Source organism: Nuphar pumila, chromosome 10, assembly GCF_984573655.1.
Source record: "Nuphar pumila chromosome 10, dmNupPumi1.hap1.1, whole genome shotgun sequence".
Classification (NCBI taxonomy): Eukaryota; Viridiplantae; Streptophyta; class Magnoliopsida; order Nymphaeales; family Nymphaeaceae; genus Nuphar; species Nuphar pumila.
Genome location: NC_143258.1, coordinates 92,221,475 through 92,293,563, shown reverse-complemented (window position 1 = coordinate 92,293,563; position 72,089 = coordinate 92,221,475). Strand labels below are relative to the sequence as shown.

General features: G+C 38.6%; 5 protein-coding genes across 5 annotated transcripts; 2 read left to right on the top strand and 3 right to left on the bottom strand.

Annotated features, from left to right (window-relative positions):
• The first annotated feature begins 12,713 nt into the window (after window positions 1-12,713).
• On the top strand, window positions 12,714-14,664 carry LOC149827361 (fatty-acid-binding protein 3, chloroplastic-like). Its single transcript, XM_090019310.1, has 5 exons — window positions 12,714-13,044; window positions 13,149-13,250; window positions 13,417-13,572; window positions 13,668-13,882; window positions 14,182-14,664. The coding sequence occupies exons 1-5, from the start codon at window positions 12,867-12,869 to the stop codon at window positions 14,335-14,337; spliced, it is 807 nt and encodes a 268-aa protein (XP_089875436.1). The 5' UTR covers window positions 12,714-12,866; the 3' UTR covers window positions 14,338-14,664.
• Window positions 14,665-15,009: 345 nt separating this feature from the next.
• Window positions 15,010-17,631, bottom strand: LOC149827360 (receptor-like serine/threonine-protein kinase At1g78530). Its single transcript, XM_090020296.1, has 5 exons — window positions 17,316-17,631; window positions 16,897-17,235; window positions 16,528-16,782; window positions 16,270-16,403; window positions 15,010-15,423 (listed from the first exon to the last, which is right to left on the bottom strand). The coding sequence occupies exons 1-5, from the start codon at window positions 17,449-17,451 to the stop codon at window positions 15,223-15,225; spliced, it is 1,065 nt and encodes a 354-aa protein (XP_089876422.1). The 5' UTR covers window positions 17,452-17,631; the 3' UTR covers window positions 15,010-15,222.
• Window positions 17,632-30,596: 12,965 nt separating this feature from the next.
• Window positions 30,597-32,622, top strand: LOC149827359 (uncharacterized). Its single transcript, XM_090019309.1, has 2 exons — window positions 30,597-30,737; window positions 31,163-32,622. The coding sequence occupies exon 2, from the start codon at window positions 31,182-31,184 to the stop codon at window positions 32,370-32,372; it is 1,191 nt and encodes a 396-aa protein (XP_089875435.1). The 5' UTR covers window positions 30,597-30,737; window positions 31,163-31,181; the 3' UTR covers window positions 32,373-32,622.
• A 3,327-nt stretch (window positions 32,623-35,949) lies between these two features.
• On the bottom strand, window positions 35,950-39,502 carry LOC149827358 (uncharacterized). The gene is made up of 4 exons (XM_090018497.1): window positions 39,281-39,502; window positions 37,626-38,237; window positions 36,187-36,702; window positions 35,950-36,111 (listed from the first exon to the last, which is right to left on the bottom strand). The coding sequence occupies exons 1-4, from the start codon at window positions 39,500-39,502 to the stop codon at window positions 35,950-35,952; spliced, it is 1,512 nt and encodes a 503-aa protein (XP_089874623.1).
• Window positions 39,503-47,191: 7,689 nt separating this feature from the next.
• Window positions 47,192-59,190, bottom strand: LOC149827357 (ABC transporter B family member 11-like). Its single transcript, XM_090020295.1, has 12 exons — window positions 59,047-59,190; window positions 58,662-58,716; window positions 58,306-58,481; window positions 57,459-57,680; window positions 56,613-56,851; window positions 55,996-56,521; window positions 55,627-55,900; window positions 54,865-55,537; window positions 54,538-54,766; window positions 54,099-54,353; window positions 53,723-53,986; window positions 47,192-48,246 (listed from the first exon to the last, which is right to left on the bottom strand). The coding sequence occupies exons 1-12, from the start codon at window positions 59,188-59,190 to the stop codon at window positions 47,602-47,604; spliced, it is 3,702 nt and encodes a 1,233-aa protein (XP_089876421.1). The 3' UTR covers window positions 47,192-47,601.
• Between the last annotated feature and the right edge of the window lie 12,899 nt (window positions 59,191-72,089).

The window sequence follows — 72,089 nt, the reverse complement described above, 5'->3', positions numbered from 1 at the left end:
TGCTATCATTTATCACAAGAATGAATCATATGAGTCATGTAGATGAACACTCTTTTATGAAATATCATATTTTCATGTACTGCACTATAATTCACCTTCAGTGCTTAAGCATGTTGAAATTACCTTTATGAATAGGCTGGTCTCTTACATATTTTATTGATTCTTTAATATTGTTATTCTGTTATTCTCTCTAACTCATATGAGAGATCCTTTATGTAAAATCAACAATACACAAAGTCATAGAGAATCAAATTCATATACACAAATGTGATCACATAATGTATTGTCATACATCATAAGAAATAAAAAAAATGCATCCCCTTTACATGTTGAGAATACAATCTCGATGCTAGCCCTTCAATAAGGAGATCTGCAGTCATTTTCTTCATCCCAATTGTATTAATACATACCAGATGATTCTCAGTTCTTTCTTTAACAACAAAGTATTTTAACTTCATGTGTCGACACGAGGTTGAGCTCTTGTTGTTATTTGAAAAGGACACAACTGCTTCATTATCACAAAAGATCTTTAATGGTCCCTCAATAGTGTCTATTATACCAAGACTCATAATAAAGTTTCTTATCCAAATGACCTGTGATGAAGTCTCGTATAGAGCAATAAATTCTGCCTTCATAATATGAGCAGCACTGGTAGACTGATTTCTACTTCTTCATGAGATAGCACCGCCCACTAGTAGGAAAATATATCCAGTAGTGAATTTTTTGTTGTCAATACATCCTCCTAAGTCTACATCAGAGTATCCAACAACCTCTAGGTGGTCAGCTTTGTTGTAGGTCAATATATAGTCTTTCGTTTCTTGTAAATAGGGTATGACCTTCTTCGCTGCCTTTCAATGCACAATGCCTGAATTTGATTGATATCTACCAAGCATTCTCACATCAAATATTATATTAGGTCGAGTGCAGGTTTGTGCGTATTGCAAACTCCCAACTACCGCAGCATATGGGACAACTGTCATATGAGCCTTCGTAATATCATCTTGAGAACAATCTTTTAAGTTCATTTTATCCCCTTTTACTATAGATGTCAAACTAGGAGAACAGTTCTCCATCCTATATCTTTTAAGAACCTTAAGAATATAGGATTTCTGAGAGAGGTCAAGGACACTCTTAGTTCTGTTACGATGGATCTTGATTCCAAGGATATATGTGGCCTCACCCATGTCTTTCATATCAAAATGGGAGGAAAGAAAATATTTTGTTTCATGTAATAGACTCAAATCATTAGTTGCAAAAAGAATATCATCAACATATAAAACCAAAATTATGAACTTACTCCCACTAGTCTTTATGTAAATGAACTGATCAACAATGTTTTCAGTGAATCCAAAGTTCATAATTACCTGATTAAACTTTTTATACCACTACCGGGAGGCCTGTTTAAGTTCATAAATTGACTTCTTCAATTTGCAAACAAAATTATTCGAGTCATCTATACTGAAACCAGGCGGTTGTTGTATGTATACCTCATCGTCTAGATCTTCATTCAGGAAGGTAGTTTTCACATCCATCTGATGTAGTTCTAAATCAAAATGAGCTACAAGGGCTATGATTATCCTCAACGATTCTTTAGTTGAGACAGGAAAAAAGGTCTCATTATAATCAATGCCCTCTATCTATGTGAAACCGTTTGCAACAAGCCTATCCTTGTACATCTCCACATGATCTTTAGAGTTTGTTTTGGTCTTATAAACCCATTTACAACCAACGAGTTTAACTCCATCAGGTCGAGGTACAAGATCCCACACTTAGTTTTTTGCCATAGAGTCAAGCTCTTCTTTCATGACATTGATCCAATGTGTTGATCTTTCACTTTCAATGGCTTTTGCAAATATGAAAGAATCTTCATTAATGTCTAGGAAATCATTAGACTCTTATAAATATACTACATAGTCTAGATGGATAGCAAATTTTCTAATTCGCATGGACCTCCATACATGTGCTACAGGTGGTTCAAAATGAGCCTTTATATCCTTTTGTTGTTGTATATCCTTATCAACAACCGGATCTAGTTAGGATTAATGTTCATTGATCAGACTTTCTCTTACATTATCCAAAGAGATAATGATAAGAAAAATTGAGTCTTTATCCTTAGCAGGTATGAAACCTGAATCTTGTATTTCCTCAAAATCAATATTTTGAGACGCATCTATCCCAATAGAACCATTTTCAAGAAATCTTGCTTTATCTGTTTTCACTATCTATGCAATATCAAAGAATTTAAACTATTCAAAACCCTTTCATTTTACGTAATTTAACAAAGAATATAGTTTTAAAGAAGTATGGTTCTCACCGAAGATTTAAGTGGAGCATTTTGGTTTTTCATGAAGAATATTAATTTAGAATAATATGTTGAATTTCAGTTTATAATTAAATTTTTGTCGAAGTCGCCCTTTGTAGGTGGGCTTGGGTCCGACAAGGAGGTCGACCCTAGCCCAAGTTTGACCTTTTTTTAGACATCTGCTAGGCTTGAAAGACCAGTTGGTCACGTTGACCAGGCTGGGTGGTGGCATTATGGTAAGTAAAATAAGAGTTTTTGAAAAGAGAGCATGGATTGGCCAAGTGGGCGGCAGCCCATGGCATCCATGTAATTTTTGAAAAGAGTCATTATGAGAGGGGTGAGCCCTCATTGGGTGCATGGGGTGGAAGCCCCATGGCACTTTTGTAAACATCATAGAGAATTTTGAATTAAGGGAGATGAGTGGCTTACCTTGGGCGGCCATGCAAGGGGATTGCACCCTTGCCACCGCCTAGAGGGGTGTGTGGAAGCCTTCATCCGTTGGATCTCTTCAAAAAATTCTAGTCGTTCATATCCCATGCAAGGGATATAAAAACTTTTAAGAAAGAAAGAGAGCATAGAAGGTGGCAATTTTTTTTGAGCTTTCTTTCTCTCTCTCTCTTCGTCTTCCTCTAGCTACCAAAAATTTGAGTGAGTGTGGGCATCCGTCCTTGTGGAGGTTCCATCTCAAGCTTAGAAGTTGATCTCTTCTCCTTCCCAATCCGAGAACAAAGTGAATACTTCACCTATATTTCTTTCCATTTTATTTGGATTTGCATGTTGTATGATGCGTGAAGCCAAAGAGGTCCTTGTGCATCCGTTGCATGCACAGATCTTTGGTGGATTAGTGGTGTTTGGTGGTTAATATGTGTAGTTTTCCTCACTTTTGAGCACCCACGCACTTAGCATTGTTGAGATTATCTTCATCCTTATTCTTTTTACCGTTTTCTTTTAGTACTGCTTGCGTTTTGTGGACTGGAGCAAAGCTTTGAACTCCCTCCATTTCATTCCATGAAGTGTGAGGGATTCTAAGCAACTTGTGTTCTTTTGTTTCTTGCATATAACAAAAAATGTCTTCTCATTTTTTTTTGGGTTTTGTGCGCATGCAAGTTCTGTCTTTTTTTTTCAGATGGAGCCTGCCCTGTCTGCAGCAACCTCTCATGGCTAAGAGGTTGGTTGTGGGGCAACTTTATGTCTTGGAGTGTTGGAGCGACTAGACTGGGCTTGCTTGTAACCCAGACAAGTCGCTGCCTCCTTCCTTCATCCGAGCCGTTGTAGCCCTTTTCTTCCTTTTCTTTTTTTGTGTCGGCATGTTGGTCTGCAACCTCTTGGGTTGGACCCAGCCAGGAGCACCCTGGTCAGAGTAGGAGCTCCCTGTTGTGCGCACTTGGTGTGGCAACTGGCTACCGGGTGTCGGCTGCACCCGGATGGCCCTTCGCTGGCCGTGGGTTTCCTTGATCAGGCCGGCTGTTCGGTTGCAGCACCTGGTCTGAACCTTACTGGTTCTGACCAGGGTCTTCCCCCACCTGCAAGGTCTGGTCCTTTGCGGACCAGACCCTGCTATGTTTTTGCCCATCAGCTGGAACGCCCAGACTACTTCAATTCGGGGGAGCTTTCAACTTCGGTTTGTTTGCCGCCAGACTTGGTCCGAACTGCCCCGGTTCAGACCAGGGCGTGGGTGAGGCCAACTAGGTCTGGTTCCTCTTAGACCAAGCCTGGTTGGGCTCTTCTCAATGCCTTAACACCGGTCTATACCCTATCCAGTCACCCGGGCCTGTATACTTCGCACTCCCATCGTAAAGAGAAAAAAAAAAGAAACATAGGAAATGACAAGATGTACCTATGCACAATGGGTCCAGCAGCACAGGCCTGGACACTTTGCATAGCCTGTGCACGTCCAAAGTTCTGGGTTGCTTGTCTCTATGGCTGCAGCATGCACCCAATTGGGTCGGCTTGGGGTTGTCGCAAGCAGGTCACCTTCGGCCGACTGCATTGGTCGGATAGTTGTGCTGGCCTCTGAGGCTTTGTCGTGGCGCGACCTTGTTGTACTCTTCTGGCAGCGGGGTGGTGAGCAGCATGCTACCCACCCCATTTGCTCATTTTCACAACACCTTTTCTTTTGGCTATCTTAGCTTTAGGTTCTTAAATCTCCCTTAGCTCATTTTGCAAGCGCGACGATGAACCTTGGTAATGCTAACGTAATTCCCATACGTATGATAATGTTTCACTTTACACACCATGACACTTGTGTGCATTGTTGTCATGATTTTTGCATGCGGATGATTATGCTACGAATTTTACTTGGTAAATTATCACTATGTATGGTGTCTTAAAATGCGATGCTTGAAATTTGGTAGTCTTGGCTCATGTTCGATACGTGTAAATGGCATGTGCATGGAATGTTTCACTAAACTGCCTTTTGACATAAATGCAAATTATGGTGAATTTACACATTGTGATTCATAGATCGCATATGGATGTCAAATGATGCACTCACTTGCACATATTCACATATTGCAATGTGTTTGCATAGGTATGCGTAATTGCCATTAATTATGTTTTGATACATGTGCAAATAATTAGAAATATGTGTGGTATGGCTTCACACTTACACCTTGGCACACCATGACACATGTATGGACTATTCATTTCTTACCGCGAGTATTGTGTTGAGTATTGTGCACTATCTTATTGTAAAATGCACCATGTCACTACACTGTTGCATGTTGCACATTACGCACTCGATGTAACAAGGGGTTGAGACTTAAACACCATAGGGTATTGGCACAAACACCTTTTGAGGTTTTGGGACTCTACTTGAGTCTTTGGGCGATGGTCCCATGTTCGTGAGTGAGCTCATGTATTGAGATACCCTAAAAATGAAAAAAATGGTGTTGAATCCCCTTCACAGGCGATATGCTCTTTCTTTGGTTGTGTGAGGCTCGAACACGTGAATGGGCGGGCAAGACCTCATTTGTGTGACCACGTGGGGACCACGAGGCATGTGTGCCAAAACACCTCAAAAGGAGGTGTTTGTCAAACCAGCTTAAGAAAGATAAACTGCTCAGTTACCCATTCACAAAATGGTTCACCTTGAAGATGGTGGATGGTATAAACCTCGAGTGACAGGTCGTTACTATGACACGTTAATAGGAGCAAAGGCATCTTTTTGGCCTCCAGTCACTCGGAGTTAGGGAGGTCGAGGTTACCTTTTGAGGTACCTCCACTACTGCAGTAGTGAGGATTGCAATTCATTACCTTGTGTGGTTTCTCTCAACCTTGAGTTGCTCGCATGAGGTTACTCGGTTTGTAGCTTCCCCAATTACCATATTAGAAATTGAATAACAGACATCGAGTGCATGTCTCACAGAATGCGAGGTTCCTTCACGTACCCGAAGGAGTAAGCAAGAAGAACATAATTACTAACCAATCACATGCTGACTTACTTATATTAGTTGTTTGTTTTGTACATTAGAACTGTAAAATATGTTTTCTTCCTCGTCGTGCGTACCGTAGTTGCTTTACCTTGGTTGTATGTTTTTTACTGTCTTATCATGATATTTATTGCTTGTATTGCTTCTTGCTAGTTCTGGTATTTGTCGCACATTTCACACACACACACACACATGTATATATATATATATATATATATATATATATATATATATATATATATATATATATATATATATATATATATATATATATATATATGCTCACACGCGCATTTACTTTGGTTACTTATTGTTGACTACTCTATCATGTTAGTCGTAGTTCTGCTGTTTACTTTTGATTCATGTCATAACTGCTATCATGCTTTATGTTTTCTTTTAGAATAGTATTATATGGAAGATTTATCTCACCGCCTCGCAAGAGGACCGACCTGTTTTATGGGGATGCAGGTGATAATTAGTTTGAGTTGCGATGCGACAACTGCATAGTGGGAGGCTTGGGACCCACACTTGGACTAGTGGTCTTGGTTTTGGTTTAAGGGGATTTTTCTCTGACTTTTTGGGAGACTTGTATTATGATGTAATCATAGTCTCATTTTGTAAAAAGACATGATATTGTAACTTTTGATGATAAATGTTATTTCTCTGTAAGTCGTCCAAACTTGCAACCTTTGTTTTCCCCTTGTTTTTCGTTGCTTATTTAAAACCTTTCAAAAAAATTAACTCTAAAAATCTAGGGTTTTCCCTGGGTTGGGGTTTAGGGTGTTACAACGGTGGTGTTCACTGGAGCTGGATGGCGATGGGGGTCGGCCACTGCTCTCAGGGAAAACAAAGAGAGTCGAGAGAGAGTTGGGGTCAGCTTTGGTGAGAAGAAAAAGAAGAGGGAAGTGAAAGGGGTCGGGTGTCCTAGGGGCCCCGCCCATCTCCCTTTTTGCGTGAAACCGAATGGGTCTCATTTGGATCCGATTTGGATCCAAATGGCCCAAAACCCCTAAAAAACTATACTAAAATATATCTTATCAACATTAATTTTTTTTAAAGATATGTTATTCCAAAATATTGCCTAAAGCTAAATCCTATAATTAAATAAACTTTTATTTACTATTTAGAAACCTTAAAACTCTACGTTTGGATCGATTCATTTGGATCTAACCCATATAGAGTTCATGTCCATTCTAAATTCTATTTTTTTCTAAAAGATTTTCTTACATTTTATTTGCATTAATTAATTATACTAACTTTAAATAGTTCATGGTTTTGGTACTTTCTAAAATCATAAATTATTGATTAAGATATTTGCCAAAATTTATTTTATAACCAAAATACCCTTTTTAAGAAACTTTTTCAAAAACCATTAAAATGTATTTAGTTAAGTTTAAAACACTTCAAAAATGCCTAGATGTATGAGATGAATAATAAAACCTAAATCCCTTTAACCTTTTTGGATAACCAATAAAAAATCTACTAGTCATCGTAGAATCAAAGGCTTTTATATGTGGATTATACAATTTAGCTTTTATCAGACATCCCCATATACGCATATATGATAAAGAAGGTTTTCTACATGTTCATAACTAGTAAGGAGTCTTTTGAATAGCCTTCGCAGAAACCTTATTCAAAATATGCATTATTGTCCTAAGAGTTTCACAAGCTTCACCCCATAAGGTCAAAGGAAGGTTTGAGTGATTTAACATCGCTCGAACTATTTCCTTAAGCATATGGTTTCTTCTTTCAGCTACATCATTTTGGTAAGCACTATCAGGCATGGTATACTAAGGTACAATGTCTTCCTCCTTTAGAAACCGTGCTAATGGCCTTTCCTTTTATCTCATCTCAGTGAAATGACCATAATATTCACCACCTCTATCAGACCTGACAACCTTAATAACTTCATCAGTTTGTTTCTTTACTTCTTTCTTGAAGTCTTTAAAAACTTGAAAGATTTCTTATTTTTTAAATAATAAGTAGAGATACATATACCGTGAGTAATCGAATATAAATGTGATAAAATACTTTTCACCAATATAACACGGTGAAAAAGGGTCACAAACATCTGTATGCACTATCTCTAACTTTCTATTATTGCGTTTGATATCTTTTTTATATGTGTTAGACTGATTAACCTTTATGCAATCAACACATAACGCTATATTCGTGAAATCCATGGATCCAAGGATTCTCTCTTTCACGAGTCTTTGGACTCTCTCTTTCACGAGTCTTTGGACTCTCACTTTCGAAATATGTCCTAAACTTCGATGCCAAAGCAGATAGGATTGATCATCCTTTAGGTTACGTTTATTGTCGATCGTTGTGTTCTCAATGGAGTGAGATTCTCAAATTTGAAATTTGGTTCTTAATCAATACAAACCATCACACTTATATGCAAAACCTATATTCATTGAATTTTTCATAATAATAAGCTTAGAATTTTCAAATTTAAATACAAAGCTAGACTTATCAAGTTTTGAAATTGAAACCAGGTTCTGACTATAGGATGTAACATAGAATGTATTGACCAAATCCAATATGAATCTCGACTTCAACACAATTTTGCAGGTCTCAACGTTCTTGACATGTGAACGCATCCTATTTCCAGAAAAGATGCTTCTTTCATGCTCTGTTGGTTGTTCTGAAATACCTGTAAAGAGTTGACAATGTGTATCGTCCCACCAGAATCAATCCATCAACTATACAATGGGACATGAATTAAATTGCACTCATGAGAAACAAATGACTCATTACCTTTATTTTTAAGCCACTTCTTATACTTCAAACAATCTATCTTCTTATGCCCCTTCTTTTTGCAGAAGAAACACTTTATAGAAGGGACTTCTGATTGGGATTTAGCTTTCGCCTGAGAGTTTGAACTCTTCCTAATGGCTTTCTTCTGATTCTTCTTCTTGAAGGAGTTTTTCTTTGGCCTCGACTTCTGTTTATTCTTATGAGAAATCATATGTGCACTTGGCACCCTCTCACCCTTAAATTTCTCCTCTTTTTTAACACACTTGACCAAGAGGTCATTAAAGACCACTCTCATTATGTGTGTTGTAGAAGATTTTAAAGGGTCCATACTCAGTAGGTAATGAGATTAAGATCAGATGGACCAAGAAGGAGTCAGAGATGATGAACTTTATGTCATTAAGTTGAGATGCAATATTCTTCATTTTCAAAATATATTGTCAGATGTGACTGTCATCAGAATATTTCATAGACACTAATTTGGACATGAGTGTACTGACCCTTGTCTTATTAGAAGTAACGAATTGAGCTTCAATGGCTCCTAAAAATTCTTTCACTGTCCTGCAGTGAGGAATGGTGCCTCAAATATTCTTAGCCACTCGATATTGCAAAAGCAACATGTTAAATCTGTTAGAGCACTCCCACTTCTCAGAGGCAGCCTTCTGATCGGTTGTACTATGCTCTGTAAGAGCGAGAGGTTCGCCAATTCTAAGGGCTAGATCTAAATCCATATAGCCCAAAGTGAATAACACGATTTCTTTCCAATCAAAAAAATTTGATTCGTCTAGAAAGGGATATTACTAGAACCGTCGATAAGAAAGGAACCTGATACAATAAAGAACGAAAAATAAAAAGACATCACTATTATTGCTCAAACGAGACTCGTGTTGAAAAGGTAAAAGCGAGACCATTTATTTTTACCATTTTTGAGACAAGCACAGTTGTGCCATTATCGTTCCACTTTGGTGAAAATGATAATACTCATAGTTGCTCCGTCTTTTCAATTCACAAGAAATTGACTTCAGTTGGTGAAACTAACCGATCATGTAATAAGACACAATTCAACACTGTACCTTTGAGTAGGAACATGCTTCATGGGATGAAATACACATCTACTATTACACCCTGTATAAATTTAGAACACAATGACCTACCTTTGGGCAGAATTGATATTTTATAAATTCACACACAAGCATAATAACGAATTTTAATACGATCTAAAGAATCCTTAATCAACATAATTCTGATTACTTTGGTGATAACATGAATCAGTCAATCAAGATCTTTTACCGAAAATATATTCGTATTATGGAGCATGCCCATGCACATATTTTAATGCATGCATATTCATGACAAAATATACTTTATATCATCAAAATACAAGTTAATGCTTTCACTTAAATGCATAAACTAATTTTGATGATAAAATGCCATGAATTTAGTCATAATTCATGCTTAAAACATCATGCATAACTTAACCAACATTTAATACATAAATTAATATGCATAAGTCATGCTTTTTATACAATAAACACTTTATAAAGCATGAAAAATGATAAAAGCAAGCTCATATGGGTAAAACCCGGGGTCCTCAAGCAGGAACCAGTCTGAAAAACCCTGAACTAGTCTAAAACAACCTCGAACCGATCATCTAAGGGTCCAAACCGGTTTTGAACCTTATGAATCAGTGACAAGTATGAACAAAAGTTCATAAAACCCTATAACCGTATGCCCAAATCCTTGTATCTTTATATATTTATGAAAACATGGTCTTAGCATCTCAAAACTAGTGAAACACTAAAAGGAACCGGTCAAAAATGACTTTGCACCCGTCCCGAAAAGGGCAGTATCAGTTCCTGATCTGGTTCAGACCAAATAGTGTCTGGACATTGCAGAAGCATGGGTCTGACTCAGTTCAAATATGATCCGGGTCTGACCCGATCTGAAATATACCCAAGTCGGATCCGATCCGAACTCAACCTGGGTTAGACCCGGTCTGAACTGGACCTGGGTCTCACATAGTCCGAAATGGACCCAAGTTTGACCCAGTCCAAACTGGATACGGGTCTGACCCGATTCAAAATGGACCCGGATCAAACCCAAACCCAAACCCAAACCCAAAACCATTATGAGTTTGTGTCCGATTCAATGGAAATGGCAGACCTGATCCACCCAAAATGGGTTTGGATTGGGCATGTCACCAAATAATAAAGCTGGACCCGATCCGACTATCTGGTTAAAAAAACCCCGAGGGTTTCTGTTTATAATTTTTGAGAAATCGAAACGGTTTCTCTCTGTCTTCGTTGCCCAACGACGACCCACGTCGCCTGCCGACGATAGACATCGTCGGCTGGCCGAAAAGCTATCTGCGACAGCAGCCCCCGATGGACTCCGACGACTATTCCCACCCCGCCCGACGGTAGAGGGGAACAAGAAGGGGGCTCACATGGCACCAGACAGATTATGGCATTGGTGAAACGGCCGCCTAAGACCGCCTCTTCCCGGTGACACACCCACGATATCCGGTAGTCGTCGGCAATGATCGATCCATCGACAGACCCTGGTGCTGGCAAAAACCTCTGCAATCTGACGATCACACGGCAGATAAAGGGGGATTTTTTGAATGTCGCATGTTGCCAGACAACGACATTCTGCAACCCGATGGCGTAGGTAAAATCAATCCTCTATTAATTTTTTTATATAAAATAGAGGGTCACCGAGATAGTCGTCGCCACCAAAGCCAGCCGAAAGGCCGCCAACGATGCCCCCCCCCCATTTTCGATGGCGACAACATCAGCACGACAGTTGCAGGCACCTTCCGGTGGGAAAAAATGCCAGCGATGGTGACCTGCATCCACCCTCCTGGATCACCGGCGATGACCTATGCTGTCGAGGGACTTCACCGATGAGGATGCCGATGAAGCGACGACCCAATGGCCACCTTCTTTCTGATGAAACACAGCGGCGATGCCTTCCCTCAATGGCCACTGCTACAACCCCGACAAACAGAGAAAAAAAAGAATTTTTTTTTGTTGTCGTCCCATGACAACAGTTTGTTGGGAATTCAGCATCACCATCATCTGTTGCTTTTTGTGATAGACTGCCAGAATGACCGGTGACCCATGTCACCCCATGGCGACATGTGGTCAGCGGTATCGGTGCATGGCTTGAATCCATAAAACATTGAAAGGGCCAACTCGCACCTACGCGCAGTGGAAGCGTGGCATGGGCTCAAAACCCAATGTTGGCGTTTCTTGTAAAATCAAATGCAAACACAAAAAATATACTTGATGGCGCCATGATATGCGAGTGCGAGTGCTCGACGTTCTCCTCAACAGATCGACGTTCACGATGAACTCAAGCCTAAGGTCGACGATGAGCAATACCCTATACTACTTAGGCTAATTGTTATGAATCTCTTGTCATTTTTATGACAACCTACCCTTTATATAATGAGGAACGAGGCAGACATTCACTTAACTCTCACCCACTAATACCCCGTTATGTAGCCCACTAATAATGTCAAACCGGGTCCCTCGACGAGTTAACCCATATCCGTTATGTCCAACAATTATAACCAGTTTATGCATTCCAGCACAGGACAACACTCCGTTTATTTTAAATTCTTGACGTCCGGTCGACTTGGTGAAGGTTAGCGGATGAAATTATGAAAACAGAAAAAAAGTGGTATGCAATAACTAGCTAATAATGTCCACAAATACTTCTACGACCTTCTTCTCATCACCTCCTATTTACTTTTTTACCAAAAAAATGGAACGCTAAAAGAGATAATTACGATGTTATTATACAGTGTTTAAAAAATAAAATCACCTGATTAGAAGTAAATTTTTACAGTTCTAGCTGAACTGGTTGTCATTTGCATACACTTTTGAATGTTTCATTATTACAGTTTTAGCTGAACAACTGGTTGTCATTTGCATGCACTTTTGAATGTTTCATTAAGGTTCTACTCAAATCTTGTTAACCAATATCAGCAACACTATTATAAAATTCAGGGTTTAATCCTAATTTTAATGCACAGTTCATAGTGATTTGTTATTTAGAAAAATATTCTTACACAATAGTTTCTTATTACCATTTACCTTGTTGGGGTATAGGGATCATTCCTTATCCACAATACACCAATGTCCTTTCTTTTCTGATAAAAAAGCTCATTCCTTTTTTATACCGTTCTTATACTTTTATCTATCTTAGCTGTTTTCTGTCAGAGAGAGAGAGAGCAATTATGACCATAGCTGCTCTCCCAGTAAAAGAGCCGTCATATATAATCACTCTGAAGAAGGGAATGGAAATGCTGAAGGAGAGGCTCCACTCGAGTAGGAATTGCTAAGAGAATTGGGATAAAAAAGAAAAAAATGGTTGCGATCTTTGCGAGTCCTGCCGCTTCTTCTGCGTCAAGCATTTGCATGCCCACCATGTCTAAATCCTGCAATTTCTTTCCTCCTGGGAAGTCGTCGCTGCATTGTTACCCCTCAACCTTGAACACCACATTCAATAAGAGGACTCGGGCTCCTACAACTCTAAGAGCATCAGGTTTATTCTTTTTTATTTTACTCCTTCCCTTGGTTGCTTCTTTATATGTTTTAATCAAGGTAGAATTGAGCATAGATTTGAGATGTTGGATTCATTTGGCGCAGTTGGTACCCAAGAATTTGTTGTTGAACCTTCAACCAAGGTCAAGTTTCCAACATCACTGACGGTACCCGGTAGCTCCAACTCTTTGACATTGCTTGGAACAGGTAGTAAAGACTATTTCTTAGTATGGTGCTAACTATTTCCACCCGTTGTTTGGTTTCTGGTCCCGAGTCGGTAACCAACTTGATATTTCAGTATATGGTTGGTTGATTAACCACACTAAGGAATTTAAGGTTTGGTTTCACTAATTTATGCGAGCTAAAACCTTAGGATATAGGGAGAAGGTTTTTGCAATCATTGGTGTGAAAGTTTATGCAACCGGCCTATACCTACATCCTGGTATAGTGGGAGAACTGTCCGCTTGGAAAGGAAAATCTAAAGCTCAAATTCAAGAAGATGGTTTGATTTTCACTTCCATTTTTCAAGGTAAGGAGAGCAATTCTTGCTTTGAACTTGAATGGATCGATTGAGAAAGAAAGTGGTCGATCATGTTTATGTGAAATTTGAATCATGATTAACAGCGCAAATGGAGAAAGCAATTCAGATAGTGTTAGTTCGAGATGTTGATGGTAAAACCTTCTGGGATGCTCTGAATGATGCCATTTCACCCAGGATCAAAACACCGACCGCTGACGACGAGCTTGCACTATCCAAATTTCGAGAAACATTTCAAGTGCGGCCGCTAAAGCAAGGCAATGCGATACTACTCACCTGGCTCCAACCATCCAAAATGCTTGTATGCTGTCTGTCTCTTCCTCTCTCTCTCTCTCTCTCTCTCTCTCTCTGAGCCTCCTCATAGTTTTTTAAAGACAACTACACAGATTCTGTATTTGATTTCTAAAATGGTGAAAAAGTGATATTTAAGTCTTGAAAAATGCAAAGGCGTCTTTTTCTTCTTTACCCTTTGGCATTTCTTCTTTGTTGAATTCCGTCTTCCTTCAGACCTTTTAAAATGTAAGGATTCATGTTCTCTTAATTGTTCAGCTTTTGTTAGTTGACTAACAACAAAGTAATCCATGCCATCCATGTCTACAGGTTTCAATTTCTGCTGATGGTTTGCCTTTCAATGTGGATGCTACCATTGACTCAATCAATGTTTCTTCGTCACTATTTTATGTTTACTTTGGGGAGTCTCCTGTTTCACCTTCCCTTAAAGAGTCAGTTGCATCAGGGCTTGCAAATTCAATATGAATCTGGGTAATTGCAGAGGCAAATAAGTGGGTCTTATCTTTGTTAAAAATAGCCAGTTTTGTCTTAAGACTTGTAGGAGTGGAAAATTGTGTAACTTGTATTCATGCCACATGCTTGTCCTTTTGCTCATATTTGATTGGCAAAAATCCAATACAAAAAGTTCATCTATGAGTGCTTATGTTTGTCGTGTTCTGTTCAAAGAAAGACTTCAGTTTACACCAGCTTGCCCATGTTGAGAAAGAAAGAAGCATATTTTATTTGTAAGAATAAACAAGAATAACAGATATAGGTGGCAATTCTGGTATTTAAATATGATTCTGTTCAAAACTCCTCTTCAAGTTGGTCTGAACAAGGAAATATTCATTGCCTGTTTTTGCAAAAGAATAACTGCGTAAACTAGGAAAATGAAAAGCATTTTGTGGTCTCTGAGACAGCGCTAGTGATGTTGAATGTTTTTGAGCCTACTCTGCAGCTATGATGATATGTTGACCTAAGGTGAAAGCTGTGCTCTTTTGGAGGGATGTTCAAATAACAATGATCAGAATCATCAGATGACAATTACATTATTGTTGCTGTCTTCTTGTTGTTAAGTGGATGGGCACACTATATTGGCAGTGATGCAGCACTCGTGATGAAGATGGATAATGATGGCGTGTGATGAAGTCTTCGCATCGGATATCCCATCATATAGCCCCAACTTACACTGTCTTCCATCAATGTTTATGAATAACATAACCAATACAGTACCAGAGATAAATCAGATGTTGGGTTGCCAATCTTTCAAAAGTTTATCATATATCCAAGTCTAGGAATAAGAGTTTAATGCTTCAGATTAAAGGCTTCAGGTTAACATCATCATTAAAGCTATTCGAAGTGTGATAGCATTTAAGCACTGAAAGAATCTTTGTTGGATCTGATCTGCTCCAACATTTTGACAACCACACTCATGGTTGGCCTCTGAGATGGATCTGGTTCCAGGCACTTGAGTGCAATGTCAAATGCTTGCCTGACTTCCTCAATGGGGCAGCAAGCTAAACCATCATCCATTGCATACTCTTCCCTCTTGCTTTCCCTAACTGCTTTCACCTGCAAAATATGAACTGCTTCTTAGTGGATAATCCTACACAGACAATGGTCAATGGGGAAACTCATTTTTTTCTTTTATTCTTTTGAGATGCATGATATTTGTGATGGTAAGACATTAATAATATACAGCTAACATAGATCTTGAAAATAGTCTGGTGAAATGGATAAGACGGGCTTCTTGCAAAACGATGAATCCGTCCATTGCTTATGCAAAGATGACCTTTACATCATGGCTTAGGATTTCTCATGTTAATGGGTGAACATGAGCTCAAAAAAGGAAAACTCTATTCTTTGGTGAACATCAAAGAACAAATCTACCAAGTTTCAACTTGAACAACAAGGCATCTGGATGCTACTCAATTAATTTATAGAGACTGCACCAAGATATGAACGGCTACTCAACCCTAAACAATGATTCTTCAACCTAGTGGAGCTTAAAACTAATGATTCCAGAGCTGAGAAATCATATGCTTTGCACGTTGCAGTTTCCTGTTGGTTTCTTTGCTTGTTAACATATGTTTCTCTAATAGAACAAATAAATCAGCTTCCTTTCATAGTAGTTTCAATGATAATGCTCTGTTTTGTGTTTGTTTGTGACTTAATGGACTAGACAGCCCCTTCAACAATGGTTTCAACTCCCAGTGAGGGAAACTATATAATTTCTCTCACTTTGTTGGTTTATTTCCATTCAATAGCTCATGCAGAAGAACACCAAAGCCATCAACTAGCTACAATACCTAAAAAAGCAAGCAAGCTTCTGTTCATAAACCTTGCATATTATGTGACCTATCTAGTAGTTTCTTTTTCATAGGCTAAAATTATTTATTACTGTAGTTTAGACGTTACCCATGTTACAAGCCTTGTGCCTTCCTCTATAAATGTTTCATCTGTTGGCTTCTTTCCAGTCAAGAGCTCAAGTAGCAGGACACCAAAGCTATAAACATCTCCTTTTTCAGTGGCTCTTCCAGTATCTATGTACTCTGAGAAAAAAGAAAGATAACAGGTGCCTCATAGTCAGAATGTAATGCTTTAGAAACCATAAAATGGTCATAAAATAGTTATGTGGGAGACTGTAAAGATTAGCCATAGAAGTTGAGATTTTACCTGGAGCTAGGTAACCAAATGTGCCTGCTACAATTGTTGATACATGTGTCTGGTCTGGATCCATTAGTGTAGCAAGTCCAAAATCTGATACTCTAGCCTCCATGTTTTGATCGAGCAATATGTTGCTAGATTTGATATCTCTATGAATTATATGAGGAATGCAGTCATGATGAAGGTATGCTATTCCACGAGCTGCACCTAAAGCTATTTTATTCCTTGAAGGCCAATCCAAAGGCTTCCGGTTATTGGATTTTCCTGCACCAAGTTTACAGGTTCAAAAACATAGAAACTCTGAAAGTTTGAAGTAAATGGAAACTGGAGTATTTAGATAATTCAAAAGCATGGAAACTCTATATTAGCATGTGTTACCATGGAGTATTGCATCTAGACTTCCATTTGGCATAAGCTCATATATCAGAAGGTTGAACTGTGGAGCAGTATAATATCCATGAAGAGGGACAATGTTCCTGTGCTTTATGTCACTCATCGACTCGAGCTCCCGTTCAAACCCACGATCCCTCTCAACACAGTCCCTGTTCAGCTTCTTTACTGCAAATGAGATGTTCTCATTTATGATGAATTTGTAAACTGTGCCATAACCTCCGGATCCGATAATGTCCTTGCTTGATAGCTTCATTGTCTTCTTGAGGAAGGCCTCAGAGGTAAGAGATCGCATGACTGATGATTTAAAGATCACCATTTTTCCGCCTGTTTCAGCAGGCTATTCAGATCTTTTGCAATTTTTTTGAAATTGTAAGAATGTATAATAATGAAAGATTTTCAAGTACCTGATATATTATCATGGAAAACCTGCCGCTTCTTGCACCATCTCAAGTAGAGGAGGACTGAGATGATGATCTTTGAAATGATAAATGCCACAACGCATATTGTGATATAAAATACTAGTATTCGAGAATTTCCCATGGTGTTGATTCGCTCTATGGAGATAATCACTGGAAAGAAAAGATCCCAGTGATCAGAAATGCCACATTTCACTTGCTTGCTGCTTCTCACAATGTGCTGATACGAAGCTGTGCTTTTGTTGCAGCAGTGTTTTTTCGTGGTCCAACGATCTCAGGGAAAGATCGTTGGCTTTAAGTTGAAAACTCTCTCTCTCTCTCAAGGGTGATAAATTTATAACTGATATAGAGTGATGAGTATGTTCTTATAAACTAGTTCATAAGGTGACAAAAGGTTGAATTTTCAACAAGAAAGATGTTGAAAGGAAAAATAAGGTCTCCTTTTCATACAACGATCTAATTTTAGCAAAAAGTAACTTTAAGTCAGCATAAACCTGAATGTCGGCTGCTATGTGGTATTTGATAACCTCTGGAAGAAACAAATTTAATGCTGAGCACTAACTTTTTACTAATCCAAAGCTAATAACGCATGACCTTGCATTTTTCTAGAATCCCAAAACAAATAGTTGACGTGTATGCATCACTTAGCAACAAATGTTGTAAAAGGATTGGAAAGGGAAAATACCACCTAAACGAATGGTTAATGTGCTAACACGCATTGGTCCAAGTAATAAAATCTGACAATTTTTTTTTTCTAAAAGTGTTTCTATTTTTTACCAATACAATGACGATCTTCAAAAAGGTGGTCTGCTTACACTGAAATCTTTAAGAGCTTCCCATTTAGGGCCAACCATTTGCGCTTAATCCCCAAAAAAGACCCATGTTTCTGAATTTCCTGATATGAGGCTCTGTTTCTTTGAGAACTGTTAAATAGAGACTGACTCTTACCATTGACCATTAACAAAGACTAAATCTCAGCTAAATTGAGTCAAACGACAGCAATATTCCGAAATGACATACTATACTTTTTTTGTGTGAGGGTAAATACACAATTTTCAACTTCAATGGGAGCATAGAAAATTCAAAGTCACATTTGCCAAGATGTTGGAGGGTAACCTGAAGTCTTTATTTGGCAAATTTCAGGAAACCTGTGGCTCACATCTAAAAATTTATAAAACTGAAGCCCGTTTTCTGAAAGGGGAGAGAGAGATAGTGCAGTACGCGTATAGCCTACAAAGGGTAAGCTTGTCCTATCCACATTTTTTCACACCAACCATTGGTTGGCATCCAATCAAGGGGGTGTTATTGACTATGCATGAAGCTCGTGAAGAAGATTCAATAAGTGATATGTGCCTTAGCCTCTCCTCTCCCTCTCTCTCTTTATATATATATATAGTAATGGGTACGTGCTAAATCTATTTGGTGCTAAACCGCATGCTAATTTGTTTTTTCAGTTTCTCCGGTGCTTTTTATGAGGTTCTGGCCCTATAGATGTGTTGGGCATGGTCGATTTACTAAGAATCCACACTTGGATCATGTGTTTTTGATGAAAAAAAATGATGTTTGGAGCCTAAAAAATTTACAAAGATTTTGGATGGTTGATTTTTCAAACTTTTATAAAAGCCCACCCATGTGTTGGAATCAAACACTTCGATCCCTATAAAATTAAGTACATAGATCACATCTCTATGGTCAGAATTTAAAAATGAAATGAAAAAGTCCAAAAAAACTATTTAGCATGCAGTTTAGCACCAAATGGGTTTAGCACCGACCCATTACTCATATACACACACGTGTGTAACTAGAATATGAGAATTAGAAATATGGGCATTTCTAACACTTTTTTTGTAAATCCAACCATGTGAATGTGCTTGGCATGATGAATTTGCTAGGAATCAACCATTGGATCATGTATTTCTATGAAAAAATGTGATTTTTGAATGCTTGAATATTTATAAAGATTATTAGTCATTGATTTTCAAACCTTAACAAAATCATGTTTATGCATCAAAATCAGATGATTCAAGAGCAGGTTCTTATAAATTCAAGCATGTAAATCACATTCATACAGTTAGATTCAAGAGAAAAGTACAAAAAACCCATGAAATAGTTCTCATATTCTAGTGATTCATGTGAGTATATATCTATATGGAGACGTGGCCTCACCAAGATGGCTTGGGATGTCAATTGCCCCCACCTACTGTCCCAACATACTTCATGTGAACCCTCTTTTAGTGGTTGAGCAAGAAGCCTAGGCTTGTCACCTTTTTGCATCATGTGGGGGACCAACTTCAAGATGGCATCCTCTAGCCCCTCTCGCCTAAGGGCTAAGGCTCCATTTGTTTTGGAGGGTCAATGTGAAAGGGAAATAAGTCAGGTTATGATGCAACACTGCGGGCACACCTGGTGATTTTGATGTAGGATAGCAGTCATTAGAGCAGAGCAGATCAGGTCATATTGTATATAACTGATTCTTTGACCTATCCTTGCCGTACATCTCATTTATGATGATGGCACGGAGCCCACTCTGATGGTTTCAAAGTAACATGCGTGGTTCTCAAATGAGATGTGAGGTGGTGATTGAATATAAGTTCTATAAGTGATGATTGGTTATATACAGTGTGAATAGATAAGAGGAGATTGGTTGTCATGCCAGAAGCAAAACTTGATCAAAGCACCTATCAAATCGGCTATCATGTTCACATGTTATGTGAGGATTTTAATTTACCGTTGACACATCAACATTGTGGCGCACGAGAGTCTTAGGGGTGTAAATGAGTCAAGTAGACATGGGACCTGTGGATAGACTTGTTTAGATAACTGGCTTTTGTTCGGGGCAAATCATTGGTTGCGAATATGATTTTCTTGGTGAGATTGTACCGTGTTTTTATGTGGTAGTAGTTTAAAACTAATTTCGATTTTTATCTCATATGTATATTTCATATTATTGTCTTCAATTTTTTTGTGGTGGAATAAACCATGTTAGGTTGATCGTTTGGTTTGTTTAGTAAAAAGCAAGATTGGGATCATGTGATTTTAATGTGTAAGCAAGTTCTTTAAGAGCATACAAAATCAAATGACCCACAATACACCAACGGTGTTTTTTTTTTAATTATGATGGGTTAGACCTTCTAACATATTAAATAAACTATGCTAAACACATCTGTGCCTTTAGATCTACCATTTGGTGGCTAGATCCTTACAAACAAGAGTGTACCATTGTATGGTATCATAATACAAACTATCTTTATATATATATACTTAGTCTAAGTTTAGATCAGTTCGAGTCAAGAGGCTATTCAAAAGTGGTCTATGTTGAGTAAGCTCAGTCTCACCGGACCAACCATCGCGAGTAGATGAAGCTCGTTTGTATCATCGGAGTAAGGTTGCACGTAGCTCGTTGCACCAAGGGTTTGATCTCAGTGGAGCAACTATTTGCACCAAGGGCTTCCAAACCTACTTTAATATCAAGCTCAGTTGCCATAGGCACTTCATTTCCCAACAAAAGAAACAAAGCACTGATAGCATAGATGCAATACTTTATGGCATTCTCCTTGACATAAGGAACAACAATCAAGCAACTCTATGACAAGGATCTTGTTTCCAAATGATTAAATTAAAACAATGTAAAAGAATGCCAATCATCAAAAGCATGCAATGCCGGTACCAATCAATTAAATGAAAGCCTAAGCTTAATAGAAATCAAGAAGCTTCTTGAAGCCTTGAAAGCTTGTTTCCTCAAAAAACTTGAGCCAAAAGCACAAAATCACTTGCTTCTTTAGCACTTTATAAACTTTATGAGAAACTAGCTTGGTTCTATAAATATTTTTCGAGAGCCAAGCTAGCTTCCCACAAGTGGACATGCTCTTAAAACAAAAATTATAGAACCAAGCTAGCTTCCCACAAGCGGACACGCTCACGTTGGCACGAGCAGGCACACTCAAACACAAGGGAATCGAGCCCGAGTATATGGACCCAAGAATATCTCGAGAAATTACTTAAAAATTAAAAATGATGCAAGTAACGGAAATATCACATTTTAAACACGGTATTTATGTTTTCATCGTCTATTTATTTAAAAAACTGTGTTTTTTATTTTTACATATTTTTATTTATATTTCTTTACAAAAGTTTATTTTATATTTTAAATTTATTTTTATTGTCAATATTTTTTCAAAAAAACACTAGGTTTTCAAAAAGTTTCTATTTTTCATCAATTTTTGGCTGCTGATATTTTTCTGTTTGTAACTTTATTGCCTATGCACCACTGCTAATATGGGTATGGTGGGGCCTCACTAGAGGTGGAGCCAAAAATCTGAATTAGGGTGGACTCAAAACCTAGGGCTGGATAAGAAGATGAGCAACTCATTGTTTTTATCAACTCATGAGAAACTCGACTCAGCTCAAGAATTGAGATAATCCAAGCATGAGCTAACTGATTTAGTTAAATGAGCCAAGTACAAACATGACAAGCTCAGCTCAGCTTGGTTCATACACCACAAGAAAATATGGAATTAGCGACAGCATTTAGCGACGGAATTATTCCGTCGCTAACTAGCGACGGCTTAACGAGCGAAATAAATTCGTCGCTACAATCAATAATCTTTACAAAAATAGCATCGAAACTGAATCTGTCTCAAACACCGTCGCTAATTAGCGACAGAGTTTGCGATGTAAGGTTTTGTCGCTAAATAGCGACGGATTCGGCGACAGAATAGATTCCATCGCTATTTTGGTATTTTGATTTACAACGGCTTAACGGCGGAATTATTCCGTCGCTAAATGTCACATAAATCCCTAATCCCATCCCTCTTTCTCTTTTCCTGTTTCGCTCTTCAACTGCTCCCGCCCGCCGCCCTCTCCCTCCCGCCGCTCGTCGGCCTCTCTCCGGCCCCCACCGTCCACCGCTCGCCAGTCGCCGCTCCTCGTCAGCCTCCCGTCACCGCTCGACGACGCGCAGGTAAGCGCTTCCATCGGCAGGGGGTCGACCCCCCCGCGTTTTCGAAAAGGGGTCGCCTCTCCGCGTTTCCGGCAGCAGGGGGTCGCCCCCCCTGCATTTTCGACAGGCAGGGGGTCGCCCCCCTTGCGTTTCCGGCAGGCAGGGGGTCGCCCCTTTGCATTTCTGACAGGGGGTCGACCCCCTGCGTTTCCGGCAAGGGGTCGACCCCCCTACATTTTCGGCAGGCAGGGGGTCGCCCCCCCTGCGTTTTCGGCAGGGGGTCGACCCCCTGCGTTTCCGACAGGGGGTCGACCCCCCTGCATTTCCGACAGCAGGGGGGTTGACCCCCCTGCGTTTTCGGCAGCAGGGGGGTCGCCCCCCTGCATTTTTGATAGGGGGTCGACCCCTTGCGTTTTCGGCAGCAGGGCGCAGGGGGTCGCTCCCCCTGCGTTTTCGGCAGCAGGGGGTCGCATCGCCCCCCTGCGTTTCCGACAGGGGGTCGCCCCCCTGCGTTTCCGGCAGCACGGCGCAGGGGGTCGGCCCCCCTTGCATTTCCGGCAGGCAGGGGGTTGCCCCCCCTGCATTTCCGACAGGGGGTCGCCCCCTGTGTTTCCGGCAGGGGGTCGCCCCCCTGCGTTTCCGACAGGCAGGGGGTCTCCCCCCTGCATTTTCGGCAAAGGGGTCGCCCCCCTGCGTTCTGTGAAACTGCATCTGCCTCGGGTGTTTTTTTCGGCAGGTGGTGACTTCATTTTAACACAGTGTTTTTTACAGATTTCTCAACATAACTCGCTTGTGCCCCGCCACCCGTGGTAAGTAAGTGACAAAAGCAATGCAAATCGGGTAAATACCCGTAGTGAGTAAGTGATGTAAGCGCATCACATGTTATTTAATTTATTGGATGTAACAATTTATTGTTCACACTCACTTAGTTGTTGATATCTATGACTGCTTTGTTGGAGTTCGGAGATCATGTTGAGCATGATTTTAATGTATGAGAATAGAAGTGTTCTTATTTTTGGAGTACGGATTCCATGCTAGGCATGGTAGTAGTTAGCAGGATATTGAAGTGTGTTTGCTGCATGTACATGTTTGATATGAATGATTTCGATGTATTGCAATGTTTAATGTGATTGTATCCATGCTTGCATGTAGTTACTTTCAATTTGATTATGTCTTCCATGTGAAATTGTATAAAGAAAGCATGCTTCAAATGAATGTATCGTGTCATGAATAGTTTGCACATGAAAATATTAAGTTATCAATGCATGCATCATAATTCTTGTGATTGTATGACATCATATATTGCATGATAAATTTGATATTTTCTTCATCATAGCATTCTGATGGTTATCTTTTAACTGGTTAGGATACTATTCGTAACATCATACGACAAAATGACTGTAAACCGTGAATGGATGTACCGTAGGATAGTGGACAATGAGTTATCGCATGAATATATGAATGGTGGGCAGTTTGCAAGGTAAAGTCCAAACTATACCCCGAGTATGATCAGTTACAGAAAGATGAGTTGGCCGAAAACAGCGATTACTATCAATCAGATGATGTCTATGACTTCGCTTATGGTCACGATGTTGCGCATGATATGCATGTCATATCTCTATTGGTCGATGAAACATTCATAGAGGAATGTGATCCAAATGATGTACCAAGTGGTTGGGCAAACAATGATGAAGAAGAAGAAGAAGAAGAAGAAGAAGAAGAAGAAGAAAGTCAAACTAGTGTCGAGGAAGAATTCTCAAGCTAGTGAGCAAAATCTTATACTACAAACCTCTATTTAAATGCATTGCAGTACTTGATGTGAGTTGTATTGCAATACTTGGTGTGAATGATTAAAAATTTTATTTGAATGTATTGTAATACTTGATACAAATGATTCGAATGCATTGCAATACTTGATGTGAATGATTTGAATTATTTGAATGTATTGTAATACTTGATGCAAATGCATGAATTGTATTGCAACACTTGATGTGAATAATTAAAAATTTTATTTGAATGTATTGTGATACTTGATACAAATTATTTAAATGCATTGTAATACTTGATGTGAATGATTTGAATTATTTGAATGTATTGTAATACTTGATACAAATGATTCGAATGCATTGCGATACTTGATGTGAATGATTTCAATTATTTGAATGTATTATAATTTATGCAACGAATGATTTGAATTATTGCAATACTTGATGTGAATGATTTGAATTATTTGAATGCATTGTAATACTTGATGCAAATGATTTGAATGCATTGCAATGCTTGATGTGAATGACTTGAATGCATTGCAGTACCTGATATGAATGATTTGAATTATTGTAATACTTGATGCGAATGACTTGAATGTATTGTAATACTTGATGTGAATTATTTGAATGTATTGTATGACATATGTTATTTGTTAGAATATGGTTCGTGGAGGTTATAGTGGTCGCTCATCTAGTAGTAGTCAGGCCCAACCTTCATCTTCACGGGCTCCTGTGATAGGTATATTGATTAACTAATTGGATGCTTGATTAGTTCAAATGCGCATTCTGAGAACTTCTAACGTATTTTTTTACAGATGATGTTTCGCCTATAGACGACTCACCTACACCAGTTGATCACACAAGTCAAGAGCCAACACAGGAAGCAGGGTCTTCTCAGTCTGGCACAAGAAGACTCATTCGAATAGTGTATATCGATAATTAACCGTAAGTATTTTGTTTTCAATTATTGCATATCCTATAAATATTTTATATTGATATTTACTGTGTAACAATTTATGTGCAACACGAGGTTTGAGCCACAAGAAGTAGTGCAGGAGATTAGGAATTCACTTCTTCAACATCTACTAGGACCGGTTGCTCAATGGAAAGAGTACCCAAAGGAGGTGTTAGACAGATTGTGGTCCTCAATCACGGTATACAGTTGTTCCTCATAGTTAATGTGTTTCATATTTAATTTATTTAAGTAATGTCTACTAACTTTCTGAAAATATTTGTAGGCTTCGAATTGCTTCGCAACTACGGTGGAAGAAAATGATGCAAGGAAGGTGTGGCAAAAGATGACTGCCAATCGATTTGCAGACATGCTGCACACTATGAAGACTGTAACAAAAAAAGCATCTGGCGTAGTAGATGATCCATTACTGTGGAAAGGCCATGACCCTATTACTATCAGGAGAGATTACTGGGATAAAATATGCGATAAGTGGGCGGGAGATGCATTTAGAAATCGCTCTGCGAAGGCTGCACAAAATCGATCGAAGATGCCCGAAGCCCATCTACACACAGGTGGATCTAAGACATTTGGGAGCCACCTGAAGAAAATGGTAACTCATCAATATATAATATTAATTTTATAAGTATTGTTGCAAACTTGTGTACTAAATCTTTTGTCATTTAACTTCGCAGGAAGCAGAAAAAGGAGACAGTGTACCATATAAGGATGTGTTTGTTGAAACACATAAACGGAAGACCACATGAGTCTTCGTATCAGAGAAGGCGAGAACGACAATGGTATGTATTTATTCTATTAATAATCATTGCAATATATATGCAAGTTATCATAATGTTATCATTAATTATTAATGAATACTTTAAACATTATTTTGTAGGAGGCATATGAGCAACAGATGGTAGAGCGATATGGCGATGACGCTACTCAACATCCATCATTTGATCCTACAGCATGAGTGACTGCAGCAGGTGAACCCAAAAAAGGTCGCGTGTTCGGGTTTGGGAGTAATATGAACACTTCACCAGTTATTGCTTCTTCCAGTTACGACTCACCGACTTCTTGCGCCGACATAAGCTCCAAGCAACAAACTATTCTTTCCGGTGATAATGTACGCCAGATCGTTACGGAATCACTAAATAACTACTTCCATGACACCGTCGCTCCCTTTCTCCGAAATGAGATCAACAATCTTGTTCTGAACAGGGGATCTTCGATTCCAGGTCTCTCTTAGGTATAATCACATATTCAGTTTTTTGTCTGCCTTAGAACACATATGAGCATAATCAAATCACATATATAACTTTTTGCCTGCCTTAGAGCACATATGAGCATGATAGAATCACATATAAAGTTTTTTGCCTGCCTTAGAGCACATATGAGCATGCTATAATAACATATAGAGTTTTTTTATTGCCTTAGAGCACATATGAGCATGCTATAATCACATATAAATTTTTTTGCCTGCCTTAGAGCACATATGAGCATGCTATAATCACATATTCAGTTTTTTGACTACCTAAGAACACATATGAGCATGATAGAATCACATATAAAGTTTTTTTGACTGCCTTAGAACACATATGAGCATGCTATAATCACATATTCAGTTTTTTGACTGCCTAAGAACACATATGAGCATGTTATAATCACATATTCAGTTTTTTGACTGCCTTAGCACACATATGAGCATGATAGAATCACATATAGAGTTTTTTTATTGCCTTAGAGCACATATGAGCATGCTATAATCACATATAAAGTTTTTTTGCCTGCCTTAGAGCACATATGAGCATGCTATAATCACATATTCAGTTTTTTGACTGCCTACGAACACATATGAGCATGTTATAACCACATATTCAGTTTTTTGACTACCTTAAAACACATATGAGCATGCACAAATCATATATAGAGTTTTTTTACTGCCTTAGAACATATATCATTTATGATAGAATCACATATAAATTTTTTTGCTTTGCTTGCCTTAGAGCACATATGAGCATGCTATAATCAAATATTCAATTTTTTGACCGCCTTAGCACACATACGAGCATGATCGAATCACATATATAGTTTTTTGTCCGCCTTAAAGCACATCTGAGCATGGTAGAATCACATATAGAGTTTTTCTAGCTGCCTTAGAACACATATGAGCATGCTATAATCACATATTCAATTTTTTGACTGCCTTAGCACACATATGAGCATGATAGAATCATACATATAACTTTTTGCCTGTCTTAGAGCACATATGAGCATGATAGAATTACATATAGAGTTTTTTTATTGCCTTAGAACACACATGAGCACATGATAGAATCACATATAGTGTGTAATTTATTTCATTATATTTTGTTTATCAATACTGATTGTTCTTTTCTTGTGTAGGCTGCTAGCGATAATCAGCGTAGCGGAGCTGAAGTGACAGATAAAGGCAATGAACAAGAAGATACACAGAATCTTGGCGATGATTAGAGAACTGTGTTGAAGAAGTTCTATTTTTTTATGTTTCCTAATTGTAATTTTTGAATTGTAAATAATTAAACTTGTTAATTTTAAGGTGGAACAATTAATTGTTGTAGATTCTTTTTATATGGATTTTTTTGTGTGGTTTGTTTTTTATTTACAGAAAATATAAATTATACAGGAAATATAAATTGTACCGTTCTCGGTATTTAATTTCCAAATATTTTTTTTTTAAATTTTTTTTCATGTTTGCGACGGAACCATCCGTCGCTATTCATATAAATCTAGCGACGACATAGCGACAGACGTAAATCCGTCGCCAAGCCGCGGTCGCCGTTTAGTACCGGCGGATTGGCGACGGAATACAGCGCTCGTTAGTCTGTCGCAATTAGCGACGGAATAAATCCGTCGCCAGTTAGCGTCGAAAAATTCACGACGTAAGCATACCGTCGCCTCGTCGTCGCTAATCCGTCGCTACGCCTGTTAGCGACGGATTAGCGACCTAATGTGGTCGTCTCTAATCTACTGCTTTGTTGTAGTGATATAAGCATATTTTACATATTATGTATTTTATACATATATTATATATATTATATACACAAAATGCATATTATATATGTTTTGTACATGTATTAAACATATAATATATATTATACATATAATTTATATATTATTAAGTTTTAAAAAACACTTGAAAAATATTTTTTTAGAAAATGAGCCAGCTCTTGGTTAGCTCACAAGCCTCAACTTGTGAAGAGCTCAAGCTCGGCTGTAACACTCCAAAACTTTAACTTGAAAATCGTGAGATTTTTTTTAAACACTTTTTAAAAACATTATAGTGGAAACCATTTGTGTACAAAATCGACTAAAGGAATTGGGCAGGTTAAAGATCTATCAAACCATCCATTAAATTAAATTGAATTTATCAATCACATAATTGACTTAAATCAGTCTGATAAGTTTTTAAAGTACACATCAGAGTCTAAATAACAAAATCACATCTAAACTAAAATGCCCGAAAAATGAAGACTTGGTTCTGGCTTCGCCGCAACGTCTTGCCACCACAAAACCTCTTCAATCAGTACCTGCATGATATTTTGATATCAGATTCATCGAGCCCCGAGTAGAAAATAATAATCCAATACAGGTAAACCAAAACTAGTATACATGAACATATTTTATGCACACACATAATGAATCTATCACTAAGATTCATGCCTCCAGTTTGGGCACCTTGACACATGATTCAATGCCAATAATGCTTTCATGCCTTGTATGCTAATTATAACATATTCGGTCGCCAACTTCGTCGGCAATTGGTGCGACCGTAACGACAAAACATTAGGTCACAAAATCTGTCGCTAAGTAGCGATGAACTGGGCGACAAACTATATTCCGTCGCTATTTTCGTAAACTTTATTAATTATAGCGACGGATGTTTGTCGCTCGTTAATCCGTTGCTAACTAGCGACGGAAAGATTCCGTCGCTAACAACGTATTTTCTTGTAGTGAACCCAACAACACATCAAGTCAAGCTTTTGGTGGCCCTGTCATGCCATATATGACACTGACTCGGGTCAGCTCATACAAATTCCGACCCAGGATCATCGAGCTCCATATATATGATAGTAAAAAATTTCTTTTGTGTCAGACTTAAAGGGTTCAATTAATTATGGAGCCAGTTATGGTTTGTGAAATTTCATATCAGACCGGGGCCTGACCTGAGTTCTGTCTAAGATGTACAAATTTTCAATGTAAAAAAGATAAAAAACATTATTTTATTAGGTATGATTTGGGTCTGGTTCATGTAATCCTCATGGGATTCGGGTATGATAGGTCCAATTGAACATGGGTTCGGGCTGGATACCAGCATCTCAAATCAAATAAGAGTTTGGTTTTACCCGAGTCCTAACCAAACCTGACCGGCTGACATGCCTAACCCTAGCCTCAACTTGGTTCCATTCATCCTCTATGTCATCTCCACAATCATACCCCATGTGTGAACTCATGTATGCAAGTTGTTGTTATCAAAGTATTCAAATCTGACCTCATACGTGGGTTCAACACGGTTGGTTTCTTAGAAATCAACACTTGGAGCCTTGGATTGTACTTTTTACAAAAAAAAAAGTTTTTTTTAAATAATTGTTTCAGCATTTCTATAACTGCTGATCTTTGGATCACCAGAAAACCCTACATACAAGTCCGAATCGGGCTATTCAAATGCCCATATTTGAAAATGGACCACCTAGATTATATGTATAAGGTTAGAGCCCCGATATAAAGTACGACAATAAGGATGACACAGGGGACGAGTGGAACCGAATCACCCAAACCCGATTAACCTGATGTAGGGGTGCAAACAGGTCCGACTCGGGCTAGAGCTTGTTAGATCCGAATCCTAATTTAAAATATAAACAGTAGACAGAACTTGAATCTGGATCGGAGGAGGTAAGTTTTTATCTGAATCTAAAATACATGTGGTAATACTGGATCCAGAAAAGTAGAACAAAAAACAAGCTATTTCCATGAAAAAAATATAATCGGGTCAGATTTTGAACAAGATCTGACCTAAAATGTTGATCTGAATCCAACCCGAATCTAAGAAATAATCTGATTGAACATATCTGTATCCGATCTGTACATTCCGATGTTACTTAAAGGATTCATATCGAAAAAAAACATCTCAGAATCCGATCAAATACATTCCGATCTTACTTAAATGATTCATATCCGAAAAAAGCATGTCAGACTCAGATCGGATATCCGATCACATCCAATTCGTTTACAGATGAAGTTTTTTTTTTTTTAATAAATTTTGTAAGAGCTTGCCTTTGAAGTCCGAGGCATCTGCACGTGGGACCCACGCCCTCCTGCCCGCACATTCCCGATAATTCGAGAGGAAAAAATAAAAGTACCTAGGTTGTTGGGATGAGAAGCGTTTCCCCAATTTCCTTGCCGTCCCGTAGGAAAAAAATAAAAGTAGCTAGCTGGCCGAGAAGCGTTTCGCCAAAGCGCTTCTTGGTTATCTCCCGTCGGAAAGTGGCGCGGCCGTCCCGTCTCTGAACGAGACAGCCAGCGCGTCGTTCAGATTCGCTCTCGTTCCACCATCTGCACATCCCTCTGATCCTTTCACATCTCACACAAACGCACGCGCGAACGCTCGCAGAGTACGATTCTCATCTGTCCTCTTATTCTTTTATCTTTCCTTCTCTCCTATCCACTCTTTTCTACTTGCTTTTTCAAAATCCTCTTCATCTGCATCCAAGGTATGACTCTTTCTCTCTCTCTCTCTCAACCCTTCAAGTGTTTTTATTCTTTCTGGCCATTCTTATCTCTTTGTTTATCGTTATGCTTGTTTTGATGCCGTTACCCGCTGGTCCCAATAAAGTGCTGATGAGTTTCAATCGTAACCCCCACTTTCGCAGTGATAATTACATCCAAGGATAATAAGAATATCCTTTTGAGTTTTGACTGTTTCTTTTTTGTTGGTAAAGGGCTATGCTCGTCTGCCCCTTTCCATTTCTCTGTTTTTGAGCTCTTTTACTTTCTTCCTCTCTTTTCGATTGATTGTTTCTTTTGCTTTTTGCTTTTTCTTTTGAGATAATTTTCATTCCCTTGAACTGGGTTTGTGGTGTTTGCTTTCCTGGTTTTGCTTGACGTAATTCGAACCCTTGATCCTGTTTGGTTTTAGTTCGAGATCTCTGCAAACCATGGACTCTGAAGAGCTCCCCAATGGCGATGGCGGAAACAAAGAGAACGGAGAAGAAAACGTCAAAGGGGATGGAGCGCTCCCCACCGATCAATTTCTCTCCCAAAAGGACAGAGAAATCGCGGAGTTGAAGAGGAAGGTTTCGTCTCTTGAGGCCCAACTCTCCGATTTGTGCAGCCTGGTCGAAGAGCAGACGTTGAAGATGATGTCGGCGATCGAATCGAGGGAGGAATCCGGGCGGAGGGCAGCGGAGATGAGTTCGAGATTGGAAGAAGTAATGCAGGATCTCGAACGAGCCAACTCCACTGTGAGCGACCTCGAGCAGGAGCAGAGGATGCTCAGATCGGTGGCTTCAAGGGCAGCCGAGCTCGAGACCCAAGTTGCGCGCTTGCAGCACGATCTCATCTCCTCCATGAATGAGAGGGACGAGATATCAGTGGAGCTTCGGGAAATGAGAGACTCGTTTGAGGCCATCCAGAGATCCGCTGTTGTAAAGGATTCAGTGATCAAAGGCCTCGAAAACGAGCAGGATTCGCTGAAGAAGCGGACAGAGGAACAGGTTCAGAACCTGAAAGTTATCATAAAGGAATTGGAGAAGGGTTTACTGGAATCAAAATCCAATTCAGGAGAGGAGAAGCGTGCTCTGGAGAAGGCTAATGAGAAATTGAAGTCTTTAGAGAGCAGAAGCAAAGTGCAGGAAGAGAAGATTAGAACACTTGAAACTCAACTGAGGCAAAGCGAGATTGAGCAAGAAAGGGGCACCCAAACTTGTGCCGAAAAGCAAGTGAAGGTCGGCCAGTTGTCCAGGGAATTGGATGAATTGAGGTCTCAGTTGGAGAAATCATCGAATGAAAAGAAGGTACTTGCAGAGCAATCTAAACAGAATGAGCTAAAACTGAGGGAAGAGAATGAAGTGGTGAGAAAGAAATTGGATGTTGAGGTGAGGTCGAAGCAGATGGAGATCATGGCTTTGGAGTTGGTGGTTGGCGAGCTTAGTTCGAAACTGGAAGCAATTGAATTGGAACAGGAAAGCCTGCTTGTGAAATTCGAATGCAATGAGAATGGGGTTGCAAAGGATATGCCTACCCAAGAAGTTGGGAGGTTTCTGTGGCCAGCAGCCGCAGCAGCGTCTACTGGGACACTGGCAGCTGCTGCTTTCATGGTGTATCTCAAATATTCTAGGCAGAGGTAGGCAATTTCCTTCTTAGTCTTTGTTTGGTTCTTTTAAATATGTAACTTTTGGGAATGTTATTATCTATCTAATGGTAAAGTGATATTTAGCATGGAAGAGAAGACACCGACCTAGAAGAAGGGTGAATACTTTTCTTGGAGGAAAATGTTACTATTGTCACTTGAAGTAGTTTTAGAGTTAAAGGATTGTTTGAGATAAATGCTTGTCACTTGAAAGAAAGTTGATAATTTTATATCCATCATTGATGAAATTCTAATTTATGCTTTCCTTTACTGAATGATGCCCAAGTAGATGGGCAGAGTTGTCACTTTATTTCTTTTTCCTTATTTGAAATGTACATTTGTCCCTGTATTTCTGGAAAGAGAAACATATCAGAATTGGTTCATTTTCAGGGAGCTATCAAGTGCCTTCATAATTAAATTCAGTAAAACAAATGGGATCTTTTAATGCGTGAGTTCTATGGATCACACAAATGTGGTTTCTGCAGGTGTGTGTGCATGTGCTTCTCTAATGTTGCATATACCTCTGACATGAGATTCAATGTGCTTCTTTAATGTTGCATATACCTCTGACATGAGATTCAAATGAAAAACAATTTACCGAGATTTACTGTATGATCCACTCACAATGAGCCTTATCTCCCATGGATTGTCTATTTTTTCCTGTTCTTTATCCCCTTATTTACTGCCAACAATAGAAAACTTCATAAAATGGCCATATCCCTGTATCTACAGCCGTATCCATATGAGATAAAATGAGCCCATGGTTCATTTCTAACAGGTGCAGATAATGATGCATAAAGTTGGACCTTTTGCACTTGCACTTGTGGAACAAGTTTTTTTCCTGCCCCATTTCAAGTAGTTCCTGAGTTTTCTTTGACAGAAAAAGTAGTTTATGATTGATAATGCCATGAATCAGTTGCAGCATTGCTGGGTGTAGCGAGCATGCTGGGTGCTACTAAAGCAACATTAGTTGATGCTGATGGGAATAGTTATCCGGTGAATGCAGAGGTTGTGCCTGTTCATTTATTGCCTTCTCAATTCATAATTCCTTGCATAATTTTAGTATCTTTATGTTTTAATAAGCATTCTTCCATTGTCAAAATTTATCTTTTTATACCTAACAAAATTGAAAACATGCCTATCTTTTAATATGTAAACAGTCTCATATGGTCAAAATTTTGTCCTCCATCATTTGTGAATTAATGTTTTATGCGGTTGATGGTGAAGAATCAAGCCTGAAGTATTAGAGTGTAGGAAGATGCATGGTGACAGACCCTCCCAAATATGTAATGATGTAACAACAATTTATCAATGAGTGTTTACTTTATTACTTTCCAGTGATAATGGCGTTCCCTTATTGCATTTAGGTTTATCTAAACATTTAACCCCTGAGAAAGATTGTTCTTTTCCCTAGAGAAATTATTCTGAAACTTGACAGCTATGTCACAGGGATTCGGCTAGCAGGGTGCCACACCCACGTCGACGCGACGCGGGTGCGGTCAACCCGACCCTGGGTGTGGTCAACGCGCCCAGGGTCATTTTGGTCCAATTTTTCGGACTTAAAAAAAATGTTTTGCCAAGAATTTTTTTTAATATATGTCACAGGGATTCTCCAACTAGGTGCCGCACCTGCACCCGATGCGGTCTACCTGACCCTGGGTGCAGTCAACGCACCCAGGGTCATTTATGTCCAACTTTTGGACTTTATATATATATATATATATATATATATATATATATATATATATATATATATATATATATATGTATATGTATATTTGCCGCACACCCGCACCCGGGTTTTTTGGAAGTGCTGCATCCCCGCACCCACACCTGCACCCGCACCCGCACCCATGTGACATAGCTTGACAGTGTCTTTGGAAAGCTGTCACATGGATACCATTTCTACAAATTAAGACTCTTGAAGTGGTGTATGTCAAAGATGTACCCATAAGAGAGCTACAACGAAGGATTGCGATTTGTGAGTCTGCATATGATAGTTGTCATAGGTGCTAGGCCGAACTTAGGCAGTGAGCTCCTAAAAAGGCTTAGGAGGTACCTCAAAAAAAAAAAAGACATACAAAATATGTAAAAAAACAATTAAAATTAATAAGAAACATATATACAACATAAAATCAATCAACAATAAGCAATAGACAAATAATATGTCAATGCAAAAAAAAGGGTGAAAAAAGGAAAAAAGGACTTTTTCACCCTTTTATAAGCTGAATACAGTCAATGCAAAAAAAAGTGGACTGACCTAGGCTTAATCTTAGGCGGTCCCAGCCTAGGCGGTAATATAGGGCCCCACCACCCAAACCTGGTCGCCCAGGCGGTGGGGCTGCGCCTAGGCGCCGCCTTTGACAACTAAATGGCAGGTACTCAGGTAGTGTTTCCAAGACATAAGAATGGATATAAGAATTACTGCTCCTAGCAGGTCAGTCAGAGGGTATAAGAATGGATATCTTCCACAGAATTACTGCTCCTAGCAGTCTTATGGAGTTTGAGGGTTTTCCCGAGGCATCTTGTTGTGGGAAGTTTGAAAAACTGTGCATCAAGTCAATTCCTCTTAAGATGCCCCTTTGAATGCCCGTGTAGTCTATGATATCAAAATATGTTCTTAGGGTCATTCATGGGTATATTGCTACTTCATATTTGGAGTGTGTTATGCCAGGTTGAGGCTTCTTATGACACTTCTTGTCATTGGGAAACATGGACATAAGTAGATTCATCAATCTTTGGAATTGAAGTCTTGAAATGAGTGGATGTCCTGCTCTATTCAACGTGTCTTTAGAGTGGTTTTCATGTTGCAATTCTGTAGGTTCTGAGAAAGCCAGGGGCATGATAAGAAAATCCTAATGCAGTTGCTAAATGGGAACTGTGGTACGAGCTGTTAAGGTAATTTGGTAAACAACTTGGAATCTTTGGGATAAATAATTGTGTGTGGTTTGCTGAAAAAGATGCTTTGACATTCATTGAGGGGGTAGAAACTCACCTGAACCTAAGAAATGCAATGGGTTATTCTACTTTAGTCTTTTCTACTTTATATGTTTGTCAATGGAAAACCATCTGTATGTTTTCATGTGATGTAGCGACTCGAGCTTTTTCTTCACTTTCAATTGCCATAATATGGAGAAAGTAAATGCCAGACAGGGTGCTTGTCTTAAGCTTTAACTGATATCTTATTCTCTCTTTCTTTTCATGCTTATTCGACTTGAAAGATGTTGGAACACATAGGCATGGTTATTCTGATTCATATGTATCTAATAACACGGAGGAGCGCAGCTCGGTGTTGGATGCTGCCCAACTTTACCTAAAAAACAAAATTTTCACAAAGCCTCATACTATTTAGGTTGAATGCTAGGGACAGTAAAATTATTTTGTAATAATGTAAAGCCATCCCATTGAGCATAATGTTATTATAGAACCGTTTCTGGAGGAAAGCATAACTTGCAATCTGAAAAGTTATCATTCATAAAGATAAAAAAGAGCTTTATGGAATTAAACATTGTCCTTAAGTTTATGCATTGCCAGAGGACGCTTCCTCAAGAAGAAACCTATTCGATCTGCCCATATCAGAAGCCTTGTCTATGAGAATGCCTATGTTTTGGCTTGGGGATGATGACATCAAAGTCGTTCAATGTCCACTCTGCTACTTCACCCTCTTCACTCACGTATATCTCTGTTCCAACATCAAGGGATGGCCATCTTCTTTTGGCTGGTGGTGTCCCAGGGTCCTGTACAACAGTTTAGTATGGTTGTAGTTGACAGAGGTGAAGTGGTTTGTTGAAAGCAAGATATTAATGGCTTACCTGGTAAAAGAACAAAGCCTGAGAGAGCCTGCCAACGTCGAGTTCCCACATTCTCGGGTCACCAATCCAACCTTCTCCTTGCTTTGTAGGGTAGCCATAATCACCCCATGCAGGATGTGGAAGGATCTGCACCAGCTCCTGTGGTTGAGGATTGCTGTAGGGATCACACAAGTTGTAGGGCTCCTCAAGGTGTTGTGCATTGCCAGGGGAGCAGTACATGTGATAAGCACCGTAGGGGAAGTTGGCAGTGTCATTCCTGTGTATCCTTGTGCCATTTGGGAGTGTATGATATGGAGGGCACGAGTTCAGGTTCGTAGGGGTGCACCATGCTGTTGTGTTTGGATTCAGTATCATCTCACTGTAACGCGTAACATCGGATGTAACGTCGCCATCACATGGTTGACCATTGTTCTTCCAACAGCTTCCGATGTCCATGAGATAGAATTGGCTGTTGGGCCCCCCACCTTGTTTGATATCCAGGGTCAGCCTTACTTTGAAGTTTGGTGATTGTGGGATCTGAAGATGTTTGTTATGAAAAAAAAAAAACAAGGCACAGAAGAGAAAGTGATCAAATGGCTGTAATAAGAAAGCAAGATTTATATGATGGAACCTGTTTTGTTGGGGGGTTTGTCATTCAACCATCCACGGGAAGCAAGGCACTTTTCCGCGATAAGGGCAATCACAGGAGAAAGTGCTTCCCCATTGGGGGAGGTGTACCTCCATTTTCATAATAAAACAGGGTTTTTGCATTTAACAAGTGGGCCACACAACCTCTTTCTAATGGGACATTTGTTTCACCCCATGCGAGAAAGAGGCCGAAACTAACACCACCTTTTAGGATTCTTTATATTCTTTAGGATTACTATTATTATGGAAATCAGGGATAGGTCCAAGGCCGATCCTCATACATAGGACCCAAACCTGGAGCCAGAGCAGTCCCAGCAAAGTTAGGCCAGTCGACCAAGGATTGGTTGACCAGCACATTAGCTAGGACGACTTGTGACAGTCAAATCTTTCTCTGTCGCATGGACACATCGACTGAACTCTGCAATGAACTAAGTAGTGCTGAGCCTTTGTCACATGGATACAGATGTGGCATGGACTCGAGACACGAATGCATGATTTTTACAAGTAGGGCACATGAGGACACAATTTTTAATTTTTGAATCAATAAAAAAACTAATTTTTGATATATAAAAATATAATTTTATTGAAATATAATAAAATTTATTAACCATACATGTCTGAGTTGTATCAGCATGTTCGAGCATGTCCAATTCGTGTCCCCCCTAGACACGGACCCTAAGTGCTGTGTCACTGTGACGTACTGCACCACAGTATTAAGTGTTATGACCAATTTGAGTATTTGATTTGCTCTCAAGATTGTTTTTGGTAAGATGGCAACACATATTCTCACAAAGATGAAGAAGATAACTTACAATCTTTGTCATGCCCCTTGTCTCATAATGATAGCCACCAGAGAGTCCTTTAGTTGCATCTGCTCTCAAGTAAAGCATTAACCAGGGATACTTCTTGTTGGTCTTGAGAAAATGATGGAAAACCCAGCCACCCTTTCCAAGGGGTTTCTCCCATGTAACTGAATAATAGGATATGTTGGTAGTGCTCAAATCTTCATTCAAATGTCTTGCACCATCTAGGTCATATGTCCCATAGAATCTGCCACTTAGCTTATCACCTTTCAGGGTTGTGTAGTTATGGTACACTAAGGGTTGGTTCATGCAGCCTGTTCCAAAGCAGGGGAACCTTTTTTCATGTGGGAAGGGCCCTACTTTTTTCCCATTTGAAGGGCACAACCCTGCTAGGGTGTCCAAGTTTCCATTCTTGAGCATTATCATCCAAAATTCCCATGGCCTTGGCCTGTCTTTTACCTGGCACTTCAGAGACAAGTAGAGCTCCTTTTCTTCTGCATAAAGGTCCGTGTTGTTGAGGATGGCAGAAGAGCCTCCAAGGAAGGGATCCCCCACACTCAACTTGTTATCAGCCTCATTTACCTTGTGAACCAATAGATGTTTTCCTGTTTGGTTGCATGGCTCACAGTGTTTCCAACCTAAAAATGATATAGCATAAAATAAATTGAGTATATGTATACATGTGATAAACAACTGAAAACTCTGTTTTAAAGATGAACTTGATTGATGTTCGCAAGGGCTCTGCTGATTTGGTAAGAGTAACTTGTGAAAGTCACCAAGTTGACAGGATGTCATAAGTTGGAAACCCATAGTAGGCAAGGAGGACCTCAATGGTTTTACCGACTACAAGCCTGCCAATGTGCTATCGGGGTTTTCCCTTGTCTTAGCCCAAAAAAAAAGATGAACATGATTGTCGCACTTGGGTTCACAAGAATAGGCACAAAGGGCTGGTCGGGTTGGGCCATAGAGTTCAGTTATTAGGTTCTCTTGGACCTGGCCATGGATGTTAAAATCCAGGTCTAGGCCAGGGGTTTCAGCTGGTTAACTTGGTTCCGACTTTATGCATTGGGACCCTGAACCAGACAAGGATGCAGCACAAGTGATTTCAAGTTTGATCCACTTCCATTTTTTTTCGATGAGAACCAGAGAAAACCACCCCCAGAGTAAGAGACCTGGCTGCACTGGTTAAACCCTGCCAGCCTACAGTCACTTATCCGGCAATGTAAAACCGGGGCGCACCCGTTGCCCCCAGGGAGTCGCCTTGCCTCAGCAATATGCAAAGCGGTTATGCCCATGAGAATGGAACCCTGACCACCCGTCTAGTGGCCAAGGCCCCACCCCACCGCACCAACCTCCTTGGGGCTTGATCTACTACTTCCCATTGAAGGAGTCATATTTATGTACAGGAATGCAGCTATGAGGAACAACCACATGTATCTGCAGGTAACGTGAAAATTTCAATAAGATCACTGAATTAATCAATTTATCATCTTTTAACCCTTTTTTTTCAATTTTTTTGTTTTCATCTTTATTTCAATTTATAAAAATCTTTAATATTTTCTCAAAAAAGAGTTTTGAAAAATCTCTCCAGCTTTTACCAAGTGAGAAAATCCCAAGAAGGAAGACTTGTGACTACCTCTCCCATGTGACTTCTCTGCGAAGACGTCGAAGCAATCAGCCAGCCTAGGACTTCCCATGCTAGGAGCCTCCTCACCAACCTCATTGCAGAAGTTCCATGCTTCAAAGGCCACCCGGAGTCCATCCCTTCTCATGCCTGGATCTCCCAGAGCAGACACGTAATTGTTAGCCGGAAGCGCGGCAGCGAAGATCGCCGGCAAAACCATACCAAGGCATAAAATGTAGCAGCCATACTTCATGCTCGCCATAGCCAGCTTTCTAGGCGTTTAAGACTGTCAACGAAGCAAGACCAGCTTATCAATTTATAATGTCTAGAAGTGCAACGTGCAAAGGCACAGAATTCATCCTCTTAAAATTCATATATATGTTTTTAAGAGTTCTTTGGGTGGTAGGATCGTATGGAGCATTGATAAAGTCTATCCAAATTGGCTCCGGAAACATTGGTCTAGGTTTTAATTTGTAATAGGATAAGGATGGATCCTATAATGACCAAGTTGGAAGGATAGCCAAGGATTCAATATAAGGAAGGATTAGACGGCACATGGTAATTTTCGAAGGCCCAGCAAACGTTTTTTGTTCATTAATTTATCCCACATAATCTTTCACATTTTTCAAATGACCCCAAACTTTTGCCACCTTTAAGCAATTTACCCTTGGTTCAATCTTGTGTTAATGTTGATTAATGGAGTACAAGTTGCCCTATAAAAATGTATCGAAAATTTTCTCTTATGTTTAATATAAATTTATATTTCTACATTTAAGACATACCAAATGTTCATAAGTTGTTAAGAGCGCCCGATATTACTAGAGCAAAATGAAGTTTTTAGTTTATCAATTTTGTTTCTTGAGATGAAGAAGTTAGGACAAGGATGAGTTAAGAGGTTGGAAATAAAATACACTTCAGTTATACTTTTTTTTTTCTGTTTTTGAAAGGCAAGCTGGGGTTAGGCGGACCCCTTCCAGAACAACAACCGCCCCGCCCCATATGGCAGAGGGATTCGATCCTGGGCCTTCAGCTTGACACAGGACCCCGCTTACCACATGGGATACTTTGTAAAGGTAAATATGGTGATTTTGACATATAAGCTTAATGGGAGTTAGACCATATGACTATTCTCTTATTCCAGGTTAAAAGTTGGTATGTTATTTGAAAAATGAGAAAAATTTGGTGGAAATATTAATTAGGACTGAGAGTTTCGTGGTCAATGGAAAATTATACTTTTAAGAGAGAGGGAGATTATCTTTTCTTATTTTGGGAAAGTGGTGCTGCCTGTCACGGCACTAAATCCGCAAAAACGTGCTGAATGCAGCTTGGTATAGATCCGAGAACAATGGACCCGAATGTCTTCGGACTTGATCCAAGTTGGCATGACCCGGGCCTGATAGAGGGGGTAATTTCTGGCTTTTCTCTAGACATGCAACCTCTGTTTTACCGGGTCATTTGTACAAGATGGGCAAAGTGGGATCCTGAATTGGAGGTTTTCTAGGCAAGAAAACTTTGCAGGCAACTAGACCCCCTCAGCGAAATCGAAACCCAGCTTTGATCTGACACTGTATAGTCCCAATTAGACCAGGATTTGGTCCATAAGGTATAAGACATGGACCCACTAAGATCCAATCAAAATCCTATTACACTTGATCTTAGCCAAAAGGATAGGACATGGAGCCCAAAGAAATCCAATCAGATTCTCCAATAATGCGTTTGGGAGGAGGGTGTCGGAGGAACTGAGAGGGCGTCGGAGATGGTTATTTGGGTTTGTGGGAATTGAGAGTTGTTTGGGAGAAGGGAGATGACTGAAACGTGAAAATAGGCGTGAAATCCGCTGTTTCCGAATTGTTTTTTCATTCAAAATCTTAATTCTTTACAGCAACTAACCCTAACCCCTAATGGCTAGGGTTTGTTAAAGTGGGTGTCACCAACTTCTTGTGGCCGACCCATTAGATAATCATATCCTTACATTTTGCTAAAATTCTAATAAATTTTTTTTTGATAGGCAAGCTGGATGACAACCCTTAATGGGATTCAAACCTGAGACCCCTCTATTATGATATTGCAACATAACCATCTAGCCATAACATTTGACCCACATAAAAGTGGGATACTTGAATAATTTGAATAATTCCTCTGCAACAAAAACGGATGGGACAAGAATATTATCCTGGGAAAGCTTTTCCATCTAAGGTTGAAATGTCTCCAATTGAAATGTTCTTTTCAAACTAAAATTTTCTCGCCAAAAGGCCATTGTTAAACTTTCCTCAAAAAGACTTCGCTTTTCATGTACTCTTTTGCGACCTCTTCTTCCCCTTGGAGGTACAGGTCAATTCCTTTCCTTTGAACTGTACTTGAGAGGCTCATACAACAGAGCAGTCTGCTCCCATTTTGGTGTTACATTATAATTTACCATATATAGCTGGATAAAATTTATTGGAAATCTATCCAAATTTTCTCATATTATCCCAAGCAAATAACCTGAAGAGATTAAGTTAATCACAAGTTTAAAACTTCAATTTTGGTTAATAATCAGTTTCAACTCTTCTCACATTCTCAGAAGAATGAAGCATGGATACCTTCCTCCACTTGTCAGAGTTTTCCAAAAAGTTGACTTATCTCGGTTTCTTCTAAAACTTGAACTATCTCGGTTTCATTTAAAACTTCATATAGAACCTTTGGAAAAGACTTTTGATAGGAAAAAAATGACTTACATAATCTTTGGAAAACACTTTCTTCAATAAGAAAGAAAACACTTAGTCTCCTTGGGATATGATACCAAACTGCTGCTCAATACCTTAGTGATTAAACGGTATATTAAAGGGCATTTGATAGCCTTAGATCTCAAATCTGAGGCTGACTAAAAATCATGAATTAAATGGTAAATATGTACATGAGATCTTCAAAAGCCGACGAATTGAAATAAATCACTTGATTACCATCTGGGGCTCGTGCCTCAACAATGCCTCTCCATGCCACATCAAATCCTTGGATCTGAAATCCAAAGTAATTAAGCGCACCCTTACATAAGTAGATTCCCAATTTTTAACTCATTATGCATTGTTGTAGAACAGACTAATTACTCCTGTAAATGGGTGAATCTATGTACATGGGCTTAGAAGATGGTTGATACTCGCATGACTCGCCACACTTTGTCCTCCAAATGAGTGAACCAATGAAAACAGTCAGGAAGATAAACAAAACTTTGGTTGCTAACTTTTCAAGCTGCCACAAATGAAGCATTAATTGAGAAAAAAAAAACACCTATCCCGAAAGAAGATGAAATCAATTTTCTCATTATGATAATTCTCTTTACAAAAGGTTAAAATACATAACATCAAATGTGGTCAATCCTTTCCTAAGATGTAGGTAACCAACTAGAGGATAGTTGATAACATCAAATGTGATCTATCTTAGTCGACCTATCTTGATTGATCTTTATCCTAAAGTATAGGTAATTAATCAGAAGATAAGGATAATGATAAGGATAAACACACAATATGTTACAATACAGTTTTACAGCAGCTAATACGCCCCCTCAAGTTGGAGTATGTGGATCGAGCATGCCTAACTTGGCCTTCAGAATAGAGAGTGGGTCACTGCCCAAGGCCTTGGTGAAAATGTTTGTGCACCGTGAATGGGTGAAGATGAATTGAGTGCATATTAACCTATTTTGAATTTTCTCCCGAATAAGATGACAATCGATTTCGATGTGTTTGGTGCGCTCATGACAATCAAAATTAACAGCAATATGCAGTGTTGCTTGATTGTCACAAAAGAGAGTCATTGGTTGAGGATGAGAGATCCCAAAATCTGCAAACAAATATTTGACCCAAGTGGCTAAGGCCATAGAACGATACTTGACTTTTGCAGATGATCGAGATACAATTCACTATTTCTTTGATTTTCAAGATATCAGACTCAAGCTGATCATGATGTAATACGCAGAAGTAGATCTATGGGTCATTGGGCAAGAAGCCCAATCTGAATCAAAATAGCTGAGAATAGTTAACGGATTAGAAGAATTCATTAGAATCCCTTGGCTCGGCGTACCTTTGAGATATCACAAAATCTGGAGAGCTGCATTCATATGAGAAGTGCATGGTTGGCTTAAAAATTGGCTTAGAACATGAACTGCATAGGAGATATCAGGGCGTGTGATGGTGAGATATACCAGACGACCAATCAGCCATCGATAGAGGCTCAAATCTTCTAAAATGGAACCATCTTCATGATTGAACTTGAAATTTTGCTCTATGAAAAAGCAACATGGTCTCAAACCCAGATTTCCCATGTCCTCTAATATATTCAAGGTATACTTTCGTTGGAATAGAAATATCCCTTGCTTGGATTGAGCCATTTCAATGCCCAGAAAATATTTTAGATGGCTGAGATCTTTAAGGCAAAATTTCTTGTTGAAGTTCCTTTTGAGGTTGTTGATCTGATCAAGATTATCTCCTGCGATGGTTATGTCATCCATGTACACCAATATGAACATTTTGTGGTCGTTCCTTATACATGAGCATAAAGAATAATTCACCTTAGAATGAATAAATTTGATCTCCCTTAAATAAGATGAAAGCTTCGCAAACCAATTCTATGATGATTGTTTGACTCCATAGAGAGAGTTATTTAAGCACACCCCTTTACTGAAAAATTCATGAGGTAAATGCATGTAAACTTCTTCATCTAGATCACCATGAAGAAATACATTTTTGACATCAATTTGAAAAAGACTCCAATTACGTATAGAAGCAATGGCGAGAAGACATCGAACGGTGACCATCTTGGTCACTGGAGCATACATCTCATTGTAATCAAGACCTTCAATTTGAATGTACCTTTTAGGGACCAAGCATGCCTTATAACGTTCGATAGAACCATCATATCTATATTTAACTTTATAAGCTCATTTGCAATCTATAGGATACTTACCTTAGGTAAATTCATCACTGTCTAGGTATTGTTCTCCTCAAGTGCTTGGATTTCAGTAACCATGGCATCACGCTAATGTTTGTGTTTTATGGCTTTAATAAAATTCTTTGGCTCCAAATTTTGAGTGATTGTTGCTAAGAAAATTCTATGGGAATGAGAAAATCACTAATATGTAAGATAATGACTAAGAGGATGGTTGGTATTTAGAGACACATTACATGATTCATCCGACTGGAGCACGGGGGCTTCAGAGTAACACTTGAAATCCTTGAGGTAAGAGCGTGGTTGGCGAGAACGATCAGATCTTTGAATTTGAGGCATTCCTGGGGTGTTGTGTTCGGTGATAAGATTGGACGGGTTGTCTGGAGTGGATAATGGTTCTTGATTATGAGAGTCATTCAAGTTGGTGGGCAAAGACTCATGGTCTTGAGTTTGTGGGGAGAAGTCTTGTGGTTCAAATATTGGTATGAGTATAACATGACCATCATCGATGGGAAGAGCTTTATGATCTTGAAAAGAGAAATTATTTTCATAAAATTCAGCATTTCTACAGACAAATATCTTCTAAAATTCAAGATCATAAACTTTATAACCAACTTGGTCATAGGGATATCCTACAAAGCTGCATTGTTTGGCACGGGTGTCAAATTTGTGGGTATGATTGATGTTAAAGGCATAACATAAGCATCCAAATATTCTTAAATGATCATATTTGAGTGCTTTGTTGTATAGCATCTCATAGAGAGTTTTACCTATCAAGAATTTTGAGGAGAGTCAATTTATAAGATATGTTGCAGTAAGAATACATTTTCCCCAAAACTTGATTGGTAAATTGGATTGAAATCGGAGGGCTCGAGCAACATTCAATAAATCTCTATGTTTGTGTTTAACAACTCCGGTTTGTTGTGGAGTTGCTACATAATTATGCTGATGGTTGATTCCATTTTCTCTAAGATAGACTTGCATGTCATTTGAAAAAAAATCGGTTCCATTGTCCAATCTAATGCCCAAAACATTGGTTTGAAATTGATTTTGAATGAGCGCAATAAAATTTTTGATGATATTGAATGTCTCAGACTTATACCTTAGAAGATATACTCACGTGCATCTACTGTAACCATCAACTATGGTTAAGAAGAAATTGACTCCTGACATAAATGGAGTTTGATATACACCCCATATATCGCAATATAGCAACTCAAATGGCTTGAAAAATGATATAGTTTCATGGGAAAACGACAATCTAGTTTGTTTGGCCTTATGACAAATAAAACAATGTTCATGAAAAATCTTTTCATTAACTTTATTGGAATCAACAAGAACTTGAAGTCGAGAATTTGACAAATGTCCAAGTCTAAGGTGCCAAACGGAAGGAGATGAAGCATTTAAGGTATGATTACCACCATTCTCGAGGATGTAAAGATTCACTTGCAGCCTACCCATTTCAATCTTCATCATCGAGTGTGGATCCTGAAATACACAATGATTTTCTTTAAACATGCCATATTTCAAATTACGGATTAATTTACTAACAAAGATGAGGTTAAATTTGAAATGAGGAACACATAAGACATTATGTAAAGTAATTGTTGATGACAATATGATGCTGCCAGTGTAAGTAACAGGGGCGGACGTCCCATCAGGGAGGCCAATGAGTGGAAAAGAAATCAGCTTCGATGATGAAAGGTTGGATATGAAGTTTGCGATGTGATCTGTGGCCCCTGAATATATAATTCAATATTGAGATGCAAATAAACAAACTGATGGTTTAGATATATTACCTGCAAGGTTGGCCATATATGGAGTGTTTTGGTTATCTAGATTGATAATGGCCATGATCTTGTCATGTTATTGTTGAGTAAGTTTGGGAAGGGAAAGACTGAACATTGACTTTTTAGATTCGGTTGTAGGGTGACAAGCATTGAAATTAGCTTGGCTGTTGAAGCGAGCATTGGAAGAAACCCTTGATCGGTTAGGAAAACTATGAAAATAATAATATTTTGCCTTGATGTGGCCTAGACGCCCACAATGTTCACATTTCAGACTAGTGTTCATCTGAGTTATCTTTGATGTGTCGGCTTTGATAGGATGATTGCTTCGATCGATTGCTGCAGCAACTGGATCATAAGTTGGTGTGAGACGAAAGTCACATTGCGTTCTTCTTGAATGATCAATGAATAGGCCTTGGATATGTTTGGTAATGGTGTCATGAAGAGTAATTGACTCCGAATGGCACTAAACTTGTCATTGAGGCACATTAGAATTTGAATGAGCCTCTCTTGTTGTTGGAGTTCTTGAATGACCTTCATGGCCCCGCAAGAGCAAGGTGGAATCTCAACGTATGTGGACATTTCGTCCCATAACCCTTTTAGTTTGGTGAAATACACCGTTAATGAAGATCGACTTTACTTGAGATCGATTATCTCTTATTGAATTTGATATATTCTGGGAGCATTTGATTGGGAGAACCTCTTACGAAGCTCTGACCAAACCTCAGTTGCAGTTTGTGCATAGATCACACTGTCTGCTAAGTCTTTATGAATGAAATTGAGTAACCAGGATAGTACCATATTGTTGCACCGTTCTCACACAACAACATTTGGTGATGATGGTTCATGTTTCGTGATCAATCCGTCGACAAAACCCAATTTATTATTGGCACTTAGTGCCATAATCATTGGTCTACTCCACATCGAATAGTTGTTTCCAATAAGCTCTTGAGATACTAGGGATATCCTCGGATTATCCGAGTGATGGAGAAAAAAAGGATTGGTTGTCGATTCTTGTGTTTTCAGACGCTATAAGAAGCCATGGAAGACAACTTGAAGATGCTACGCACAGAGTTGATCTCACCTGACAATAACTTGGATCGATAGAATATCGATCCTCTTAATTATTCAAGAGATTTGGTGAAGAAATGCGCTACGACACTTGAAGGATTTTCGGCCAGCACAATAGATTGTCTACTACAATGGAATGCGAGATCAACTAGTCAGAGACGTCCGTGCTCCGATACCATGAAAGAAGATGAAATCAATTTTCTCATTATGATAATTCTCTTTACAAGAGGTTAAAATACATAACATCAAACGTCGACTACACAACTTGGTCAATCCTTTCCTAAGATGGAGGTAACCAACTAGAGGATGGTTGATAACATCAAATGACCTATCTTGATTGATCTTTATCCTAAAGTATAGGTAACTAATCAGTAGATAATGATAATGATAAGGATAAACACACGATATGTTGCAATACAGTTTTACAGCAGCTAATACATCCCAATACCACTTTTGCTCAAACACGCGATCAGAAAAAGAATGAAGCTATCTGAATGATTTCCCACTGAGCTTAATCATTACATATAGACACAAGACTTTCTACCTGCATGAAAAAATTATCACACTGACAAAAAGGTATATTTCAGCTAGAACTCACATGGAGTGCCACTAGTGATGCGTACAGCCCATCTTTGATGCCAATGAGTGTTTCATGCCTGCCCTTCTCTGCAATCACGCCATTCTTGACTACAGCGGTCAAATCTGCACCTTGAATTGTTGAGAGACGATGAGCAATTACAATGGTCGATCTGTTCACCATTACTCCATCCAATGCTTCCTGAACTACATGTTCTGACTCCGCATCTAGAGCAGAAGTGGCCTCATCAAGCAGAAGGATCTTCGGTTCCTTGATGATTGCCCTAGCGATGGCTATCCGTTGCTTCTGTCCTCCCGATAATTGAACCCCACGCTCTCCGACACATGTATCATATCCCTGTGGCAGCCCAGAGATAAATCGATGTGCATTTGCTGCCTGTGCAGCTGCAATGATCTCCTCTTCGGTGACCGCCCCTTGCTTCCCATATGCTATGTTAGTGCGGATCGTATCGTTGAATAAAACTGGCTCCTGACTAACCAGACCCATTTGTTGCCTCAACCATTTTAACTGAAACGTTTGAATTTCCACCCCATCAAGCAATACGAGCCCCGAATCTGGATCATAGAACCTCTCCAATAGAGATACAACAGTTGATTTCCCACTACCACTCTCTCCTACCAGAGCAACAGTCTGTCAAAATAACAATTTCAAGTTAAAATATGCATGTAGATCTAAGGTTGTAACTTTTCATGCATCAAATACAGGAGCATGTGTTGGGTCCAATTGGGAAAGTGGTTCTCATTAATGCAGAAGAAGTTAAAGGGTCAAAACTCCTTTGATTTCTGAAATGAGTCTAGAAGGCTCTATATCATCTATAAATAAAGATACAAAGGCTGTGTGCTAATGGGAAAGAAGAAGAGTGCTATGAGCAGAGTGACTGTGTGCAGCATGCAGAGAGAAAAAGTAAAAGAAAGAGAGTTGAGAGAAAAAGAGAAAGGAAGAAGGTTCATCACCACACATTGATCCTTAGAAAGAAGTGCTGGTTATGGTGTGAGTTTTGACTCGGGTTGTGCACTCGAGAGGTAAACTTGTATCACTCTCTTCCTGTGATTCCTTTGTTGTTATTCTCTTTAGCTTTGGGCAAACTATTGGACGTTGTACTCTCTACATTGTACTCTCTACTCTTATTATAGTGGATTATTCTATCTCTGCTCCGTGAATATAGGTCGGGTTGACCGAACCAAGTAAACCCATGTGTTGTGATTTGAATGTGCCTTTGTTAAATCCAATATTGCTTCCACGCAAATTTTTGTTATCCTCATTACTCTACAAGTGGTATCAGAACTAGTTCGTAGAAAGTCATGTCTTCTAAGTCAGTTAGATCCAAGTTTGAGGTGAAAATGTTTGATGACAAAGAAAACTTCTCTTTATGACAAAAAAGGGTGAAGGCTCTACTTGCACAACAAGGGTTGCACACGACTCTTGTCGGGAAGACGAATAAGCCAGAGACCATGACCGATGATGAATGAGATGATCTTGACTTGAGGGTCGCTGGTGTGATTGAGTTGTGTCTATCAGATAAAGTCATGTATAACGTGATAGAAGAAAGGGCAACAACGAGATTGTGGTTGCGGCTAGAGAGCTTCTATATGACCAAAAACTTGTCCAACAAGTTACACCTCAAAAAACAACTTTATAGTCTTCGTATGAAGGAAGATACTCACATTCTTGACCATCTTAGTGTGTTTAATAAGATTATTGTTGGTCTGTTTAGTTTGAATGTTAAACTTAAAGATAAGGATAAAACTTTGTGGTTACTAACCTCATTGTCACCATCTTATGAGCATCTTGTGACAACTATAATTTATAAAAAAGAAACATTTGATATAGAAGATGTCACAGGTATGCTCATTTCAAATGAAATTAGGAGAAAACCATCAACGAATGAGGATTTTGGTGAAAGATTGATGGTGAATTCATCTAAAGGCAGGGGTCAATCAAAGGGCATGAAAAATGACCGCAGATATAAGAGCAAGTCCAGGTCAAGGATGAACATCACTTGCTACAATTGTGAAAAGAAAGAGCACTTCGAAAATCAGTGCAAAGAGCCAAAGAAAAATCAGAAAAAGAGAAAGAGACAGAATCATCAGAAACCAAAGAAGATACCACAACCACAGTTGAAGGTAAACTTGTGATTTTGTCTACTACTAATGATCCATGTATCTGTGTATCTCAGGATACAAATTGGGTCATAGATACAAGAGCCTCATGCCATGTCACACCACGAAGAGAGTATTTCAGTACATACATGACCGATAATTTTGGTGTTGTCCGAATGGGAAACACAAGAACATCAGAAATTGTAGGGATTGAAGATATTCATCTTCAGACCAGTCTTAGGTACATGTTGGTGCTCAAGGATGTCAGACATGTTCCAGACTTAAGATTGAATTTGCTTTCAGTAGAAAAGCTTGATGAAGAGGGCAAACACAATGTTTTCAGCCAAAGATAGTGAAAACTCAACAGCGGGTCATTGGTTCAGGCCATAGGAAAGATGTGTTGTACTCTTTACAAGATGCAAGACAAGATATACAAGAGATAATTGAATACAACTGAGGACTCTTCTATCGATTTGTGGCACAGTCGATTAGGACACATAAGTGAGAAGGGCTTGCGGATTCTTGCTAAGGGGGGGCATCTTCTAAAGTTAAAAGGTACACATCTAAACCCGTGTGTTTATTGCTTAGCTGGTAAGCAACATAGAGTATATTTTGTTAGAAATGCCTTTCATAGAAAATCTCATATTCTGGAGTGAGTTTATACTGATGTTTGTGGTCCTCTGAGAACAAAAATTGTTAATGGTTTTACTGATGTGAAAACTTTTAATGGTGCATTTTATTTTGTTACTTTTATAGATGACTTCTCCATAAAAGTTTGGGCATACCCTCTGAAAACCAATGATCATGTTCTTGATATATTCAAGCAATTCCATGCTATGGTTGAGAGAGAAACAAGAAAACAACTGAAATACATCAGGTTAGATAATGGTGGCGAGTACACATGTCCATTCCATGAATATTATAAAATTCATGAAATTCGCCATGAATTGACAGTTCCAGGTACCCCTCAGCACAATGCAGTTGCAGAAAGGATGAACCGTACAATTACAGAAAGAATCAGGTGTATGCTTGCGTAGTCCAAGCTACCAAAGAAATTCTGGGGTGAGGCTTTAAGGACAACAGTTGATGCGATCAACTTGTCTCCTGCTCATGCCTTAGCAAATGATGTTGCAGATAGGGTGTGGTCAAGAAAGGATGTGTCATATAAGCACATGAGGGTATTTGGATGCAAAGCATTTGCACATATCTCCAAGGAGGAGAGGTACAAGCTTGATGATAAGATAGGGCAATGCATTTTTCTGGGATATGGTGATGCTGAATTTGGCTACAAACTATAGGATCCAGAGAAGCAGAAGGTATTCAGATTCAAAGATGTGGTATTATTTGAAGACCAGACACTTGAAGATATCAAGAAAGAGGTGCCAATTCAGACTTCTGCAGGTGGATCTATCTACTTGGATCCAGTTACTCCTCCAGTGGCACAAGTTGAAGGAAGAAGAATGCAGGAAAATGATGCAGAGGCTGATGTTGATTTACCTGCAGGCCATGTTGAGCAGGAAGAAGTTGGAGAACAACCTCCTCCAGAACCTCAGTTGAGAAGATCTTCCAGAGAGTCACAACCTTCCAAAAGGTATTCTCCACATGAGTATGTGATGCTTACTGATGCAGGTGAACCAGAGAGTTACCAAGAAGCACACAAGTGTGAGCATAAAGAGCAGTGACTAATAGCTATGCATGATGAGATAAATGCATTATAGAAGAACCACACTTATGACTTGGTGGAACTACCAGAAGACAGAAAGGCCTTGAAGAACAAGTGAGTTTTCAGGTTGAAAACTCAAGAACAAAGTTCTCAACCAAAGTACAAATCCAGATTGGTTGTAAAAGACTTTGGTCAAAAGCAAGGTATTGACTTTGAAGAGATTTTCTCTTCTGTTGTTAAAATGTCTTCTATTCGTGTTGCTCTAGGTATTGCTGCTAGCCTGGACTTGGAGATTGAGCAGCTAGATGTGAAGACTGCTTTTCTCCATGATGATTTGGAGGAGAAAATATACATGGAGAAACCAGAAGACTTCAAAGTCAAAGGTAAAAAAAATCTTGTCTGCAGGTTGAAAAAGAGCTTGTATGGGCTGAAGCAAGCTCCAAGACAGTGGTATAAGAAATTTGATTCATTTATGGCTGAAAATGGATACAATAGATCGACTTCAGATCATTGTGTCTACATAAAAGGTTCAGTGAGAATTTTGTTATTCTCTTGTTATATGTTGACGATATGCTTATCCTTGGAAAAAATATGTCGATAATTGACAGGCTCAAGAAAAAACTGAGTAAGACCTTTGCAATGAAGGACATGAGGCCAACAAAGGAAATATTGGACATGCAGATCTATCGTGATAGAAAAACCAAGAAGATATGGTTATCATAGGAGAAGTACATCGAAAAGGTGTTGGACAAGTTCAGTATGAACAATGCAAAGCCAGTTGGTTCTTCTTTTGTAGGTCACTTTAAGCTGAACTCAGAGCAGAGTCCATCAAGTGACAAAGAGAAAGAGAAAATGAAGAAAGTTCCTTATGCTTCAGCAGTCGGAAGCTTGATGTACACGATGGTATGTACGAGACCAGACATCACATATGCAGTAGGTGTTGCTAACAGATTTCTTGCAAATCCAGGAAAAGAGCATTGGGCAGCAGTAAAGTGAATCTTTAGATATCTTAGAGGAAGCTTCAAAGTTTGTTTAAGTTTTGGGGGTAGACCACCTGTCTTGACAGGTTACACAGATGTAGATATGGCTGGAGATATTGATACAAGGAAGTCCACATTAGGTTTTGTACTCACTTTTGCAGGGGGAGCTGTATCATGGCAGTCAAAATTGCAAAGGTGTATTTTATATTGCTCTTACAGAAGCTTGCAAAGAGATGCTATGGATGAAAAGATTCTTGAAGGAGTTGGGTTTAGAGTAAGACAAGTACTTGGTGTACTGCGACAGTCAGAGTGCCATTCATCTCGCCAAAAATTCGAGTTTTCACTCAAAGTCAAAGCATATAGATATCAGGTACCATTGGATTCGAGATGTGTTTGAGAAAAATTTACTTCATCTTGCAAAGATCTCCACAAATGATAATGGTGCAGATATGCTGACAAAGGCCTTATTGATGGAGAAACAAAATACATGTCGACAACTGGCCGACATGGACTCCAGTTGATTAGTTGAATTGGAGTATCCCCTTGGACTGGAGGGGGAGATTGTTGGGTCCAGCCCTATCCCTCATTAATGGTGTGGGAAAGTGAAATAGTCACCCACTACTTTCCATTAATGCAGAGGAAGTTGAAGGGCCAAAACCCCTTCGATTTTTGGAATGAGTCTAGAAGGCTCTATGCCATTTATAAATAGGGGTGCAGAGGTTGTGTGCTGGTGGGAGAAGAACAGAGTATATTGTGAGCAGAGTGACTGTGTAGCGTGCAGAGAGAGAAGTAAGAAAAAGAGAGAGTGAAGAGAAGAAGAGGAAGGAAGAAGGTTCATCACCACGCATTGATCCTCAGAGAGAGGTGTTGGTTGTGGTGTGGGTTTTGACTCGGGTTGTGCACCCGAGAGGTAATCTTGTATTTTTCCTGTGATTCCTTTGTAGTTATTCTCTTTAGCTTTGGGCAAGCTATTGGACGTTGTACTCTCTATTCTTATTATAGTGGATTATTCTCTCTGTGCCCCGTGGATGTAGGTCGGGTTGACCGAACCACGTAAACCCTTGTATTGTGATTTGATTGTGCCTTTGTTAAATCCTATATTGCTTCCGCGCGAATTTTTGTTATCCTCATTACTCTACTGCATGAGCTATTAAAAAATAACTAAAAATGAGGCAGTTGTACTTCAAGAAAAAATAAGCTCTAAAATCATATATCTAGAACCATAGATATTGTCTAGGAATATGTACGAATAATGTGTTTGTAGAAAGCAAGAATGCGTGCATATGATTAACCAAATAAAAGTTTAAGGATAATGTTGTGTTCAATACACTGGAAGAAAGACATGGCTAAAAGGCTAATTGTACCTTTCCAGAAGAAACACTAAGACATAGGTCCCTGAATATCTGCACTTCTGGCCTAGTTGGATAACTAAAACTAACATGTTGGAACTCAATATTTCCTTTTATACTAGGAAGTGTGACACCTGCATCATTGCTTGCATCAATTTTTGATTTTCTATCAAGAATTCCAAATATTGAGGCTGCAGAATCCTTTGCTTTGCTTGTATCTGGTGCCAAAGCACTTGTGTTTGAAACTCCAACTGCCATCATTGTCAAAGCAAAGAAAACCTAAAAAAAAAGCACACAATGTCATTTTCTCCACAAGGAAGAAGAAATCAGTCAAGCTGGAGAAAATGGAAATTAATGCAAAGATTATGGTTCTGTCGCATGTTGCACATACCCTAAAAACTTTACTAAATGTTGTCTTTCCATCTCCTATGAGACGAGCACCAGCATAAAAACTTATTGCATAGAAACAAAAAAGAACAAAGAGAGAGAAACCAAATCCAACACCGCTAATGAGTCCTTCACGAATTCCATGTTTCTTGGGCGCCTCACATTTTTTCTTGTAAAGATCCATCACCCGCTCTTCAGCACAGAAAGAAGCAACTGTACGGATGCTACTGACAGCATCATTTGCTACTTGACTTGCTTCCTCGTACATCACCTATAATAGTCGATGCATTACATTATTAACTAACAATATTCAAAGACAATAACTATAACTAGGAACAACACCAATTCTTAACTAGCAGTTTGATCCATTAAGACAAAAGTAATGTTGGAAATCAAGAACTAAATACCATATTTCACAATATTACCACCAGAGGATCACCAACCTTAGCATCTGTACTAAACCCTTTCAAAAACTTTATCTGGATAAAACCTTGCAGGCTAATCAAGGGAATTAATGCCAAAATTATAAGTGAGAGTTGCCAGTTTGCCACAAATGAAATCGTAAGTCCTGCAATAACAGTTGTAATATTTTGTACTAACAATGATAGTGCATCACCGACAAGGCTTCGCACTGTTGCAGCATCTGCTGACAGTCTTGCACCAATGGCCCCACTGGCAAAAAATAACCAAAAAAAGAGGAAAAAGAACTACGTTACGGTAAAACATAATTTTCAAAACATCATAGAGGACGTCTCTGGTAGTCCACATACCTTGAGTTTGAAGCATCATCAAACCAGCTGATTTCTTGGTAAATTACCCTCTCAAATGACATGGCTCGGATTCGCTTGATAAGTCTACCACCAGCAACTGTAAATAGATATGTTTGTATAGGTGCAACAAGCAAAGAAAAAATTCCCAGCACCACATACATTAGAGACCAAAAATTGGCATCCTTCCGAAGCTTATGTGGTGGTTCAAAGAATGTGTCTATGATGCTTGAGATCAAGAGACCTAACACTGGGAACATGACACCATTTATTGCTGCAGCAATGCACCCTAGCAACAAAATAGGAAACTCTGGCTTGTTCAGGTATGCCAGACGAAGTACTGAAACTTTCTTCTCAGTATTCCTAGAGGCATCACTACCTTCTTCAACATCATCTAGAATGAGGTCACTATCATGAATACCAACAGTGCCAGGCAAGCCTAAGGATATTGAGAAAGAGTGCCTACTACTCCGGCCAAGTGAAGATCCTCTGCTTACGGAACGGTTAAGAGAATACCGTTGGCTCCACGATCTACCTGAGACCTTGTTAGATTCTGAATGCAGTTCAACTTCATCGGCATCTGCAATTGCCACTTGTTCCACTTGATTTATTTCTTGCAGATGAATAAGTTGAGAGTATGGTCCTTCTGGATCTTTTATTAACTCTACGTGAGAACCTGTTTAGATGAAACTGCAAGTCAGAAACCTTAAATAATTCCCTTCTTTTCCATATTGACATTTAAATTTATGAAAACTTCAGACATGCCTTGCTCAACAATTTGGCCCTGGTGCACTACAGTTATGAGATCAGCATTTCTTATCGTGCTTAAGCGATGTGCTATAACAATTGTGGTCCTGCCAATCATGATCTTTGACAAAGCATTTTGTACTATACATTCAGATTCTGTATCCAATGCACTTGTTGCTTCATCAAGTAAAAGAATATGTGGGTTCTTTAGGATTGCTCTTGCAATAGCTATCCTCTGTTTTTGTCCACCAGATAGTTGTGCTCCATGTTCACCAACCATTGTGTCAAGACCCTGTGACATGGATGAGTTAGTGCTCAAGATGAAGAACGGATGTGATAGCCTTTCATGGAAAAAGAAAAGGGGACCTGATTGATAAAATCTATTACCTGAGGCATCTTATCTATGAACTTTGAAGCATTTGCAACGTCAGCAGCCACCTTGATTTCTTCAAGTGTTGTGCCAGCTTTTCCATATGCAATATTTTCTTTTATAGTTGTTGTAAATAGAACAGGTTCTTGACTGACGAGCCCAATTTTTTCTCTGATCCACCTGAGCTGAAAATTCTTCAAGTTAACTCCATCTATTAGCACCTCACCAGCTTGGGGATCATAAAATCTCTCCACCAGACTGAACACTGTTGACTTCCCACTACCACTCTCTCCAACTAGAGCTACAGTTTTGCCACTTTGCACATGCAATGAAAAACCAGAAAATATTACCACCTCAGGCCTTGCTGGATAACTGAAATGAATGTCTTTCAGTTCGATATCCCCTTTTATATCTTCTAGTACAATTCCACTCTTGTCATATGCATCTATCTCAGGTTTTCTTTCAATTATCTCAAACATCTTGTAAGCCGCTGCTCTCCCAGCTGCAAATGCACTCACACAGGGTGAAGCCTGGCCAAGGGACCTGTTTCAGCAAACCACATACATACTGTTAATAAAGAAATAGATCTTTGTGATGCCTGTCACCATCAATGTGCTATCCAGTGATAACTTACATTCCTCCAGTCATAATGGCAAGCATTACGTTGATCACCTGTCCACCCGTGTATCCTTTGTCAACAATCAGCTTTGAACCATACCATAGAGCCAGTGCATAACTACAAAAAAGGATTAACATGACAGATCCAATCCCTAAGCCTGAAACTGCACCTTGTTTAATGGTGGCCAGATATGCAGTTCTTAGTGACTTGTTATATTTTGCTATAGCTTCCGTTTCTCCTGTAAACGATGCTACCTGTTTACATGGAAGAGCAAAATTAGCTACCAAAGGTTACCAAAAGGTTTTGAAGAAAAAAAAATCCTAATTGACAGAAACATAAACTTCCAATAATTTAACTGAAATTATTTTTTAAAATTATGTCAAGGACATGTTGAACATATAAGCAATGAGAACTGTAATCCGTGATTCATGAACAAATTGAGGACGTGCTGAAGATGCATTCCAAAATATGCACTACCATGTAAATTAAATGAGGTATCCAACTTCATATGCAGACCTCCACAAGGCTACAAGATTAAGAGGACAACAAGCAAAGAGGTCTGTTTACTTTCAGATGGGTGGGTCTGGCAAGCAAGCATCCACTTATCTCCCTAAACAGTATGATGCCACATCACTTCCATATCAGAGCTGGGTGATCAAACTTAGTTGAGCACGATCTAGCCCCATTTAAAACTCCTCACGCAGGGGAAATCGCTACTTGTGGCTCATTTGGCTAAGTTTGGTAGGCGAGCTAATACTTTTGTTGGGTACAATGCACAATATGATAAGGGAAGCAGGTAGACAATAGGTGTACAATTAAGGGCCATTATTCTTCTATGTAGATAAAGTGCAAACTACCTACCATTCTAATCGATCCAACTGTTTGTTCCACTACAATGCCAGCATCAGCATAAGCTGCTTGTCCACGGGTTGAAAGTGTAGATACAAGCACAGACATGGCTCCACCAGCAACAATTAAGAGAGGAATTGATGCTAGCATCACAAGAGCAAGAAGACATCCTTTGACAAATGCTATCACAAAGCCACCAAAGAATGTGGACACAAGCTGTATAAACTTTGCTACCTGAAAATCAAAAGAATAGCGTAAGTAGAAAGGAAGTACTGCTCTGACAAAAAAAGAACGTCACATGATTCCTGTTGAGATTCTACATCTGAAAGTTATGAAACTTCAAAGTGTCAATTATGGTTGTTTAGCAAGAATAAAAAGACACATTTTGGTCATAATTAGATCAATAATCAAACTATGAAACTTCAAAGTGTCAATCATGGTCGCTTAGCAAAAATAAAAAGACACTTTGGTCATAATTAGATTAATAATCAAACTGGATCAAATTGATCTTACATGAAGAAAATGGTTATAATCACTCGATGTGACCAGCGAATACAAAGTTTAAAAGATATTAGAAACAGAAACACATGACAAACACCCAATAGAATCCAGAAATCAATATCAAACATGTTGAGCAATTACGTGTGCTTCCTTGGTCATTTCTTGCTAAAGAATGCAAAAGGGATCAAGAAATCCATCCAGTGAAGTTGATGTTAAAAGGAAATGCCGGTTGACATATTTTGGTCACTTTTTCTTACATGATTGTCTAGAGAAAGAATTGGGAGATCATCTGTGATGTTAATCTTAAAAGAGCTTAACACATCATTATTCTGAACAGATAATATGGAACCCGTCTGACCTTCTCACCCATTGCATCTTGAATGAGTATGGTATCCCCTGACATTCTCCCAATTACTTCTCCTGTGTTTGTCTCCTTGTCAAAAAATGTGATGTCCTGTCTGAGTATGTTATTTAGATACAAACCCCTTATACGAGCTGCCTGTCTTTCTCCAGTAATCATCCAACATGTGACCTCTGCCAATTTTGATACAAAAGAGCTTATATTCCACATACATCTCAAAAATGCATTTCAGCAGCAACAATTTAATATATGCACACATTGTATCATACAAAAGAATCAGATAGACAATGCAGATTCATGGTTACTCAATGGATCACTTCAGCTATGTAACACAAGCAGGATGATACACTCACGCAAAAATGAGACAACGGCTGCACCGACGGCCAAATAGACAAATTTAAGCGCAATCTGAAACAAAAGTCACAAAGTTTAATCTCTCAAACGCTGAAGCAATGGAAAGACAAAAGCACAACAAACCAAACCAAACCGAGCATTCAAAAGATGTTTTCCTCTGAAAATCTAAATAACCATGATACCCATGTAAACATCTCAAATGGTAACGACAAAAAAAACACGTTGAGAATGATTCTGATCTAGTTCATGGCCTATTAGAAAGCGCTCTGGTGGGATAAGACAAAAGAAGACTGTAATATCAATGAAACTAAACCTAAAGCACCAGAATTAATGAATGCATTTGTTGTAAATAACTCAATTAATAGGACAATTTACAAACTTTACCTTGGAGACCAAATGGACCACATTGCTCTGGCTGGATTGACCAAATGAATTGATGAGCTCCCCAAAAAGGATAGTCATAAGGGGCATAGCCAGTCCATTGGCAATGGCTGAAATTGTTCCCACCATCATCAGAACAACATCCATCGGGTCTGCAAAGGCAAACAACTTGTGGAAGGGGACAGAAGTATCTTTCCCATTCCCACCCTCTCCTTCCTTCTTTTCTGCAACCTCACCATCTCCACTCTGCTGAACACCATCACCATCTTCCTTAGTCATGTTTTTCCCCATCTTGGCACCCTCTAAAAGCAATCAGCCCTCTTCAATACCCCAAGAAAAATGATCCCTTGATTGTTTTTAATTTTATACAATAAAACCTGCAACCTACAGGAAGAAGGAATAAACAAAATAATGCACTTAAACAACAGACAAAACAAGAAACATCATCTTTCATCAACTCATAAAATTTTTCAAAAAAAAAAAAAAGCTTTGCATGTAAAATCTACAAGTTGGTCTTCGAAACCATCAAGCTAGAGCCTCCAAAAGATTCAAACACAAGCAAACGAGAACAAAGAGAAGATTAAATAAAAACAGACTTTAGATAGTGGGTGCTAATAGAAACAGCTTTTGGGGACTAACAGAACTTCTTGGTATCAAAGCAATGGGACAATGCAAAATAAAAAGAACCAAAGAAGTATAAAATGCTGAAATTAACAAGCTAAGCACCTACTGTTTCATCATTATTTTTTGTTTTGAATACATATTATTTCATCATCATCAACGTTAACTGTCGACAGAAGATTTGAATATTTGCTTCAAATGGTTACACATACACATCTGAGAACGTCATGAAATGGTGGTATCGTATGGATCGATCATCAAGTTGGTTGAGGACGTCAATGGTTTTTTGTCTCTCTCTCTCTCTCTCAGAGGAGGCTGATCAACTCTCTTTTATTAACTCATTTTTTCATTTCGTTTTTCTCATGCTACACAAATAAAAGAATTTTTTTTTATTTGAGAAAGTTATCATATCAAAACTTCTTTTCTCTTTTCTTATGAGAATTTTCTTACTTTCCACACATGTTAAATGACCTGGTTTTTATGAAACTTATAGGTTTCCAATGCATTGCAATATATCGTGTTAAATTGGCATATATCGCGTTTCCTATTACACTGCTAATAATGTCTTCTCTTCTCAAAATCAATTTCTAACAAGACTTCCCAGACAAACATGAGAAATATAAAAAATTCTACAATTTCACAATAAATTGATGGGCCGATGTTGGGCCTCCTACATGTTTTTCTGAGTATGGTTGACCTTTTGATTCCACTTTTCCTGTGGCAAATCCAAGGACCTATAGAGTTTTAGAATACATGGTCGAAGTATCGAAGTCAAAATTGGTTTTTTCTTATGACTTTGAATCAAAGGTTAAAAGCCAGCGGTGCAGCCAACTTTTAGCCGAAACTTGGGGCCTGTTTGGGATCTGGTAGCTGGGATGGGGGTTTATGCATTTGGTGTTGCCGAGGTAAAATCTTAGTCAAACTACCTTAGTGGTCCCGTTTGGAATCTGGTAGTTGGGACGGGGGTTTATGCATTTGAGATGGGAAGTGAGGCCCTTTCTCCTTCGTATTTAGACTAAAGAATGGATTTGGCAGCTGCCACTTCTTCAAATGCATAAACGCTCATGATTCCCCAGCTACCTGATTCCAGACAGGGGCTTGGTTTTGATTCTCATATGAGCATCAGCGCCGTACGGGCAAGCACTAATTGTAAGGCTGACTTTTACCAATGGGGGCTCCGCTTGTCTGGTAAGAGGAGCTAGTGCATGCCACCTTGTGTTGAGACGTTGCAGGTTCAAAACCCATTGGTACAGTTGTATAACTGGTAGGGGTGTGCCTAACCCCAGCTTGCCTTTAAAAAAAAAATTGTAAGGCTGACTTTTGAAATGAGAAAGTCCTCGCTAAGGGTGGCAAAACCTGACACGACCCGCCAACCCGCCTCTTAGGCGCGTTCGGGTTGGGGTTAAGCCAACCCGCCTAACCCGTTTATTAAACGGGTCGGGTTCGGGTTGGGGGTATGCCAACCCGGCTGACCCGTTTAATAAACGGGTTAGGCAGGCGGGTCAACCCGCCAACCCGTCGACCCGACCCGCGAACCTGAGAACCCGTTTACCCGACCCAACCCATTTATTAAATGGGTTGGCGGGTCGTGTCGGGTTACCCGTTCATTAAACGGGTCGGGTTCGTGTTTGCCACAGCCGACCCGTTTAATAAACGGGTCGGGTTCGGGTTGAGGTATGCTGACCCGCCAACCCGTCGGGTCGACCCGCCAACCCGACACTATTGCCACCCCTAGTCCTCACTCTGATCCTCCGTCCTCTAATTTGGAGTGATTTGAATAAGAGCCTTTTTTTTTTCTTAATAATTTATGTAGTACCAAGATTCTACCAAATGACCATCTTTTTTGTGTTTGTTCTTGAAGCAAAAATAGTTCGCTCTGCTGACGGGCTTTCAAATTCTATTTCGTTTTCATTTGTTGAATTTCACTTTTTTAAATTTATCCTACAAGTGGCATGAGCCCAAACTTTTGATAAGCCTGTCATTGATTAGTGCTAGGCCAAAGCTAAAGTTTATGAAAGGCACATGGGAAAATGTGGTGCCCCCCCTTTTCCCATGTGAAAATGTTTCCACAAGGAGGTCTACAAGTTTTCATATGAAAACTTTGTGGTGGCTGGGAAAATGTAGGATCCACATCGGCCCTGCAACCTACCACGTGGGTTGGCTTCTTGTGAAACAAACAAGCCCGTGGAGTGTAAAACCAATTTATTTGTGCAATGTTAAAGTTATTTGGGGAATTAAAACATTGCTTTTATTTTCTTATTAGAACGCCCTTATAATATTGGCTAAAGGAAAAAAGATCTTGAAACCTAATCACCCAGCATTACACCATCGTGAAACCTTTTCCTTCAATTATTAAAACAAAAAAAAGAAAGAAAAGACGGCTTTCGGAAGATGCTTTTAGAAGTTCTCCAAACAAAGATTCATAACTTGACATTTTAAGAGCGATATGTTGCGAGAACCGAGGGGTTAGTGTAGTTGGAAAGGGCTTCAGCTGTCAGACAGGGAGTCGGGGTTCGATTCCCACAGGCATTATCTGCCTTGGGGTTGAGGGTACTAGCCCTGGCGTTTACTGCAGCTGGACGACGACTATGTCTCTGCATCGGTGGTGGTTTATCTACAGGTTAAACAAGAAAAAAAAAAAAGAGTGATATGTTGTGGTTGTGGGTTGTGGTTTCCTCCAATATTACACTCAGCTGTTTGAGAGCAATACTATTGCCAAAAACACTGCATTGGGAATGGAGTTAGCAGCCCCAGCACCGCATTAACAAGAGAATGCTTATGACAACTATACTCAAAACACCATATTTTGGCAACACATCAAAATAATCTTTGCAACTCAATATAAGCCTCCCAAACAGAGCCTCAGTCGTATTCAATTTGGTTTTTGAATGTTAAAACCCATCTCATCTCCTAGAAAACAAACCCTAAATGGAATCGGTGCTATTTTTGTAAGAGATCTGAAGAGGCAATTCACCATTGGATCTTTACATGTGCAGTCAGTTGCAGATTGCAGAGATACATTAGCTAAGTTTGGTTGACAAATGATTTTTTTGAGATCAGTTATCTAAGAACTGAAATGGTGGTTTCATTCAAGTTTAATGCTAATTGATCTACAAAGTGTTGGAATTTCAATCAAGTTTAATGCTAATTTATCTGGGCCCACCGCAATTGCGTTCAGAGAACCAGATCTACTGGATGTACTGGATCATTTTCAAACTAAAAATAAATTTGGGTTCAGAGAACCAGATCTACTTGTAAGTTTGCTGTTCAAGGATATTATCAGAGATGAGAAAGCTATATTGTGAAAGGATAAGCCTCCAAACTAGAACGTACCCCCTTCACTAAGATGGTCTATTAGTTCAGTTGTAAAGGATGGGGCCTTAATCCCCCAGCTTCACAATTAAAAAAAACAAAGAAGATATCAGTCTTTGGCAAATGGCAAATATTGAAAAAAATGATGCAGGGGTAGCTAGAGTAGGGCGCAATTGAGGTTCAAAGGATCCATTTGGATCTATTTTAAAATCTCAACAATTTTAATTTGGGGTTTTATTTCGTAATGGGTATTGAACCCATGCGAGTAGTTTATATCCTAAGAAGTTAATTAGGATTAGGAAGTTATGTTATTTAGAGAGAAAAATTAGAAATTTCTCATCTATAAATAGATGAGAGATCTAGAGCAATGCAGAGTGGATTTGAGATTGAATTTAGATAATCTTAGATATTTTAATAATTTAGCTTCATAGTTATCTTAGGTGTTAATCTGTAGGAGTGATCCTCTTGATTTATATATATCAGATAAAAAATATTAAATAGGACAAATTTATTCATATATGCTAAATTTGTATCATGTTTTTATCTTTAAAACAATCTAGAGGGGATGTGTTCTTTTTTTATTTTTTTTGATAAATCGCCCTCAGGATCATAGACCTATCTGCACCGGCTTTGCCTGCCCTACTTACTATCATTGTCTTGGCAGCGTAAAACTCTGTGGGCTTTGTGTTAGCCTAACAAAAACAAGAAAAAATTGAACGAGGACAGAATTAAGTAAATAAGGTTACGACACAACTTTATTTTAAATGACAAATTGTAAGCGTAATGTGGGTCAACAAGCATCTTGGCACAGCCCTCACAGGATTTATTTAGAAGATGACTATTTGAACCATTTAGTTTAATAACCAAACATTACCTCTCAACTCTCATCAGTCATCACTCATCACTCGAAAAGAATACTCTTGATTCAGGATAAATTATAATGTTTGTACTTCTTGTATTGGCCGGACAGGTCAACTGGAGATTTTGAATATATATTCTCAGAAACATCTCGGCCAATTAAAAATGAGAAAAAATAGGAAAATCGATAAAATGAAAAACACATTATTTTACACTTTGAAACAATAAAAAGAATTTAATAACAATACATGTAGTGAAGAATTGATAACTTGTTAATAATAATTAATTAACAATAAATGAGACTAAGTATCAAATAAAAATCAGCTACCAACTATCAAGTAACAATCTAAAATGTCCAAATTAAAATTGTAACAATGAATTTAACAATCCATCCACAAAGTTTTCAAATGCAAACTACAAAATATAATTTTCAATGATAATAAGAAAAACGTTAACTTTTCAATGCATCATTGTCCTCTAAAAGCTTAATGCAAAGCTTTGAGCTAAACTTCCAATGAGGAAGGGCTCGGCCTCTACCTCCACCTCCAAGCTGCTCACTAGTTGTAGGGGATGGGTGGTGCTTTCAATTCAAGATCAAGTGAGACGGTTCAGGGCAGGTCTTCAGCGGACGTGGATGGGCCAATAGGTTGGAACTTGTTTTTTGGGAAATCATATTTTTCCTTTTCCTTGTTTGTTGGGGCATGTGAGCCCCACTGAATAAGAGGGGGAAGTTTTTTTTTTTCTTCGACGAGGAAAGCTGGGGTTAGGAAGACCCCTACCAGGTTATTAATAAGAAACCAAGGATTACAATTTTACATATGATAGATCCAGAGGAGGAGCTGGGGGGGGGGGGGCTGTAGCCCAGTCCTGCCTCCCGAAACAGTTAATTTTTTTTTAAAGCCCAGTCCTAGCCCAACCCTGATTCCATATGAAATAGATTTTTATCCATTTTTTTAGCCCAGTCCAGTCCTAGCCCCAGCCCTGACTGTAGCAAATAGTTTGATTTGTCCATATGAAATAGATTTTTATTAATAATTGTAGCCATTTTTTATTTTATCTCAATTTTTTTTCGAAGACGCTGCCCCCGAACCCCCGACTATCACACCACACTTTTTTTTTGATACACCCCTATTTGCCCCCTCCCCTCACATGAATCATAGCTATGCCACTGGATAGATCCGATCCATATCCGACCATTGTTGGTCTCTATCAGTATTCACCAACCTAGATGGCTGGGAGTTGTTCTTGTTATTGGATACCTCAGCATTCAGATCCATGGATCCGTGAGACCGAGCTGAGGATGATGTATGTTGTCGCTGGAGATGCTCGGATCTTCCTGTTCTACCATATGTGTTTGCCTCATGAAACAGAGTTTTTTGGGTCTCAAAGGCCCCAACCTTGTAACGACGGTGAGACTGAGATGTGTCCAACATTTTTTGGATGATCTTCATGGTTTCGCACAAGCAAGTGAGAATGTTGATTTATGTGAACAATTCATCCTACATTCCCTTTAGTTTGGTGTAGTATGCTGCTAATGGCATTTTCATTTGTTTGAGATTGATTATCTCATATTGAATTTGATATATTCTAGGTGTAACACCTCGATCTGAGACCTCGAAAGTTCGAGTTCGATTGATATTACTTTTCAAAGAGAAAGCATATAGAGTTCACACAGATAAAACATGACTAAAAAAAAGTTTCATTATTTTTTCAACAACTCACTTTCTTTACAATGTTTATCATTCATAACAAAAGAAAATAATAACCACATGAATGTTCAATGACATGAAAGATAAAAACTACCAAGTACTCTGTCAAAGAATTAGCCAATCAAGTCCTGCCTATGGTAGTTTACCTAGAACCTACAGTTGTAACTAAACAGGAGGGTGAGTCTACAACCCAGTAAGAAATAATTATAAGCAAATAAATACTTAAACTTACAATTATAGTGGCCTCTAAGCTCCTAGTCTGAATTTAGTTTTCGACACACTACACAAGTTTGTATGTTTTAATTACCCTCCATTCACTCTCTTAAATACTTTGTCATATCAAACTAATCATAGGTCAGCTATACCGGTCATAGTTGTCTATGGGTATAACAACCCACGTAGAACACTTCAATTCTACATATTGACAAGACAATGAACCATACACTTCCAGTGGTCCTCGGACCACCAGGCACTATAGTGAAACAAAAAGGAGACCCTGCTGGTAGCTAATCGTAAGGTCAGACTCAATCTCAATCTCGGTATGGTTCATGCTACATCCTAACCATGATGGTTCTCAACCATCTATGGTCTTCTAGAGTCTCCAAACACTATGTGAGTATAACCTTAAGTCATGAGTTAAGTTCAATACATAGAACCACATTCTCAAACTCGTATTTCACTAATTCTCTCACGAGTGATATCATGAAATAATCACAATAGATCTTATTCTTTAATCTTAGGATGACATTAGGACTTACACTTATCTCATAATAAGCATGCAATGATGTAAGGTCTTTATATCGTTAAATCACCGGTGGCCCACTCTCTATGATGGCTGCACTCTGGCCGCGAACCAGGTAACCCTTACTACAAGTCATCACTTCTGGGATTCAAGGAGTTATGTATGTTAATCTCAATATATCAATTCATACAATATGAATAGAATAAAATGAGACTCAAGTCTAAATACAATCTCATCACAATGCATGTTATTAGTAATTTATCACATAGATATGCTATCACAAAATAATCTTTCTAACATGCATGACATACAATAACTAACATGTATTCCACAATTAACATGCATATGCAATAATCTCATAATATCATGCATGGTCATTTTATGCATATCATTTTCACATTTAAAAGCTATCGTGCTAATCATGTTAATTCACAACAATAACATGCAATTTAAAAATATTTATTTATATCTAAAATTACTTATAATATCTCTTACCTCAAATACAAATATCGTGCTCTAGTCGCAATCGAGTCTCAAGATGCTCTAACAGTAAAATTTTCTTATTACACAAGTATATTCATATTAATGCACATAACCTCTTATACTTTAACAAAGTTACCAAAATACCCATTCTAAATTGACTCGTGAGCCCTCAATTTTTATGTCTCTAATTTGATCAAAACAAGTAAACAAACAGATTTTTCTCTATAATATGAGTCCAATACACCAAATCTCACTCAATTCTGAGTTAGAAGTGCAAAGTTATGCCTAATTTACCGAAATAGATTTTGGATACTCACAAGGGCATTTTGATCATTTCAAAATTATTTTCATAATTAAAAAAGAACTCATAACCCGATCCAGATCCATTTATAAACTGAGTCTAAAACTATCTGTCTGAATCCAGGCTCATTACTAATCTAGATCCCGAACTATCTAATTGGATCCAAACCTAGTTATGATTTGGATCCATAACTGCTTCAATCAGATCCAGAACTGATATGGATCTAAAACTAATATGAAGCCGATCTAGTTCTGTTATCAATCCAAAATAGTTCATCCGAATCCAGACCCATATTTTCCTGGATCTAGCTTTATTTGGATTGGTCCAAATTGACTGGATCTAGATTCAATTTGGTCCAAATCAAATCAATATGGATCTGAGACCCAATCAGACCGAACCGGTTTGGTCTGACCCGGTTTGATCCAAACTAGTTTGGTTCAGACTACTTTAGTCTGAATTGACTCTACTTGAATCGGTTCGACCAGGACTGGTTTGGTCAGAACCGGTTTGATCCAAACTGGTTCGGTCTGAATCGACCCAACCTGAACTGGTTCGATTGACAATTTTTTTTTAAAGGATCATGTGGTTCGGTTCAGTCTCGTTGCAACCCAGAACGAATCAGCCTCTTTTTTTTTGTTTAAATCTGGCTCGGTCTGGACATGACTCGGTTTGGTCTGGGTCACACCCAAACCGATTGGGTCTGAGCCCTCTTATTAAAAACAAAATAGAACAGAAAGCTGAAGGGGCAGAGCCCCTTCCATTTTCGCACATGAAGAGGGACTGCCGACCCTCTCCCTCCTCTCTCCCTGCGACAGAGGGACCAACCGCCGGCGTCGGTCGATCGACCCTCTCTCTCTCTCTCCCACAATCCCTCTGTTTTTTTTGTTGTTTCTCTACAACTCGCCGGTAGCAATGGCTGCTGTCCCTCAACCCATCGGAAAAGAAAGGAGAAAATGAAGGGTAAGAAGAAGAAGATGGAGGGGCCTTACTTCATCACCGGTGCCAGAATCCGGTATTTTTTTTTCTCATCACTCTCTCTTTGGCTCTCTCTCTCTCTTGGTGCGTGGTGGAGGAATTGGGGTTGCGTGCCCTCATGCAGGGTGAGGGAGACGAAGATAACCCTCACCCCCTCCCACAGATTGTGTATCCTCACCCTCTTCGGGTTATTGAGAAGGCGGTTCCCCCAAATGGGGAACCATCTTTTTTTTTACGCATCTTATCCCCTCCGGCGAATTTGTCAAAGGGGGTTTTACACTAGGTGTGTTGGATTGCGAAAATCATTCACAAAGTTCTGCCCAATCTTCGGTAGCCTATTGTGCATAGATCACACTCGATGTAAGGTCTTTATGTAGTGAATTAAGAATCCACGACAAGACCATATTATTGCATCATTTTCATGTAGTGAGACTTGATGCAAGAGATATAGGCTTTGTGAGTGTCCTATTGACAAAGCTTAATTTATTTTTGGTACTCAAGGCCATACACATCGCTCGAAACTGCATAGAATAGTTATCTCCAATGAGTGGCTGCAATGCAAGAGAAGCTCCCATGTTATCTGAGTGGTGGAGGAAATATGGGTTCACCAATGACTCAGAATTGGACGTTGGGTCAATGAGAGGAAGATTGTTGTTGTTGTTGTTGTTATCAAAAGCCATGGATGCGGATCTTCAACCTCAAAGCTCTGATACCATGTAAAATCATAAATCCGATGGGGAAGATGATGAGCATTTCATTTAATTATGAGAACAAATAATACACTTTATACAAAAACGTCCAACCTTTCCTTCTCAATAGTTATCCTATCAACATCCTCTTGATAATAGCTAGCTTCCCTTGATTCTAGCTAAATCTAATGGTAAACATAGCTAAATCTACAACAATCCATGACAATCTGGTATCTTAGTTGGGCTGGATCAACATACCTAATCTACATCTTATGATACAAAAAATAACCGAAAATGTAATTTACATACAGTAAATTTCCAATAGTTGTGGCCCTTGTTTGCTAAAGAGCATTATCTAGAATTATGGTTTTGGTTTTCCTAAGAGCTTTTTATAGTTTCATGAGGCATTTAATGAAATGTAAAATATTATCTAGATTTGGAATGTTAGTAGTCCATTATTGTCATCATTGGTTTAAATACTATTTGTGCTTTGCAATCAGCATCAGGACAAACAGGTAAGAAATGCGGCAATGTTGGCCAAATAAAAAAATGCGAGAAATTACTTGGATGTTTTTTGGTAAATATCAACAAAAATTATTTTCTTGATTTAAAAATAATAAATATATTTTTTATTTTTTCTTTGTAAACATTAATTAAAATTGTTTTTTTATTCAATTTTTGACTTTTTGCCAAAAAATATGAGTTATAGAAAATTATTGGCTGCTAATATTTACCAAAAATAACCAGTTTGTCACTATGCAGATGGGAGAGTGAGACCAACTTCTAAGTTTTTTTTTTTCCTTCTTATTGGGAGTCTTTTCCAACAAAGGTCTAGGGGATGTTTGGAAGTGGGTGAAGAAAAGAGTAAAACCTATGCAAAATTTGGAAAATGAAAACCTATGCTATTCTAAACAAAAGAAATTTTATGATATATTTTTATATTTTCTATGATTTGATGAGTTGTGAAAAAGTTTTCTACCTATATAGGCGGAGTGTACTTTCCATGTTTTTCAAATGATGAAAGTTAAAATTTTACGGCTTCCAAATGATGAAGGATGGATCTATATCTAGCACATATTGTTAATGAGTCATTTGTATGACATAAAAGCTCGAGCCCAACAAATGTAATATGTGGATAGAGTTTGAAGTATGATTTTTCCAATATCTGACTTGAGATTCGATCATTTTATATAATTTCAAGTATAAATATATTTTTAATATATTTAAATTAGACAGATCAGGTTTGGGCTTCTAATTCTTTGAGGCTAGTTTGGAAAGGTTCAACCGCATCCCAATGAATCATATTCAACCTACTTTTTACATATATCTTTTCACACACACACACACACACACATATATATATATATATATATATATATATATATATATATATATATATATATATATATATATTCCTGATAAATGAACCTAGATGGAGTGAGTTTGGTTTGTAGGGCCACCAGTGACTCCAAATCAATTTTGATTTAGAGTCATATGAATAAGAAACACAAGAGTACCCTTGTGATTCTAAGTCTCATGTAAAGGAGAAAATGACTCCTTTCTCTCTCACCACTCATTTTCTAGTGTTTGGTTAGCCAATGAATGGAATTCATTTTCTCATTGACACGAGAGATTCAATTTTGAGAGACTAGTCTACTCTCAAATTCATATTACCTTGATGGGATCTAGGATTTATTTATTTATTTATTGGCATAATTAATCCATTATGTTGCTTTGTATGGTATTCTTTTGGATTCGGATAGTAGCATGCTAAATAAGTTTTGAATCTAAGTGTGGATCTTATTTTGTCCTATTATATATAGATCCATTATTGATCCACTTTTTATGATGGATCAAGTTGTATTGGTCCACGATTCATTGGATCAAGTAAGGTGAAATAAATTGGATCTATAATGGATATGGTTGAACCTGTATGAATTTAAATAGATTCAGTTAATAAGTTTGAATCTAGGCAAGCTATTAGATTTACTTGAACCTATTGAACCTGCTTGCATAATTATCATACATGAATGAGTCATCTTATAAGTTTTGAAGTTATTTGAATGTTGAGTAAATAACTCAACATGGATCAAGTATGTAGATCTAGTTTTAGAACTATTCTATGACTCAAAACTCATGGTGTGAAACCTGTACATAATACAGGTGAGTAGGATCCATATGAGATCTAAAAGCATTTTATTCGATTGCATATTATTTTATTGCGTGAGTCTTAAGGATGACATTCAAGTTTATTTAACTTAGTTATGTGAAACTATGTATGGATATATGCATTTATAATTTTGGATAGTTCTTTATTGAGTCCTTTTATTGAACGAATCTAGTGATGAATCTTGAAAAGTATAATAAGAGATATGTTATATGAGTCCAAATTTGATCAAAAGACGAATCTGAAAATATACTGGCTGATATGTTGTATGCATCTAGATTTGGTCCAGGTTTAATGATGGATCTGTATAGTATCAAGTCGGATATTTGGACCTAACAATATATTTTGTATGGATCCTAGTTTGACCCGAATAGATCTAAGTAAATATAATGATGAATGTATAGAGTGGATCTATTTGAATTTGGATATAGATTTGGACTGTATTCAAATTTGAGTGATCCATGTTTTTGCTTAAGCTTGCATATAGATCCATTTTTAATATAGATCATGTTGAACTTGACGGTAATATCTCAAATCCGTTTTGAATATGGACTCATACAAATTTAATAGATTTGGATATATACTTTTGAATGAATCCGGTAATGGATCTGTATTTATATGTTGATATATTTATTGTTTAAGTTGCTTATTATCATAAGATTAAAGCCTTGGAATAGATTTATTATGTTTGGCATATCAAAATGGTAATTGATCATGCATAGTTTATTCATATTATTAAATATTTTTATGCATGATATTGTGCGAAATTAGTATTAAAATCGTGTGTTTAGCTGATGTTTATGCATTGCCCAGCAGGGTGACATTTGATCACAATTAAAGAAAAAAAAAGAAACAAATTGGGACCCACTTATGTTTTTAGAAAATTTTAGTTTTCTTTAATAGGTTTTCAGAAATTATTTTTTTAAAAAGAGCAGGTTTTGTGAAATTCTTGAAAATTATAATACTCTTTTAGAAAAAATTTTAAAACACCCTCTAACCCTAATTAGGATTATAAATATCATGTTTAGAGGCTAAGGGGGGGTCTTCCCTCATTGGAATCCATGCCCCCACCTCTAGTCTCTCTCTCTCTCTCTCTCTCTCTTCTCTTTGTTCTTTCTCCTCTTCTCTTTCTTCTTCCTTTCTCTTCCTCGCCGGTTTGAAGTCTTTCTCCTTGCTTTGGAGGTGTGTG

Coding starts and splice junctions, on each gene's coding strand:
- LOC149827361 (XM_090019310.1), top strand. CDS start 12,867: ATGGTTGCGATCTTTGCGAGTCCTGCCGCTTCTTCTGCGTCAAGCATT. Junction 13,251..13,416: donor TTTGACATTGCTTGGAACAG/GTAGTAAAGACT, acceptor CTAAAACCTTAG/GATATAGGGAGAAGGTTTTT. Junction 13,573..13,667: donor TTTCACTTCCATTTTTCAAG/GTAAGGAGAGCA, acceptor CATGATTAACAG/CGCAAATGGAGAAAGCAATT.
- LOC149827360 (XM_090020296.1), bottom strand. CDS start 17,451: ATGGGAAATTCTCGAATACTAGTATTTTATATCACAATATGCGTTGTG. Junction 16,404..16,527: donor ATTTGGTTACCTAGCTCCAG/GTAAAATCTCAA, acceptor CTTTTTTCTCAG/AGTACATAGATACTGGAAGA. Junction 15,424..16,269: donor GCACAAGGCTTGTAACATGG/GTAACGTCTAAA, acceptor CATATTTTGCAG/GTGAAAGCAGTTAGGGAAAG.
- LOC149827359 (XM_090019309.1), top strand. CDS start 31,182: ATGGACTCTGAAGAGCTCCCCAATGGCGATGGCGGAAACAAAGAGAAC.
- LOC149827358 (XM_090018497.1), bottom strand. CDS start 39,502: ATGGCGAGCATGAAGTATGGCTGCTACATTTTATGCCTTGGTATGGTT. Junction 38,238..39,280: donor GGCTGGCTGATTGCTTCGAC/GTCTTCGCAGAG, acceptor AAACACTGTGAG/CCATGCAACCAAACAGGAAA. Junction 36,112..36,186: donor AGGCTTTGTTCTTTTACCAG/GTAAGCCATTAA, acceptor ACTGTTGTACAG/GACCCTGGGACACCACCAGC.
- LOC149827357 (XM_090020295.1), bottom strand. CDS start 59,190: ATGGATGTTGTTCTGATGATGGTGGGAACAATTTCAGCCATTGCCAAT. Junction 56,852..57,458: donor CAGTTGGATCGATTAGAATG/GTAGGTAGTTTG, acceptor CCATGTAAACAG/GTAGCATCGTTTACAGGAGA. Junction 56,522..56,612: donor GCCATTATGACTGGAGGAAT/GTAAGTTATCAC, acceptor TTGCTGAAACAG/GTCCCTTGGCCAGGCTTCAC.